A 72,089-nucleotide genomic window follows, 5' to 3' on the forward strand; every position below is an offset into this window, starting at 1 on the left:
CCCAGGTTCCTTTGGGGCAGTTTATTCAAATAAACACTTATCATTTACACAGTCTTTGGTCCTGATGTCTTCCTTGCCTCTGAAATTCCATATTTATTATTTACTCCAGAGGACATAAATGGAGATCCTAAGACTAATTTAATTTTAGAAGGTGAAGAAAATAAATGAAATTGGCCTTGCTTTTTTACATGACCTTTAGAATGAAGAACTTGAATGTGTGCTTCTATAACCAATTATTGTTTAAAAAGTATGAACCTAGTCTTCCCCTCCCCACTTTATAATCCATTTAATCCTAAAAAATAAATCAGGATGAGCTGAGACAGCTGTGATTTGACTCCTTGTTTTATCAGCCAAGAGAATTATTGAGTTTATCAAGGTAGATTAATCTATGGGCAGAGAAATACTTCACATACTAACTAAGGAGAGCATTTTTTTTCTGAACTCTAACAGGAAACAGTTAATGGTCTGCAGCTGAACCTTATCACTTGTTAGACAAACAGCAGGGTGCCAACAGCAAGGGACAACACACCATGAAAGAAAACAGAGAGAATGAGGGTGCCCTATTTTGTTCAAGCACTAAAAAGATATAACTGCCACCCTTTCTGCAGAAATCTAGAGGATGACACATGGGACAGTTCACCTAGAAGAAGAGCTCAGAAGAACAAGCACTACCAACCCTTCATAGGCCTTGCAGAAAGAAAGCAGCAGAAGAAAAGGGACTTGGGGGTGGGGGGAAAGAGCTGGGCTGTCATTTTGCAGCTCTTCAATAGTATCTTTGCTTCACTGCTTGGGAAAATGGTCCAGCAGATCGGCAGGTAGGGAAAAGATGAAATGGCTAATCCTTGGGGCACTATGTGCCTAGGTAAAAGGGAGCTAGAGAGGGAAAACGGGAGTATAGCAGTCAGGAGGGTAGAAAGCAGGACCTTATATGTATTTGTACATATGTGAGACAGCTGGTGGCTATTCCTTGCTTGGTCCCACCTTGCTTGGTCCTATTCCTTGCTTGGTCCCCCCTTTCACCAGCAAGTCTGGTATCCATGCTGAGTTTTTTCTTCTTCTTATCTGACAGTGCTCTTCAGTACTAGACTGGAATAAGATTATGTAATTGTTATGTACTGGGCTTGTGGTGATACACCATGTGTGTTGCTGGAGCAGCCAACAGCTCTCCAGCAACCCAGACTGGCTGTCTCCGGTCCTGCAATTGGCTAGCCCCAGGTGGCAAGAGTGGGTTCAAACCCATTGGCTGCCACCTAGGGGCTAGACTATATATTGTGGCTGGTTGCAGCCCAAGTTTCAGTACAGTTCCAGCAAGAATAAAGTATGAGTTATCCTGTACTCAGCCTCGTGTCGTCATTCCTGCACCCAAGAGCCCACGACTTAACAGTGCTGACGAAGGTGGGATCCTGCTTCGCCGATTAAGAGCTGAAGTCAATGAAGGGTCGGCAGCACACGCCGGAGGGAAGAGGCATTCCCCCCCTCTCTAGGCTGGCTAGCAAGCCACACTAGCGGCCTCACGCTCAGCGGATGCATTCCCTGAGCCTAGAAGCAGGATCTGAAGATCGCAGGAATCTGAAGGAAGAATGCCAAAGGTCGGCAAAGTAAGAGAATTTGACGTGAAGCATCCAGAAGAATAGCCATCTTACCTTTCGCAAGTAGAGAACTATCTGAGAGCAAATCAGATTGTGGAGGAAGATCTGAAGGCCGCAACACTGCTTTGCGTGTGCAGCCCAGCAACCTTCGATTTGGCAGAGAATCTTTTCGCGCCGACACCCATCGAAGTAGTCTCATACGCAGACCTTAAGAAGAAGCTAACCGGGCACTTCCAGCCCAAGATGTTGGAGATGGCGTGGAGATTCAAATTTAACCAAAGAGTGTAGCTACCCGGGGAGAAAGCATCATAAGTCCCTCCCAAGGTCCTCAAACGTGCGGCCAAGCCAGCCCTCACTTGGACCACCAGGGTTTTTCCTTCTCAGAGGAGATGGATTCTGAGGAAGAACTGGGTAGCACGGGAGTGCAACATGGACCCCCTGGCGAGGTGAGCCAACTGAATTTCAGCAACCGCTGTGCCTACTCTGCTGAACAGACTGACTCTGGGGTGGGTCAACCTGGTGAGGCCAGCCAAAGCGTTTCGAATCCCCTTGACACTGGAGCACAAAGGGACATGGGTCTACCCAGCCCACTGGGTAAGCTGGTAGACCACAAAGTGATGGGAACTCCAAGATGTTCCTCTAGGCCAAACAAGCCTCCTACGTACCTCACAGATTACATTGTAAAATAAAGTGATGCATATTGTTGTAAAAACTGTTACCACTAACTACAGAAATTAATGCATTGTGAAACTGCTCTTTTCTGCAATGGGAACCTGTTGATTAGACGTTGTTTAATCTCATTGTAGCCACAGTGATTTTATTATTTTTATTATTTTTATTATTATCACTACAGTTGTATGTGAGTTGATTAATAAGTCTTGACAACTGTATGTGTACTAATCGTGGTTGTCATAGTTCAATCTAAGAGGGGAGGGGTGTTATGTACTGGGCTTGTGGTGATACACCATGTGCATTGCTGGAGAAGCCAACGGCTCTCCAGCAACCCAGACTGGCTGTCTCTGGTCCTGAAATTGGCTTGCCCCAGGCGGCAAGAGTGGGTTCAAACCCATTGGCTGCCACCTAGGGGCTAGACCACAGGTCTGCAACCCGCAGGTCCAGAGCCGCATGCGGCTCTTTCAGCCGTCTCCTGCGGCTTCCAGTCCTCTGCCATGTGCAGTACAAAAAAAAAGTGGGACTAAAAAAGTTCAACCAATCAATTCAAATATGCAGCGTAGGTGCATATCTCGCCTTGGCTCCACTCTTCAGTCATACCCTGTTCTGCGCATGCGCGCATGTATGTGCATGTGCACACATTTTTTTGCGGCTCCCAGTTTTTCCTTTTGTGAGGGAACCGGTTCCGAGTGGCTCTTTCACTGTTTCAGGTTGCTGACCCCTGGGCTAGACTATATATTGTGGCTGGTTGCAGCCCAAGTTTCAGTACAGTTCCAGCAAGAATAAAGTATGGTTATCCTGTACTCAGCCTTGTGTCGTCATTCCTGCACCCAAGAGCCCACGACTTAACAGTAATTGTGGATGAAAGGTCTGATCTAGTATGCATTGCAAGTAGTCCTCAAGTTACAGCCATTCATTTAGTGACCCTTCAAAGTTGCAACAGCACTGAAAAAAAGAGACTTATGACCTTTTTCAATTTACAACAGGTGCAGCATCTCCATGGTCATGTGACCAAAATTTGAACATTTGGCAACCGGCATGTATTTATCAAAGTTGCACTGTCCTGGAGTCACATGTACACCACTTGCAACCATCCCAGCAATGGGGGAAACCAGATTCACTTCATGACTGAATGACAGCTGCAGTGATTCATTTAACAATTGTGAAAATAAAAGTTGTAATAAGGGGCAAAACTCACTTAACAGCTGTCTTGCTTAGGAATGGAGATTTTGGGCTCATTTGTGGACTTAAATTGAGAACTACATGTACTGGGAACTAATTTACTGAATAGGATGGGAGAAGCAGAGAAGAGACCCAACTCATTTCTGCCCAGTCAGATTCTTAGCACATCACCATATTAGAAAAAGTCAAGAAGTTTGGGGAAAATCCAGTGATAACTGTCTCACTGTCACGATACACAGCATAGATTTGTAAATACCAGCAGATCAGAACATGGAGGACCTTAGCGAGCCTATCATTTCCTCAGATGTAGTAGCACTTCTCTGCCAGCAGGAGTGCTCTGTCCTATGTGGCAGATGATCCTGACTACCTCATGAGGCCTCTACAGGGCTTTTCAACTGGTGGTACGCATACCACCTGTGGTACTTTGCCACATGGCAGGTGATATGTGATTGCTAGCCAAGTGTAGCAGGGGAGGGGAATGAGCTGAAGCGAGCCAAGCCTGAGGGAGAGGGAGAGAGAGAGGGAGAGGCAGCTGCAGCTGCAGGACTGTCTAGGCTCAGCAGAAGCCCCAGGAGCCAGCAGGGCTCCAGCTGATTGGCTCCAGCTGATTGGCGCTTCCAGAAGCAGCTCGGAGCTGGAGATGAACTGAAGAAAACGGGAAGGGGAAGAGAGGAGAGGCTATAAAAGAAAGTGGTTTGGGTGGGGGAAGGGGAAAAAAGACAATAAACCAGACATGTCAAACTCATGATGTCACGTGACGTTGCGCAACGTATCGGAGCCTTTTTGCCATTGCCGGCAATGGGGTGGGTGTGGCTTCTGGATGACATGTCCAGCTCATGGGCCGGCAGTTTGACACCCATGCTTTAAACAAATGTAATTAGTTTTACCCCCTTTAATTGAGTTTATCTGTGGCTTTTAGAAAGTTTTCTTTGAAGGTAAACTGGCTTAGTTTAAAGCTAAAGCTTTTTGCAATTGCCAGAGCCTTTCAGTCTGGAATTGCAACATTGTGACAGGTGACACGCCTGAGGCAACTTAAAGAGAAAAAAGTGAAAAAAATGGTGTTTGTGTTTCTTTATTTTCTTGCTTTGCACTTGATTACTGTGTATTTAAGGGTACAGGGAAGGGATTGGGGGGTGCATTCTTACTACACTGTGGAAGAGCTCAGAAGGGCCAACCAGCTAGCTCAGGGGTCTACAAATTTAGAAACTTTAAGACCTGTGGACTTCAACTCCCAGAATTCCTCAACCGGCGATGAGGGCTGAGGAATTCTGGGAGTTGAAGTCCACAAGTCTTAAAAGTGCCAAGTTTGAAGAGCCCTGGTAGCTGGTAGTGGTGTATATTAATCAACATGGATAGATTCATCATACATTTGTCAGTACAAAGGGAAAGTGATTCAGCAAAGCAACAGCCACCAAATAAATTAAAACTGGTACTTTTTTACTTTTTTCCTACAGTATGTAATAGTTTATTAGATTATAGAATAAAATACAAAAATACAAAAGCAAATAGTAGGACACAGTGGGGAGGAAAAAGGGGGGAAAAGTGAGGGAGAGAAGGGAAAAAGAACAGACTTCCTCTGTTGCAGTAGAAGGAAGCATTAACATTGAACCTCAACTTTTTACTTTTCCATAATATTATAAACTTTATAATTATAAAATTATAAAAAGGGCGGTATAGAAATTTAATTAATTAAATAAATAAATAAATAAACTAGCCATTTCTATAACATATGAATCTAATCAATAAAACCCCAAATCCCCCCCCCTTTTTAGTCATCAAGTTTTTGACACCTTGCTAAGCACTGGTGCAACTCAAATATTGTCATGTCCTAAAAGTGGTACAATCTGTGAAAAGGTTGAAAAGCCCTGCTCTACAGCCTGCAAATGTAGGTAACTCACAAACAAGTTACTCATTACCTGGAAATGGCAGGCTGACTACCTCATCATTGGCGCTGCAGGAGCAAATGGAACTGCAAACTGTGCGTACACAGCTGGAGGGGATTTCAACCAGGCCACTGCCACATCTCACTTGCTGAAGCAGCTTCAGTATATAGGTCTATGCTTCTTGCTCTAATTCCTGTTATACTCTCCAAACAACTCCTTGCTCTTCTTCAGTTCACACATGATACTGTTCCTTCCCAATCACTCCATGTGAAAAGTTGCATTCCTGTTTCCTTGCCAAATACTCCCTGCCCTGGCTGCCTACGCATCCTCCTGATGGCCCTCTGCTCTCCCTGATGCCCAACTCCAACCCAAGGACAGTCTCAGTGTGTGCTTGACTCCATCTCCATCAGACACATGAATTGTACCTGCCTACCAAGCCCTCTGGAATTTTGTCCAGGTTTGCCCAGTAGTAAGACTACGAAACTCACCAGAAAGTCAATTCATTTGGAAGTTGACTGCAGAGTTTTTAAGTCAATGCTGGTTGCAGAAAGGAATAAGGATTTTCTTGCTGTTGTATTATTAATCAGAGCTAGCAATACACCAAGGAGGCAATCTTTGGACTAAAACATGTATACACCCTGTCTCCCACTCCCCCTCTGGATTTTTGTAATAGAATACTTTAAAATTCATGGTACGATTGCTTATTCAACTTCAGCTCAGAACTTAACAATCACTATAACCATAGGGCTGTATCAGAACATCTGAAGCCCAATTTCTATTGCAGGCATGTCAAACCTGAGATGTCATGTGACATCACGTGATGTATCATGACTTTTTCCCCATTGCTGGCAATGGGGTGGGCACAGTTTTGGCATGACACATGTCTGATCTATTGCAGTGGATATTCTCAAAATAGTTTGGGGGAGAAGAAGTAAACAGAAGTTAGTCGGGTAAGGTTTTCCCATGGACAAACCTTGTAGAGAGTTGAGCTGGCTAGGTATTATGGGATGGATTGATAAGTCAGACTTTAAATGAAAGAATCAGCATGCAACAGGTTCTGACCATGCAGCTTGGGAATCAGCAGGCACTCAGCTAGGTGTAGATAAGAGTCAGAAGGAACAGGATCTATTGGGAGGATGAGCTTGCAATTCTGGAGCAGTCAGGTGATCAGTCACCTGTTGCAGAAGCTGATTCAGAGCCTAAGCTGGAAAGATTCTTGGTCCTTGCATGTGTATAAAGATTAAATGAGTAGAACAATGTGTTCAATGAGGTCCCTCAGAAGAGGCATGACTTTGGGAAATAGGCATGCCTGAACCAGTGCTCTAAAAGGTCTTGCGTGTCAGATTTCTGTTGGCAAACAACTTTTCAACCTTGCATCTACCTGAATGCATGGGGAAAAATTTTCATACCTGGATGACCCTCGAATTGACTCTGAACCACAATTCTTGGCTTTGTCTACAAAGAACTTTACCTTTTTAAATAAGCTCATTTGTTTTCTCCGAACACTCACACACTTGCCTTGTTGTAAGGACCAAGATATTTTATCTAAGTCTAACCTTAACTGTTGGCATCAGACCAAATTGTCTGCCAACCACCATGAAAGAAGTCCCACCTTACATCAGTAGGGAGTAGTTGCTAGCTGAAATTGAACAACAGAAAGATCAGCTAGCTCAACTGGCAATATAGGCTATGATACCATGTCTTAAATGTCCTGCCTCAATAGTGTACTTGAGAAATTTGATGGTACTTTTGGCCAGAGTCCTGCCTTTTTTTGTTTTAATTTAGTCCAATCTATGAGTCATAACCCTGCAGTCTTTATAGCATCTTACTGGTTTTTGGCTCAAAAAATGGAACTAGCACAGATTGGCTAGTTTCAGGGGGCATGCAGATGGGATTTTTCACATTTTTAAACTGCCCATCTCCCTCAAAGAGGGACTCTTAGTGGTTGTACTATAAAACATTAAACTATAAAAGAGTATATAAAAGTTAATATTTTAAAACTAAAAATTTACAAGGAGGCAAGGATAATTTAATGCTGTTAGAATAAGTTAAAAGTTGAAGGAAGGCCTCTCAGGGTTCAGTCAGCCCCAAGGTTGTGTGTTCCTCTGCGTTCACCAAGCAAGGTCTCAGAGCCGTGTTTTAATTCCTTTTCAGAAGGCCAGGAGAAGGGGGGGCTCACCTCTGAGGCGCAGAATGTACCACAGGGTAGGGGCAATGGCAGAAATGGCTCTTTTCCTAGTCCCTGCCATGGCTAAGTAAGATGGTTCTTAAATGAGTTGTGCCAGATTTTATGCCCTTTTCCACCACAGTTGTTAAGCAAATTACTGCAGTTATTAAGTGAATCATGCAGTCTTTCAGTGAGTCCAGCTTTCCTCATTGACTTTGCTTGTCGGAAGCTGGCTGGGAAAGTCATATAGGGCAATGACATGACCTTGGGATGCTGCAACCATCATTAATATATCATAAATACATGTAATACACGTATCCAACGTTTGATCGCATGATTGCGGGGATGCTGCAACAATTATAAGTGTGAGGATCGGTTGTAACTTAAAAATTTTTTAGGGCCATTATAATTTTGAATATTTGCTAAATGAATGGATGTAAATTGAGAACTGCTTCTATTTGGCAATGGTGGTATGGAAGAGACTTTACTTCTCCATCATCATTCCTTATGTCACAATGTATTCACTAGGGTTTCTTTTGCATTGTTTTTATTTTTAGAGGTCCTTGACAAAATAACGTATTTTTCTGTGTATAAGATGCTATTTTTTCCTGCAAACACCTTGTTCAAAAATCAGGTGCGTCATATACAAGTGCAGCATCTTATATGCAGAAAAATAATGGTAACCTCCGCAGCCCATGACATGCCTGTGTGGGTTGCCGTGCCACCTGGTGCAGGTGTCAAGCCCCTGTAGGCTTCCCACTAACGGGAGGGGGGAAGGGGCAAGATCGTCAGCTGGCCGAACTTCCGGATTTGCCGGCTTAGCTGTTCGGCACTCCGCCAAACAGCTGATCGGTGCAGAGAAACTCGCATGCCAGACCGTCTTATACAAGGGTGTATCTTATAGACAGAAAAACACGGTAATTTTCTAAAATTGAACTAGCTTAAATAAAAACATTTTACTGATTTTTTTCTCATTATAAGGATGCATCCAAATCATTAGCTGCCAAAATCTATCCTATTATTCCTACTACTGCAATCTAATCTTCTAATCTTGAGGAGCGGGTTTGCTTATGTAACTACCATCACCCTAGAGCAAGACGGATCACAGAGAACAGTTTGGAATTCTGGCTGCAAGGTGGCAGATTCTTTGGCAGCCCATGGAGTTTCACCCAGTCACTGAGGGGTCAAGGTATGTGTTCCTCTTCACAATTACCTCATTAGTACTGATACCATCAACCACACCAACAGCAAGATATGTGCTACCAAACTTTGTAGATACTGTTTCCATATCAGGTAGGATATAGGAGGGAGAACGGAGAAAGCAGGTAGCAAATGACAACTGGCTTGTAACTTCTGGACATCGTCAAACACCGAACCATCATGTGCTGTTGCAGGAGTCTGCAGGAACCTGATGGAGTTTTTCCAGATTCCAGCAGAAAAGATGCCCTGGCTAGGATGCATCTTGGGGCCTACTATAAAAGTGTAAATGTAGCAAAGAACTGACACTGCTTAAACTACACACCCAGACAACTTGTCATCAATAGGTTCTGTACAGAAGAAACTTGGTCAGTTGTGTTATCTGGAATATCAACCAAGCTTTGATGTACACGTATTAGCCTGACTTGTGGTTTTGTTAAAAAAACCTATCAAGTAATTTAAGCAACAGTTGTAACATCAAGTAATAATAAATAAAACACAATTCTAATTATCTACATTCCTTTTATAGCAAAGAACTTCACAAATACCCTATCATAGGCACGCAAAAGTAATTTATTTTGGCCTTCATTTGGTTCTATTATAATATACAGTATATGTGAAGAGCCTTGGTGGAGCAGTGGGCTAATGCCTCCTTAAGTAACACCAGCTGCCTGCAATTAGTGCAGGTTCGCATCCCACCAGGCTCAAGGTTGACTCAGCCTTCCATCCTTCCGAGGTAGGTAAAATGAGGACCCAGATTGTTGGGGGCAATTAAGCTGACTTTGTAATAATGCCGCTTGGGGGTGTGTGAAAGTCCTAATAAGCAGGCATATACATAGAATGAAGGCTACTGCTAAGCTTGTAAGCCGCCCTGAGTCTTCGGAGAAGGGCGGGATATAAATGGAATTAAAATTAAAAAAATAAATAAATAAAAATAAAGCATAATAATTTTAAATTGTCAGAAAAACTGAGTGAAAATTGAATTCAAAAACATTTATACAAAATAGATTTCTCAACAGTAAATGTGAAAGTTTTGAATTGTCGATGCAACACTTTTGAATTGTCAAAACTATTGGTACTGTGCATCTGTAAGTGTAGTGAAGATCCTGGATTTTGTGGCTTCCATACATTCTGGCAGAAATTTCCGCAAAGAGCCTGCAACATCCAGTGCAAAAGTTGTACATTCGTCAATATACGTCCTGCTATTGATGACGCTCAACTTGGACATCACTGTAGTAGATTTGAAGCTGCTCCCAGCATAGGGTGGCAAGGCTGTCTAGTATCTCATTCCCTCCCATCTTCTTCCTCCTCTTTCTTGATTGAGGGACTAGTCTAGTGCCTTTATTGATGACACTGTGGATGCACTGGTTGATGCTTCATCATCACAATCACTGCTATGCAGTGAGAAGACACTTGAGTCCCTGGACAGGAGGTGTGATGTGGATGAGATGACCTTTGTATTCAAGGTTTGCTCTACAGGATCTGGAATGACATCCTCAGGCTGCAGTGATATAATTTGTGAAAATGATTGTCTGAACAGATACATGATTACATGCATAGCCTTTAAACGCACCAATGAAACTAGCACGAAGTTCACACTAGATTAAGAAAAATTCAATAATATGGTGTTGTTTGCCTATGCATATCTGGGTCATAACAAGAGGTGATTATTGTTGATCCCAAAGCTCCACGTGTGAAGGAGTGTGTTGTGGGTCAAAAGAAACTATGTGGCCAGTTTTTTACATATACAGTATAACAATGGTCTGGGATATAGTTTTCCTATCTCAGGTGCAGCGTAGGTTGAAATTGGTCTGGGTTCCCCGATGTTTTATAAATCCTTCCAACCAGGACAGCATTACATACATATTGGGCAGAAATTCTCTGTCCTCTGGGCCCAGGGTCCCTGCTCTTTGATTTCATTTATTTTTAAGCTTGACAAACTTGTCTCCCAGTTGCTTCCACTTTTCTTTGCAGCTGTCTTGAGTCTTCCTCCGAAGCTCTTCTAATTTCTCTCCCTGAAACTGCATTTAACGTTCGAGTTTTTAATCCCTTGCTTACATCGTGCAAATTTTTATACCTCCTAACTTCGTTGGCAAGTCTCTCCCTTAGGGAGTAGAAGTATCTGAACCCGAGAAATATCCTGAGCCGCTAAGCTGCAATGAAATCACTTAGGACAGGGGTAGGCAACCTCGGCTCTTTTATGACTCATGGACTTCAACTCCCAGAATTCCTGAGCCAGCTATGCTGGCTCAGGAATTCTGGGATTTGAAGTCCATGAGTCATAAAAGAGCCGAGGTTGCCTACCCCTGACTTAGGAGGATGCCGGGTAGCCGCTTAGCCAGGCCAAAGGCTAGGAACAAAACGCAAGTTACGCAGCGAACGCAAGACGCGGCGTAAGAGCGACCAATAGAACAGGCCTGCACTCCTCCGCTCCCCCTCCCATTCCCCCAGAGCCCGAGCGTACGCTCCCTCCCACTTTCCTTCCTTCCGCAAATCACAGGCTTCTGGCGCTTGAATGACGCCCAAGCTCAACCAGCCGCGTTTCGCCTTTGGGCCTGTCACGTGAGCCCTGGCTTCGACTGACATGCCCGACTCCGCCCCTTTCTCCCTCCTCGGAGGCTCTGTCGGTTCCCCTGCCCGGGGTTGCCGCTTCCCTCTTCGGCCGCCGGCCGCGCGTCAGGCGGTAGGTTAACCCGTTGGAAAAGCCGGGGGGAGGGAGGGAGGGGGGGGCGAAGGAGGGCGCCCTTCGCGTCTTTACTGGGTGAGGAAGTGGCGGCGGGAATCGTTCTCCGCCCGGCCCGCCTTTTGCAAGCCAGCGCCGCTGGGGGTAGAGCGAGCGTCCGCATCGCGCGAGGCGCTTCCTCGCTTTGGAAGCCAGGGTGGGGGGGGGCTCTTCGTAGCAAAACTTCTCCTGCCCCCCCTCCCCTCCCCTCCCCTCCACGAAACTCTGCGGCGGGCCAGAGCGGCCGCCAGGACTGGAGCCCGAGGTGTCCCGGTTTGGGCCTGGCCCAGGCTTGCGGGCATTCTGACACGGATCGATGTTTGCAGAAGGTGCTTTTAAAGCAGGGGTCTTCAAACTTGGCCCTTTTATGACTTGTGGACTTCAACTCCCAGAATTCCTCAGCCAGCGTATGCTGGCTGAGGAATTCTGGGAGTTGAAGTCCACAAGTCATAAAAGGGCCAAGTTTGAAGACCCCTGTTTTAAAGCACTAGCCTTGCAAGGCCGCGCAACCTGCCTTTTTTTTGGCCGTCCTCGATCAGCAGCTGATGGGGGGTAATATCTTTTGGCGGCCCAGTGGGGTTCTTATCCCAAAAATGCAAGCGAGCTCAGTCTCCCCTTCTCGCTGGTTGGCCGTTAAGCGGGAAACTTTTAATTCGTTGTTTGCAGGTCTCTTCAGGCATGTAAGTATTTGTACTCTTGTAGGTTTGGGACCCGGATTAAGCAGCCTTTTGGAGGAGAACGGCCCTTTGTTGCCTCTTGGGCAGCAGCACATACAGATCTAAACTTCTGAGTGAGGAAATGCGCTTTGTCAGCTTAACCCTATTATGATAATGTAGAGTGTACCCAGTCAGCACCTGTGGCATCCTGATAGTTTCCTAGCAAAAGGAGTGAAGAAACGCCTCTGATGGCTGCTGTTGGATTGTTCTCTATGTGCTTTTTCTTGTTTTTGTCGTCCAGCCTTTCCTCACCCCATCCAGAGAGATGCCGAATGCAGATGGTAAAAAACTGTTGCCTGTCTTTGCTCCTGCGGCCTGCCGCTGTCTTCTCACAACTGAAAAAACAGGTAGCTGTGATTGCCAGGCACGTTTTCCTACAACCTTATTAAGAAGCACCATCTTTTGAGAACTAGCAAGGCGAGGAAGGAGCTTTCCTTCCCTTTTAATACCTCATGTTTCATGGACTGAAAATGCAGTGGGGTGGGCTAGCTGTTTTGACTTGCTGTAGTTTATCAGAAACCCCATAGACAATATTTGGCAGTTTCTTTGGCAGAAACGGAACTGACTTGTTATTGACATCCTTTCTCTTTGTTTAGTGCTACTTTTTGCCAGCTGCCTATTGTCTATGTCTGTACTTGTTGAGTATTCTTCAGGGATTTTATGAGGTCTTATCAACATGTTGCCACAGCACATTAGTTCCGTTTGTCATCCTTACGCCTTTTTATTTTTTTAAAGAGAGTTGCAGATGGACCTTGTTAGTAACAAAAAATGGGCTGTTTGTAACTCATTCCTGTCCTGAAGCAATCTGGCTTGACACTCTTGGGGTCTTGAGCCATGTTCCCTAACAAGGGGCTTCACTGGTTCCTTTGCCAGAGAATGCTCACTTTTCTACTGCTGCTTGCACCATTGATCATTCACTGCTCTATTCCTTTAAATGAAATCCACACAGTTGTTGTCTCTTCAAAAGACATAGATTCTCTTTTTATGACAACACCAATTTCAGGATGAGTTAACAGAAAGGAGTAGTAGGAGTAAAACCTCAGAAACCTGTAGTGGTTTCTCAAAACTGGAACTGTATTACAGAATCTCTTGTGTACAGAGTGCCTAATTGCTATCAATTTTTAATCACCAGAGTGTTTCCAGCACCTAATTGCTATTGTTTAGACAGCTCAGAAATCACCAGAGTATTTCCACTGATGTCTTAATAGATGCACATCTTCTCTTAAGATATACCATGCATTTCAGTAACAGTTCATGTTAAAATAAATGTCATCTTTTCATGTATCTTTACAAAAAAATCCAAGCTTTTCCCCCTGTTTAACCAAATGATTAGGCTTTGTGAATGATAGAAGGAGTTTGGCTCAAGGGACTTCCTTTGTTAATGCCACCAACTGTTTTCTCTTTTAAGTGTTATCCCCATGGCATGAAAATTGGTTCAGATTAAAAGGCTGTTAATAATATGCATCATGTTTGATTTCAATTTAATGAGGTTTAAAATTACCCAATTATTATCTGTGTTTGCTTTTATTTCTCTGGTAAACTGGCATTAACTGATGTTCTGTAATTTTTCTTATAGGTCTAAGAAAAATCACTTTTTTGGATTAAAAATAATTTAGCCACTGCTGCAGTTGCAGAGATATTTTTGTGTTTGAGAATCAGCAGTTTTGTTCTAAAAATTGCTTTAAAACGTGTCAAATGACCTCAATGGCCAGTCTGTTCTCGTTTACTAGCCCAGCTGTAAAACGCTTGTTGGGCTGGAAACAAGGTGATGAAGAAGAAAAATGGGCAGAAAAAGCAGTCGATGCTTTAGTAAAAAAACTAAAGAAGAAAAAAGGAGCCATGGAGGAACTGGAAAAGGCACTAAGTAGTCCTGGACAACCCAGCAAATGTGTTACAATTCCTCGTTCATTAGATGGGCGACTTCAAGTATCACACCGCAAAGGCCTTCCCCACGTGATTTACTGCCGTGTGTGGCGTTGGCCTGATTTGCAGAGTCATCATGAGCTGAAGCCATTGGACATTTGTGAATTTCCTTTTGGATCTAAACAGAAAGAAGTTTGTATCAATCCATATCATTACAAAAGGGTGGAGAGCCCAGGTGTGTCTCAATGCCTTTACCCATGAAAAAATAGTTGACTTGTTGAGGAGCAGCATATTGAAAATGAGAGGGCCAAATTGGTACATGGGAATTGCATCTGAGAACATTGATACTTTGTAGACCAGAATCACACATTACATCAACCCTTGGTTTGCTTTTACCATAATTTGTTGAGCATCCCTTAGTGGCCAGGTTCATAGATGATAGAGCTATCCTATAAACCATAGTCTACAAACCATGCTAATACAGTCATTGCTTTAAACCAAAACATAACCCCATAATGGCATAATGAGATATATGAATCCTGCTTTTGATTGTTTTCTCCCTGAACTTTATGTATTTGAAACTACTATTTCCCTGAAAATAAGCCCAAACTGGAAAATAAGCCCTAGCATGATTTTTCAGGATGCTCTTAATGTAAGCCCTCCCCTCAAAATAAGCCCCAGATAAGATCATCAGCCAGACTGACGCATTTAGTACTGTATTTCCCTGAAAATAAGACCTAATTGGAAAATAAGCCCTAATGTGTCTTGGAGCAATAATTAATATAAGACCCGGTCTTATTTTCGGGGAAACACGGTATTGGTGATAAGCAATATCAATTGATTTGATTATTGTTAAATAAGAATTTTTCATGATAATACTTTAGTTTTTCTCAGTAATCAACACATAAAGTAATTTATGTATTGATTATTGAAAAAAAGAAAATCTTTTACATGTTCTGTTATTTAACATCACAGTTGTTCAGTCATCTTGTGCAATTGTCTTAGTTAATGCAGAAAAGCTTTATGTTGCATTAGAGTTCTGTACAAAGTTAGTTCAATTGCAAATAGATTGGTCACTGATAATGTTCATGGGTTTGCAAGTTTTCAAATCCAAGAATGTCAGTGGGGAACTTGGATAGATTTTTTTTTAAAAAAAGGGGAATGTCCAGGGCAAAACCTTGTGATTCAGTTTAAATATTAGTAGACATAATTCTCATGCAGTGAGAATGATTTTCACTTTTGTTAAATTAAAAGTTATAATTGAGCCACAAGTTCAAGAGGAAATTTGGGGGCTCAAGACTATGGAGCAACATATGGCCTTGGCCATCAAGTTGTACATTCCAGTAGTAACTTTTCCAAGTGGGGAAACAATACGTTTCTGCCATATGTTTCTGTCTTTGCATTTTTACTCCTCAAGAGCTAATTATGATATGTCTAAATCTTCCAACACTATTTTAATATGTTCTCTTTTTCTTTTCTTTTTCAGTTTTACCTCCTGTCTTGGTGCCAAGGCACAGTGAATTTAACCCACAGCATAGCCTTTTGGTTCAGTTTAGAAACTTAACTCACAACGAACCACATATGCCACACAATGCTACCTTTCCAGATTCATTCCAGCAGCCCAACAGCACTCCATTTCCCATGTCTCCCAATAGTCCATACCCACCATCTCCAGGCAGCAGTACCTATCCAAATTCTCCAGCTAGTTCTGGACCATCTAGCCCATTTCAGCTACCAGGTAAGAACTATTTCTATGGCAAACATTGAAAAGTAGAACTTGTATTATAAAACCAGAGGGAATTAGAATTACATATAGGTTATGCTATATTTGTACTCATGTTGATTAAATAGACATTGATTGGGAGATAGAAACAAAAAGATATAAAGGAGAGGGAGAAAAGGTAGAGGTTCCGAGAATAAATCGAAAGCAGAAAATAATAGCAATAACAATAACTGTGTAGTAAAATAAGTTCAAAATTAGAACATCTTATAGCTAATCCTAAAATGACTTTTGAGTTGGAGCTCAGTATCAAGGAAACAGCTTCCAGGTTAATATATCAGTCAGAGAAGATGGTAGCGCTTCTTTCTAATTCCAAGAAAATGAAATGGAGCTTCAACTAGATGAAGCAAGATAGATTGTGACATAAACGACTTGCAGAGGAAGAGAATAAAAAAAAACCAATCGAGAATGAAGAGAACATTTTCTATCTTGTTAGATTCCGAAAATGGAAGAGGCAGAAGATGACAGAAAAGACAAGTAGTGATTATAGTTGAAAAAACCCTCATAGTTCAAGGTAAATGTACTAGTACTGCTCAAATATTCATTTTTTTTTCATTTGTAGCTGATACACCACCACCTGCATATATGCCTCCTGAAGACCAAATGGGTCAAGATACTTCACAGTCTATGGATACAAGCAATAGTATAATTCCTCAGATAATGCCCAATATTTCAAGCAGAGGTGAGATAAACATGTTAATATTTTGAAACTTTTTGATAATTTTCCAATTACAATCTGAAGGAAGAAGATAAATTATTGCCATACCTTTTATTTTAATTTTGAAGTGCAGAACCTCACACTGTCTTCTGTACATGGGATGAGATTGTTAACATTTAAGAATTTGGTCATTAGAGATACGGAGAGTTTGTTAACTAGAAAGAGGAACATAATGTCATCTGATCAGCATTTTACCTTTTCATCTGAATCATGGGTTCAAAAGGGGTGAGGAAAATACAGACTTGAGGGTATTTTGTTTTAAAATGCAAGTTGCAGTTAAATTTGTATTTACATGGAAGTTAAGGGGTAATTTTGAGGGTTATACACTATTAATTCTCACATATAAGAAGTTGAAACTGCATTCCAGGGCATATATTTCTGTGTTGCAAACTGTTGATAAGAGAAGGTTCAAGGTTATGCCAAGGAGAATAACTAGTTGGAATTTGGAAAATGATAAGATAAAGTGTCTTTCATTTGCTGTAATAGTAGTAGCATAAAATTATTTTTTGATAGAGATGGAACTTTTTTATAGGCCTGTTCTTCAAAAGAGTAGCTAACTTCTGTTGAATGATTCAGCATATATTAAACATGCCAGCTGTGCAAAGTAACATTAATTCTGTATTTATTATTTTTATTTGTAAGTGAAAATCTTTAGAAAAAAAATTCTTACACAATTTGTTATCTAAAAGTATAAGTTCTCTTAAAATGCTTTAAGAAGATTTGCTGTTATTCTTTCAATTATTGCATTTATAGCTCACTAATGAATTCAGGATCTTGGAGTAACATGAGGTTTTTTACAGTCTATAGTCTGCCGTTGATGGTACTATCTGCTGGGAAGATTTTTGCAGGAATATAACAAGTTCTTCAGCAATAAGAAAAATGCATAAATGCTAAATACTGTAGTTAAGCTGTAGATGCTGGAATTATTACAGGTTTTTCATGTTTGTTTGTAGATGTTCATCCTGTGGCCTATGAAGAACCTAAACACTGGTGTTCAATAGTGTATTATGAATTAAACAATCGTGTTGGGGAGGCTTTTCATGCGTCTTCTACCAGTATCTTAGTAGATGGATTTACAGATCCTTCTAACAACAAAAACAGATTCTGCTTAGGCTTGCTGTCCAATGTTAATCGTAACTCAACAATTGAGAACACTCGGAGACACATTGGAAAAGGTAATCCTGAAGTATGCTTATATGATTGTAAATAGGCTGGGCTTGCAGTATGGATAAATTAAATGTGCTTATACAGTTTTGAGTAATATTATGCCACATGGAAAAATGTTTTAAATCTGAACATTTCAGTTTGAAAACAAATGCCAGCTTGATATTTTAGCAACTTTTTAAATGAAACCTTGTATCAAAAATATTGTATTAAAGAGTTTTGTCACTGAAGATTTAGTGGTAAACAAATAGTTAATTATTTTCTAATCTCCTGTACGTGGTGTACATGTTTGGACTATTTGTAGAGATATCATGATTCTGTCATCACAAGTTGTACTGAAAATAAAACAAGAGGTGAAGGAGAGAGTGATAGCTAAACATGACAGGTTTTCTTTCTGGTTTGAATTTGGAAAAGACAAATCAAGGAAAAAGCGGGTGATAGAATTACACAGTCCCTAAAATATCCTTGAATAGTATTGTGGTACAAAGAGTGATTTGGCAGAATATAGCCCAATTCAAGGTATTTTCCAATTCTTGAAAAATCGGTTTGTAGTCTTTAGGTGCTTCTGTATTTAGCTTTGCATGTAGAATTTTAGGAAGCAGCTTTGTTAATGTCAGCTGGTTTGTTACCTGCAACTGTTCCCGATGAGAGCAGACTTGCCATAGTGAGATACCCCTTGATTTTATATTGGATTTTATTGCAATGCACTTTCCTTGGGAATATCTGTAAAAAGCTTTTCAAAAGAACGTTGGATAGCAGTGAGCAATAACGGATGCTAACTGGCAGTACTCTATAAATACTTGTTCTACAAGGCATGCAAGTTCTTTCCAGATACAATTCAGTGTTGGTGATGACTTAAAATCCTAAAGCCCATCTCCATACCAGCTTGCCTGCACATTAAGCCCAATTGATGAGGCAAGAAAAAAGGAGTATATCATTTATTTATTGAATAATTCTATCATGTATTGAGTGAAGGAAGATGAGGACATCTAGTGGTTAAGATATTTGGTGTTTGAAATGATACTCTTGACATATTTAAACAACTGGAAACAGTTGGAATCCTTTCAAATAGAAATTTGGCTGGAGTTCCTAACAGCTGAAAGGAAGAGGCTATAATCATTTTTGCAAGTTAACTGTGTTAAATATTTGGGATTTTTCTCCTCTCCCTAGGCGTTCATCTGTACTATGTTGGTGGGGAAGTCTATGCGGAATGCCTGAGCGACAGCAGCATATTTGTACAAAGTAGGAATTGTAATTATCATCACGGATTTCACCCTACAACTGTATGCAAGATTCCCAGTGGCTGTAGTCTTAAAATTTTTAACAATCAGGAATTTGCTCAGCTTCTAGCTCAATCAGTCAATCATGGATTTGAGGCAGTATATGAGCTCACCAAAATGTGCACAATTCGAATGAGTTTTGTAAAGGTAAGTTGTGGCATATTTGTTATTTACTGTATTGTGTGTGTTTGGAATATATCTGGAATGTATTAAGTATGACTGCAATTTTAACATAACAGATTTTACTTTACTGTATTTAATTAGCAAATCTTCAGAATTAATTCAGCATTTCAGATTTATTATTCTTTGTTTTTGTGAATAGCTTATAAGGGTGTATAGATAGTTGGATATATGCCATTCCACTTTATTCATTTCCAGGATGAAATAAGGATGAAGATTACCTTCTTCTTTCTATTGACCTAATAAATAGTAGTATTTCCTCTCCCACACAAGAAAAGTGGGGTCATAATCAATACCTATTTAGGAGATGATTAATCACAATTCCAGTACTATTTGAGTGATCAGTGTTGACTGGGCTTTCTGCCAAGTTATAGTTTTGCAACTCTTATCATGTGTCTATCATTGGTAAAAAGTTTATAAATTGTAGTCCAACAAAACTAGAAGACATTAGATTAGGGATTGATGGTTTAAATGACATGTTTTTGAGTGGAATGAAATAAGCAGAGGCTGACATTCTTCAAGCCAAATCCTTTTTTAAAATAGTTAGTGTTGTATTAATTGTTTGCTTTAGTGTCTAATTCTAATCTAGTTAAATATGTATCATTCTTTATAGGGATGGGGAGCAGAATACCACCGACAAGATGTTACAAGCACCCCATGTTGGATAGAAATCCATCTTCATGGGCCTCTTCAGTGGCTGGATAAAGTACTTACCCAAATGGGCTCCCCACTTAATCCTATTTCTTCTGTTTCATAGTGCCAAAGTATTTCTTCAGCAACCATAATTTTAGTGACCATTTTCTAATTTTCCAGAAGCTTCCAGTGTGGATTCATCATAAGTTAGCTTTCCTTTTCTACAAATGACCAATTCCATTGCTTTTATCATCATTTTCCCTTTCATTTCATATTAAGACTCTTCAATTTGGCGGAAAACTGAAAATACAGAAATTGTTTAATCTGAACTATCCATATTCAAATAACTTTTGATTCCACTGGAAGTATTTTAACGTGTTTTCTGAGGACACATTCTTGAGTGATTTTACAAAATGAATAACACGATCTCATTTGCTAAATATATATAGCTACAATTTACCACCAGTTTTTAATATTACTATATGGTTTTGTGGATGATAAAAATCCACAAAGAGTTAGCTTTATTATACCTAAGATTGCCTTTAGCTTAAATAATAGGACCTCAGTATGTACATGTTGATAAGCACCTGTTACAGATAGTGATAACAAAATGCATTAGAGCAGGTTCTCCTTTAATCAGTAGCAAAGTTGCTTTCATCACAGTTCAATGTTGCCTTCATAATATAGTCCTATACGCAGATCAAAATCCAGGAAGATTCAGATGAATGTGTGTAGGATTGGTGCTTAACAAGATATTTTATCCAGGGTATGCACTTTTTGAGGCAGTCAACATTTATTTGAATACAAAACACTAAAAGTTGTGTATATTACATTGCAAGAATGTGCATTGTGTTTTATATTTTATTTTGCGTTTTGTAGAAAATAGTCTGGAGGCTTCCTAAAAATCTACATTTGTTAATTTTCAATATTTTTTTCCCTTTAAATACTCTGTTTTGGGTAGATTTGAATTTTACCTAATAAGTGTTGTAAAACACTTGTTTTTTATTGCTGGGGAAGCTCATTCTCATGATAATGATTTATGAGAATATTGTCATGTGGGTGACAAAGTTGTATGATGTAAAATAAAGGTTTTTTTTATTGGCAAGGGCTACATTCTTTCAAGAGTAATCTCATGGAAGCTATGCATTAATTTGTGGGTGACATAGCAAATTGTCTCTTTTGCTATCACTCCCCCCCTTTAACATCTTTATCTTTCCTGTCTTCCCTACAATCCCTGTGCAAATGGACTAATTCCTGCTAAAGGTATATATTGAATACATGAAGCACATTTTTAAAATTAAGATGTATACCTCTAGTATACTGTTCATGAACTTTATTCATGCACACAGAATCTCTTGTATAATTTAACAGAAGAGCTGGCAATCTAACATCTGGATCATAAGAGGGCAGTTCGGAAATATACCTCCGTTTGGTTATCAATGAAAGACACTCGCAGATACTGAACTTTTATTACACACATTAGAAAACTACAACGTTGCATTACTTTTTGACATAATTGCCATTCCTTCATAGTAGTTGCTTGGCGCCAACTTGGGCAATGGGGCGTGATCGAAAACATCCCAGTGGAACTGCTTCAAAAGTTCTTGGGTGTGTCTAGCGGTGTGCGGGCAAACATTATTGTAAGCCAACACCATACCGGAAGTGGGGCCATAGAAAATCCCACCAAATGTGAAGATGTCAGAGGAGTACTGCTAGCATGGTTCGACCAATTCAGAAGTCTACTGTGAAATGTTACAAAAACTCAGACGAACCATCCGGTGTGTTAGCTTAAGATAATGCTCACCTGCACACTGCTAGACGCACCCAAGAACTTTTGAAGCAGTTCCTTTGGGATGTTTTTGATCACCCCCCCTCCCCATAGCCCAGATTTGGTGCTGAGTGACTACTACTAAGCAATTTCGAACCTTATAAGACGTTACAAGTGCCTCAATTTGAATGGCGATTATGTCGAAAAGTAATGTAGTTTCTAATGCGTATAATAAAAGTTCTATAACTGCGAGTGTCTGTCATTGATAACCAAACGCAGGTTTATTTCCGAATTGCCCTCGTATTTAGAATTGTTCTGACTAAACCAATGGAAAGGCTTAACAAGTACTGATGAATGGTTTGTCATGGGGATACAGGTGTTTTACCCATTAAGCATTATTTGTCTCCATTCAGGAATACTTTGATTCTTTGGACTAAAGAAACAATATATTAAGAGTCAACAGCTATTACAAGTTAAAGTTTAATTTAATTTTAATTTAATTTAATTTTAATTCCATTTATAGCCCGCCCTTCTTCGAAGACTCAGGGCGGCTTACAAGCTTAGCAGTAGCCTTCATTCTATGTATATGCCTGCTTATTAGGGCTTTCACACACACCCCAAGCGGCATTATTACAAAGTCAGCTTAATTTAAACTGAAATGGAGATGAAATTTCCCTAAATCTGTTTGTCTGATGCTCATCTATGCAACCAGTAATTAATTGAAACTTTGGTTTTAAATATATAATCTTTCCTTGAAATTTCAGTTTTCAATGGTAAATTATTGAAGGCTTTCACTCCTCGAAAAATACTTACACTAATTTCCTTCCTAGGAAATGGAAGGCAGTCTGTCAAGTTGGTAAATTTTTTTAAGTTATAATATTTATTTTGCCCCTTCACTGCTAGCAATTAAAAGGGATCTTCTTACACCAAATTGTGAAGTTTGTTATGGATTCTATCCAAACTATCTGAGCTCAAAAAAGAATCTTAGCCAGTGTGACTAAGCCAGTGACTGCTTTACACTCTATAGGTGGTTGTATCCTTCAATCTCGATACTTCAGCACCTCGTGTATTAAAATAATCAAGAACATATGCAGATCCATAGTATATGTTGATACAATGCAGATATCTTTTACCCAGTTTTGACTGAAAGTTTTACATGCTTATTTTAATATGATATTTGGTTAAGTTTGGTAATTTTAGAATTTTGTATGGAGAAAATGTCTTACAGAAGTAACTTATGATAGATTTAAAATGTATAAAATGAGGGAGAATAAAGTAGATAGGGAGGACCCATCCTGAGTCAAATCAAAGGTCTCTCCTGCTTGTATTCTTAAAACAACCTAACATTAAAAGGCAGGTTGTTCTTTTGTTTTGTTTTTACTTAAGGTATGTAGTCACTACAATTAGTGCCATTGGTGACCTTTTAGAATTTTTCTAAATTCCAGCCAAATTACCAACTATTTCTAATTGTGAATTTCATACTTTTATCTTCCTTTTATGTTGATCTTTTCTGATTCAACTTCAGTTCATGACCTCATATTCTATTAAGAAAAGGTTTGGTACAGTGATCAGAAGTGCTAGACAAAGTGGCAATATTAGCATATTGACAGTTTAATTTTCTGTTCACTTTGTAATATGTCCAGGATGGAAATTTATTTTTCAAAGTAGTGCATATTGAGTTGTCATTTTTTTATTTGGGATAGCCATTGCAATTCCAAGAGCCTTTTCCAGACTTAATTATTCCCAACTCACAAGATGTGATAATTATATCAAGGCACTTCTTAAGTTAAATGAGTGTGTATTTGGAGTCCCTGAATTGAATACAAGTTCCTCAGTTTTTGAGAAATTTGTAGTTAATATGGGAAAATATAAAATATGAGACTAAAATTTAGGCTTGTTTGCAATGTAAAAGAAAATTAAGTGGCCATGTGGCAAGCAGATTAGCACTGTTTCCATTTAAATATTTGTAATCTTGTTTGATAATTGTTGCATTTCAATAATCCTGCTATACACTGGTATTTGAAATACCACTTGTGTATTCTATGATAATGTCTTCAAAGACTAGTTCTAAATTCTAGAAAAATGTTTTAATAATTTTAGTTATTTAAAACAGTTAACAGTTTTAAACTTATGATTCCTGACCAGAGAAGGTACAATTTGTAATGCATGGTGGTTTTATCTTAAGAATGTAAGAATAGAGCACTGTAAAATTAAGGCCTTTTTTGCCCATCTATAGGAATCAATTAGATGATTGTATTAGTCTATAAGCAGGATAGATCAATTTCCCTTTGCTATAATTCTCTATTGTCTTATCATTTAGAGCTATGCTATATAAGTAACATGGTTAGCAACTGTTAATCTTGTATGTAATCATTTTGTCTGATCTTTTTTAAAGCCATCTAAATTGCTGTATAAAAGAATATCATTAGATCATGATAGTGTGTTCCATGGAAACCGGGTGGAAAAAAATGTACCCTTCATATTTGGCCTTTGACTCATGTTGAGAGAGAAATAGAATGACAAAGGTTCTTCAAGGATAAAGAATAAACTTGTGTACGTGTTGTGAGAAAAGATGTTTTTGAAAACAGGTTAAAATTTGAAAATTCATCTTATAAAGCTCCATTATATGTATTACTAGTTTCTGCTGAAGTTTTTTTTAAAAAAACAGCTTACTCCAGAGTTACTTGCTTTGAACAGGAAAAGTAGAGACACTGTTTTACTTATTTTAAGCAGCTGCTTTTATTGAATACTCTTGTTAGTTAAGGTTGGAATTCCCTGGGAGTTTTGGGCAGTTTTTTTCTAGTTAAATGAATGGGAACTATAAAGAGTGGTATATGAGTGAGAGACAACAACAGAGAATCGTAAATGTTTTTGGATTGCAGTTGATTTTGCTATAAATCAGTAATCCAGGTACTAACATCTAATAATACCTTCTAGTAAAGAGATAAAAACTCATTTGTTTAGAATCTGGATAAAAGGCCCTTTTTATTGCTGAAGCCATTTATATATCATAAGTTCCAGAAAAAAATGGACTTTTTGATGTATTTTGAGTTGTGGGCATGCCATTTCAACCAATTATTGCCATCAGAATATATATGGTATTCTTGTAGCAAATGTATATTTTTGGAGTGTATTACAGCAATAAGTTAATATTTGATTTTCCCTTATTTCTCTGCTGGGACAAATGTATTAAACACTATTGCAACACTCTTGTCTTTTCTGGTATATCTTACATTTCCCTTCCAGTGATTTGGAGTTTTATATACACAATTTGGGTTTTTCATTTTTTGTTGGTAGCTTTTGTTTAAACGATAGCTATAGTCAGAAGGCAATCAGTGTTAAATTTAGGTCTATAACCAGTGAAGGTAACTTGGCTTTACAATAAACCAGTAATTATTGTCTTTCCATGATAATACAGAATAGAACACTTTATTTGGCCAAGTGTGATTAGATACACAAGACATTTGTCTCTGGTGCACAGCTCTCAGTAGACATGCAAAGCAGCAGAGTAATAATAATACCAATAAGAGGTTTTAGTGAAGATAAGGATAATAGTAATACTAAGCTATAGAACATGGGTTCTATAAATAGATTAGACATATATAAGAATAAAACTAAATGTATGTTCAGATTTAATCCAAATGACAATCTAATTGTTTAAGTTACTATTTGAGTAAAACTGGATATTTTCATTTCTTTTTGTACTATGTAATTAATATAGGAATCTCTCAGCCATTTTTACTGTATAAGAGATGAGGCAATTCTCCATGAGCAGTTATCTGAGATGCATCTATGCTAAAGAGTTTTTATTTCATTTATTTCATGGTTATCAAAAGTGTACTAGGTACTTCCTCTGTAGATTCCATATTAGTTTAGTTTGCTGCAAAATTGAATTAACTAAATTGTAGATCAAGATCAATTGATATTGCTGCATCTGACTGAATTACAGACCTGCTTAAAACACCAAAGTGTGCCATGAAAATTAGAACATATCTTAAATACTTTTATTTCATTTTCCTAACACATTGTAAGTTCTACAATAAGCATGAATGAATTAGGAATTTTAATTTATTTACTTTTGTCAATTACTTTTTTTTAAAGCTCAGCCTAACAATCTGTGTAGAATAATGGCTGGCAAAACTATGTAACGAGTTGTTGCTTGATTTATTTTATTTTTTTATTTTTTTTATTTTAATTCCATTTATATCCCGCCCTTCTCCGAAGACTCAGGGCGGCTTACAAGCTTAGCAGTAGCCTTCATTCTATGTATATGCCTGCTTATTAGGGCTTTCACACACACCCCCAAGCGGCATTATTACAAAGTCAGCTTAATTGCCCCCAACAATCTGGGTCCTCATTTTACCTACCTTGGAAGGATGGAAGGCTGAGTCAACCTTGAGCCTGGTGGGATGCGAACCTGCACTAATTGCAGGCAGCTGGTGTTACTTAAGGAGGCATTAGCCCACTGCTCCACCAAGGCTTTAACCATTTAACTATGGATATGTTCCATATGTTACTGATGATTACTTCTTCCCTCTTGTAGGCTCTATAATGGTGTCAAACTTGCAAGGTCATGTGACGTGTCGCGACTTTTTTTCCATTGCCGACAGGGTGGGCGGGGTTTTGCCAAGACGCCTCTGGCCTATGGACTGGCAGTTTGACACCCCTGCTCTATAACTAAGCTGTAACTATAGCTTAAGCTAGGTTATGGAATAAGAAAAAGTGTTTGTTGCCTGAATTATTGCCTGGTAACAGCATATGTAAAATAATATTGCAAACTATTGCATTAATAATTAATATGACTATTTGCGTTTTTTAAAATACTTTTTGAGAAAGTGTAGTCTGGATTCATAGGGTGGTTTAATAAATTTCCCTTCCTCGTCTATATTTAATTCATACTATTCTAATATATATTGGTGTATATTATGGATGCAACTTCTGTTTACTTTGTAAGATACATTATTCCAACAATACATTTTACCTTCATTCTTTGAGCATTTCTGCATTTGATCTTGACTCTGTTAATATGGTTATTATAAATGAAGCAATGTCCTTTTGAAAGGAATTTCCAGTTTTGTGTAAGCAGAATTTCAGAGCTGTCTGGGATGTAGGCTCAAGAAGTATCTTTTTGAAAGTTGCTTTTCATCTTAATGTATTTTTATCGCTGTTTCTTCTCAGCTAGAAAGAATTTAACTCTTTATTAATCAATATTTGGTTATATTTGCAAGCATACATATATTCAAGTGCTTCTTCTGAGACCATGAGATAGATAGTGGAAAATGGGCAAAGGTAGGAATTTAGTCGTGAGCCTAAATGGACTCCAGAAGATGGTAGAGGACAGGAAGGCCTGGAGGAACATTGTCCATGGGGTCGCGATGGGTCGCACACGACTTCACAACTAACAACAACAGGAATTTATTTCCTGAGGTAGCCACTATTTCCTGAGCTAAGCTTTTTGAATTGGCCTGGGAAGAGTGTGGGGGAAGAAAAATAAATAAATGTTTGAGAGAAGTCTAAACAATAAATCATAGATTTCTTGCTTTATTCCCAGAAATCCTTTTAGCTTGAGCCTGGGATAAATACTTTACTGGGCTAGTTTCTGGCATATAGTACTGGGAGATCCCATTTTGTTGTTCTTCCCGTCTTCTGGGATGTTGCAGCTGGCCTATTTGCCTCTGCACACCTGTGGGAACCTTAGTTTACTGTGGAGGTAGTTATGATAATGTTTTGCTCTACTATCTAAATTGTTCTAGAAAGAAACTGATAATTTCCTGTCAGTGTGTATCATCAAGGGCACCTAAAGTGAAAAAGCTTGTTATCACTTAATCCTTTTGAGTTCATTTAAAAAAAAAAGAATTCTCAATTATTTCAACCAAGAATGATAAAATACTAGATCACTTCCACTCAACAGACCTATACTTTCTGTTTTTTTAAGCAAAAATAATACAATTGGATACAAAATTGAGGTTATATTGTGTAAGTATTATGAGTGTGCTTCATGTTGGACCTTTGGTTATCCCGAATTCAGGTGAAACTGATTTTTATACTTTACCTAAATCCTGTTTATTTCTTCCATCTAACCACCACCTCAGCCATTACATTATACAGTTTAATGCTTATTTAGGACTTCAGTTTCTACTTCTAAAAAAACAGTAACATATAGTTGATAAGTTTAAAAACAGCTCTCTTCAATTTCATAAATAATCCCCCTTAAAAACAATATGTGACAGAAATTGCCTTTGTAACTATAACTTTTTAATGTCTTAATTGCTATTGTTTACATTTAATAAAAAAAAAAATTTCAAGTAGAGTTTGATTCCTAAGGACTGCATGAACACACCTACATAGCTTCTGGCAAGAATGTGGAAGTGGTGTGGCAGTGCTGCCTTCTGGATTGGGCCTCTTGGTGGTCTCTCATCCACATAACTAGTTTGACTAGGGTGCTGCCAACCAGCTGTGTCTTTTAACACAAAGTTGTCCAGAGTAATCTTCCCATGTTGGCATTCCTAATATGTGAAAGGCAAACAGCCACAATTGCTCCCAAACAGTAAAACACTATAATTCTTGAAACACATTATCTTAGGGAAAAAATTCAAATAAATGTAACTGCTCAGAGTTTTTCCACTTTGGTACAAGAACGACTTGTTTTGAGAAGTGATTAAGTAGAATTGTAACCATTCTCATTCCCCAAACACTACAGAACTGTTTCAGGAGGGCCAGTACTCAAGGGGTTAATCTAACTGTAATCCAGAGGCTATGTTGACTTCAATGGAGAAATAATGGTTACAGCTTTTACCCCTTCCTTTAAAATTTGAAGAATCGTCAGGAGTTTCTTATTGTGTGTGTGATAGGATGGATTGGTTGCTTCCATGTTGATGGTACATTTGTGTACCATAAATACCTCAATGCCAAGTTTTATATGGATATGTAGTTTAAAGTCAACTCTGACTTTACACCCAGAATTATACCAAATGCATGATATAACACATGTTATAGGAATATGATAATATATGGCCTACTGCATTTTGGACCCCATGCAATCTTGTGAGTTATTTGGCTCCAAAAAGATCTCTAGTCTTGAAAGAGCAATATATACCAGAAAGGGAAATTTAAACTTCTGTTTTGTAAAGCTTTTTTTTTGGGGGGGGGGGGCTAGGGATGCAAAGTGCTCTATGCAACTGTAGATTTCAGTCTCAAAGAGAGATAGAAATTATTTAAGATTTTATAGAGATAAAGTACAGAGCTAGTGATTTGGCCTGAACATCAATCAGCATTGTACCCCTTCAGCATACAAAGGGAATGCCCCTTTCAAATTTCTCCATACTTAACTACAGTAAATGAAAAAAGGAAAAGGTTTCTTCCTGAGTATTGTCATGCTTCAGTCATTTTCAGCTTCCAGAATGTAGAATTCAATGCAATTCCTTTGTCCTGTCTTATATCTTTCAAGCAATATGGTCGATTCTTCTACCACTTCATTTCTTAATCCATTGTGCTACATATGCCCAGTGCTTTTTTTCTAAAAAAAAAAAGATGCTGGAACTCACACACACAAGCCGCCTTGCCTACCCTACAAAGTTTACCTTTGTAGTTGAAAAAAAAAAACCTTCAATTTTTAGTGTATCTAAAAGACTAGGGTTTTGTTCAAGGAAAGTTAATACTATTAATGTTACCTTGCACTGTGTGGCTTTAAATTACAGTACAACAAGGCATTTTATTAATCTTTGGGGACATTTACCACTGGCATACCCATTTAGTTTAATGAGTGGAAATGTCAGCTTTCTATGTGGAATGAAATTGGCCCAATAAAACAAAATGTGGTTGCTTGTAAAAGATTGAATTATTTTTAAGAAGTGGTCAAACAAGGTGGAAAACTTTACATTTGGAGTTTAATATGGATATTGACTTGAAACAAATTAAAGTTGAAACTTTGTCAGTGAACAGATTACTTTTAATTTACCTTTAAGTTAAACCAATTTAATAAATAGATCTGATTAAACCTTATTCTGTAGGTCTACCTTTACATCTGACCAATATATAATTAATATATATTATTAATAAAACCTCCAAATCACAAGACATTGGCTTTATTCTTATTCTTCCCTTCTGAAGTTTGAATATAAAGTAAACAAGACTAAAAAGAGATTTTCACAGACATCCCAGCCTTCGAACTACCCAAGGAATCAAAACAGCAAAGTTTCGCTGTTGGGCAAGCTTCTATGCCAGCCGCCTTTTTTTCCTCTCGCTTCACCTCTTTTTAACTTCACACCCCACCTTCTGTAAGGGAAGGCAAAAGGCTCACTTACCCTCTCGTGAAAAAAGGCCTCCATGTTTATGTGTCTCCCACTGCCACCAGCCAATCAAGCCACGCTCTGGCTGTGGTGCTCCGGTGCCTCATGGAGGCAGACAGCGCCAGAGGGGACCCTGCTCGCACTGTACCACCAGCGGGGTGTTTTCAAAAACAAACGAGGGTAGGAAGGGAAACAATAGGAAAAGAATGCAACTCTGGAAAATCCATCGAAAAAGGTGCCGGAACTCTGTTCTGGTGCGTTCTATGACAAAAAAAGCCTTGCATATGCCAACCGAAACATTTTATAAATGAAGACTGGTCTCTTGAAGGAAAGATGCGCATATGATTCTATTCTATATTAAAGCAACTAAAAATTAGTTCAAGAATTAAGAAGAGATTCCAAAAACAAGAGCTCTGTATTTTAAGAAAGAAAAAGAGAAAAAAAAATGCCATTTGAATGTGCCAGCTTTAAGTAAGATTTAACAAGGGATGGGAAAGAAAAATAAAAGGTCAGGCATTTCATACTTTTTCTTGTAAAGTGTTTCCCATTGCATTCACCAAAATTTTATTTCAAGAAAATATGCTGGTTTCATTTTAGTTCTTGGGAAGATTCTTTAGCTAATCAGCTTGCTTGAAAATCAGAATATTTTTAAGTTTTAAAAATAGCATGCTTATCTGTAGAACAAATACGTTGGCATATGCTCCTCAGAAACTGCTTGAATGAGTAATGATCAAGCAGTGCTCTACTTATAGCACCGTATTGCTTAAGGAAGAAATAAAAAAATATTTAGTCTCCTGTTTTTTCAATGCTAAATAAGGTGTTGTACATGTTCATCAGCAAAAATAGAACCTTAAAAATCTTGAAACTGTTTAAACTAGAATTCCATTGCTAATATGAGTGAATGTTATATATTATGTAAGTGCATATTTTGAGATTCACCTAGAAAATGAGTCAGATATAAAACAAAAGTGTACAATGACCATGTCATTCCCTTCAGAGTAGATTTTCTTGGGGGGTAAAAAAGTTAATAAATCATGTCCTTCCCTTCTTAAGAACTCAGGATTCATTGAGGACCAATAGTGGGAGTTCTGAAGTACACATGGTTTATGTAATCTAAAGGAGAATTGCCTTGTTTTGAGCTAGTTTGATAAACAGATGGGCCTCAACTTAGCAGCCTTTTTTAATGACAGTTCAAATGCATGCGGCATATCTTCTTGGAGGCTGAAACTCCTGCTTGGATTTTTTTTTTGGCAGGGAGGATTTTAAATTCCTTAGCAGGGAGACACTCTTATACGACCTGCGCTGGGCCTAACCCACCCTCTGAGGCACAGGTCTGCAACCCGCGGCTCCGGAGCCGCATGCGGCTCTTTCAGCCGTCTCCTGCGGCTCCCAGTCCTCTGCCATGTGCAGTCCCCCCCAAAAAAGTGGGACTAAAAAAGTTCAACCAATCAATTCAAATATGCAGGGTAAGTGCATATCTCGCCTTGGCTCCACTCTTCAGTCAAACCCTGTTCTGCACATGCACGCATGTATGCGCATGTGCACACATTTTTTGCGGCTCCCAGTTTTTCCTTTTGTGAGGGAACCGGTTCCGAGTGGCTCTTTCACTGTTTCAGGTTGCTGACCCCTGCTTCTGAGGCACCCCAATGCTCCACTTAATCTTCCTTAATGATCACAACGTAGTGCTGGGTTTGTGGTCACTGAACAAATCAGTAATCTGGGTATCTTGTTTAATGACCATTTTGCTCAGTGACTGAGATTCCAGTCCCAATTGTTATACATCGAGAACTGCCTGTACTGATTATGGTATTGTGCTAGAAACTGGAAGACCGGCCATTTTCTCTCAGCCTTAGGAAGGACTACTGTTTCTGAAAAATCTTGCAAAAAAACTGCAGAAACATTCCAGGCAGTCTCCAAGAACGGGACACAATTGATATAAAAAGCCTGATTCAGTTTTTATTCAGTAAATTCCTTCATAGATTGTGGGTATATTGAAAACATACATGGGTAGTCCTTGACTTACAACAATTCATTTAATGACCGTTCAAAGTTACAATGGCACTAAAAAAAAGTGACTTATGAACATTTTTCACACTTACGACTATTGCAACATCCCAGTGGCCATGTGATCAAAATTCATATGCTTGACAACTGACTCATATTTATGACCTTTGCAGTGCCTTGGGAGGCACGTGACCAGCTTCTGCAACTTTCTGACAAGCAAAGTCAATGAAGAAACCAGATTCACTTAACAGCTGTGTTACTAATGAGTGCAACGACTGTGGTAAGGAAGGCCATAAAATGGGGCAAAATTTGCTTAACAAACGTTTCACTTAGCAAAAGAAATTTTGGGCTCAGTTGTGGTTGTAACTCAAGGACTATCTGTAATTGATTTTGATGAAACTTCATGGTGCTCTGATAAGCAATCTGATTAGGTTTGGGTAGGATGGCATGATGTAAGTGGATACCTAGCTGAGTTGAACATCATACTCAAGGGATGTTCAACAGTGGTTCCCCATCAAACCCACGAAGTTCAATCATTTTTTTTATTAAAGAGGTGGATAAAGAGCTGGAAAGAATGATTATCACATTTGCAGATGATACAAAATTGGGATATTTTCTCACCATAAGAGCAATTTGACTCTAGAACAAATTACTTATAGAAATGGTGATGCCACAACTCCTCCCACAGATGTTTTCAGGGAGAAGCTGGATAGAATTTTTTTGTTGATTCTTTAAGCTGGATTCCTGCATGGAACAGGTAGTTAGGTTTGATGACTCCCAGGCTCTTTCCAGTCCTGATTCCATGCTGAAGAATGTAGGATTGGAATTAAACTAGGGCTACCATAACTGAACATTGTGAAAATGATGCATAAATCTTTTATCTCTTGACGTTTGAAGCCCAGATATGGCATCCTTGATTAAAAATAGCAAATATGTTTTAGTCTGAAAAATTTTAGGTTTCACATTCAAAGAAATATATTAAAGTGGTGTTGGGAACTCAATGAGATAAAGAATGAAATGATCATGCTTTATCACTAATACTTTTCCTGTGCTGTAACAAGAAAGAGACTATTTTAAGAAAGGCTTTTTTTTTAAAGGTTGCACAAAAGATGAATCGAGTGGGGGGTCTGGAGTTTTATAGCCTGTATCTCGTAGTCCTATTTAATTGAATCCAAAAGTTTAATTAAAAAGTTCTCTGATAGTGTTTTAATGATGAATAGGAATAAGATAATAAAATGAGATTATTCAAAAAAACTTTCTATGGTTCTTGGTCAGCAAATAAGTTTAATGATCGAGAAGAATTTATATATCCGCAAGTTCACCATGAGAGCCAGTTTGGTGTAGTGGTTAAAGCATCAGGCTACAGATCAGGAGTTCTAGTTCTTTCCTTAGGCACAAAGGCAGCTAGGTGACCTTGGGCCAGTCACTGTCTTTCAGTGTGGCACTAGCAGGCACTAGCAAACCACTTCTGAAATCGTGCCAAGGAAACTGAAGGGACACGTCCAGGTAGTTAACAGGATTCAACGCTGAAGGCAATAATAATAAGAATACTATGCCAATACATTATGACATTCCAGGTTCTTGGGAAGAACTGGATGCATGTGAAAACCCACACCAACTAAGGAACTGAGGTCTGTGATTTCACATTGTTGTGAACATAATAATGATAACTTCAGCATGTAACAAGCAACAGCAAATGTTACCTTTGTGTAGACCAAAGGTTGAAAAAAAAAGATCAGTGGTTACAGTAAAATTTCATAAACTGACAGCAGGAAGCCTTCAACTCATAACCTTTCAGCAATCATTCAAAATTACAAAATTGCTGAATGAATGGACTTAGGACCTAGGCCCAAAATTAGGAGTTGAACATCTTAATTTTAAAAGATGGAATTTTACAAAATCCAACTTGCTTGGAATTTATTATTTTATTTATTTTATTATTTGTTTATTTAAAGAACAGTAGTGGTGCAATGGTTAGAAGGCAGTATTGCAGGCTAATTCTGCCCACTGCCAGCAGTTCGATTCTCACTGGCTCAAGGTTGACTCAGCCTTCTATCCTTCTGAGATCAGTAAAATGAGGAGCCAGATTGCTGGGGGCAATGTGCTGTAAATGAAGCGGTATATAAGTCTAAGTGCTATTGCTAAGTGCTTTTCAATGTCTATAGCCACCCAACTCAACTGAGTGATTCTGAATTGCCAGCATCTTTTGGCACTATTTTTATAATACTTGGGTTCTTAGTTAGGACTTGAACTAAGCTTTTACCAGTCTTAGACTGTGAATCTAATTTCAAATTATTCAACATAATCAAAAATTCAAAGTTTACAGAAATAGTTGAGAATTGTAATAGAACTGTATTGAAAGTGTAATTTAGCTTATTAAGAATTATTAATTGAACACAAACTATAACTGACCATATAAATAGCTATCAATTAATATTAAATAGCAGACTCCACTGGAAAGATGGTTTTTTATATATATATTTACATAGATTATAATCGCAGTGGTCCTTAAAAGCACAAAGCCCTATGCTGCCAAAGGAAAATTACTTCTTTTTTTTCAGGCATGTGTTGTGACAAGACAGCAAAATTATGCCTGTCTGTGAGAGATAAAAATGATGAGGGTAAAGGTTCATTCTCTGAGCTTGTGGGTTGGTTTCTGAACATTTTACTACCAGGCTAGGTAACATCGTCAGTGACATTTAGGGGATGTCTGTTTTATGTTTATAAGGGCTTCAGGTGTGGGTGTGTCAAGTGAGGTTCTTGTGAAGGGTCAGGTGTGAGACATCAGAGAGAGACCATGATGGGTCTTATATGATGGGGAGATTACATCATCAGGTCAGGGTCATTGGGAGGTGAACTGCTGGGGGGATGGGGGGCTTGTGTGGCTTGGTTAGGGGCCAGGGGTGCCTCTGGTTGGCTGTGTGGTTGATTTGGATTCTGAGGGATTCGTAGGCTGGTTGTAGGTCAATGTGTCTGTTGATGGAATTGCTAGTGGAGTGCCAGGCTTCAATGAACTCAAGAGAGTGGCAGGTGGTGGCATGGCTGATGCTTTTAGTGTTGCTCCAATCAAACTGGTGCTGTTTGGTGTCAGCTTGGGTAGAGATGAAGGATTTGGGATTGTGGTGCTTGACTGCTAGCCTGTGTTCGTGGATCCTGGTTTTTTAATTGACGTGATGTTTGTCCCACATAGAAGTGGTTGCAATCATTACCGTTGATTTTGTAGATGGCATTGTTTCTTTCATTCTTCTGTGTCTTGTCTTTGGTTCTGGATAATTTCTGGCAGAGTGTGACTGTGGGTTTGTTCCTAGGGCTTGGAGAATTCTGGCTGTCATTTTTGTGTATGGTAGGGTTAGTTTTTGCATGGTGATTGTCTGTGTGGTGTGTTGTGGTTTGGGTGCTGTGTGTTGGAATACCAAGTTTGTTGGATAGCCATTACAGAGAAAGCCATTTCTCTTCTGCTTTTCTTAGTATTGTGGTGTTGCAGTGTGTCTTGGCCCTTCTGAAGAGGGTCTGGACACAGCGATTCCATCAATAGACACATTGATCTACTACCAGCCTACAAACCCCTCAGAATCCAAATCAATCACACAGCCAACAAGAGACAGCACTGAGCCCCAACCAACCCACACAAGCCCCCCCTCCCCCTCCAGAAATTCACTCCCATCACAAGATCCATCACCAGCCTCTCTCTGATGACTCACACCTGACCCTTCACAAGAACCTCAATTGACACAGCCACACCTGAAGCCCTTATAAACAGAAGAGCACTGATACAGACTTCCCCTAAACACAGCTGAAGATGTAACCTAGCCTGGTAATAAAACATTCAGAAACCAACCCACAAACTCGGAGACTGAACTCTCATCCTACACCCGAGCTAAAGATATTCACCAGTATTGCAAAGATAAAAATGATACTAAAGAACTTGGTGTAACTAATCAAAAGGATTTCATTTCTCCTAAATATATTTCCCAACCTTCTGCTCTTTAGATATGTTGGACCTTGACTCTTTCAGTTCCCAATGTAGCTAAAGTCTGACCTGCTCATTCATGGCTTAAAATACTGAGTGAACAGAAAAATAATTATCCAAAATAATAGGGAATGTAAAGACAAGGAACAGGACAGGAATGAACAATAGTTTTAAATGGAAATGGGAAGAAATTCAAGCAATATGAAAATCACATGTCCCAAAGTTCAGAGAAATAATGAAAAAAGCAAACAGGACACATTTTCAGTCCCCAAACCCTTGAAAACAGTTTGAAGGTGTTTTGTGATTGCCTCCACTAATGCCAAGAACAAGAATCAGACATAGCTACCGGTATTTCAAATTTCTGCAGATATTGCTGCAATAAAAATCCTTCACCCACATACTACTCAAAGAGTAAAGAAAGTATAGAGGATGGCACTTTGCACACTGGCCAAAGGGACAATCTATTTATCAATTTCATTCTTCCTGATGTATCTAGGCTATTGCAGGATCTAGCCTCTGAAGCTCCAGAGCTGCAAGCAAAATGAGGTAAGTTTTTTCTTCAGGTACACTGATGTCATGGAGACCAGAGAACTGAGTTGCTTTCCAGCTGCATTATCCTTGTATGGAAATGCTTCACTCAAGAACCCAGCCTAAAAACATATCCAGATCAGGGTTTAAAGGGAACAGAAAACTTGGAACTTCAGTTTCCTTATTGCTTATAAGACTTATTTCCAGTCTCGCTATGTTTATTTTAAGCATGCAGAAGCACTTCTCTTTTTAACAGTAGAGAATTCTTCCTGGCCTTGGAGAGGATAATCACATGGCCCATGAGATGCTGCTTTATAGGCAATAATTAGTTGAAGATAACCAGATAATTATTAGTTCGGTATGTAAAGGAGGTAAAGGAGAGTGTTCCTTTTCAGTGTTCAATTTCCATTGTTAGGTTTTGACAATCATGCTTCTGAATTAACAGGACACACCCTAGCATCAACTTCCCTCTGCCCAGTGCGCTCCCACAGAGAGGGCCTCCTCAGGGTGCCGCCGTTCGGAGAATGCCGTCTGGTGACCCCCAGGGGGAGGGTGTTCTCTGTGGGTGCGCCTGACCTGTGGAACCGTTTACCGGTTGAGCTCCGGATGGCTCCCAACCTTCGCTCCTTCCGACGTGACCTAAAAACCTATTTGTTTGTACAAGCCGGCCTGGTCTGATGAGTTTTGTTTTAATTATTGTTTTAATGTAAATTATTTTCTGCATTTGGGCACCGCCCTGAGTCCTTCGGGAGAAGGGTGGTATACAAATCAAATAAATAAATAAAATAAATAAATAGCAAATCGTAACTTGCATAGTCAGGACTATACTTATAAATTGTCCAATTCAGTGTTTTGGCAGTGGTGAAAATGTTACAGTTGTGAAGGATTTTCATATTGATAGAGTCATCAAACTAAATTTTCTTGTGACATTTTGTGATTTAACTTATTGGTAGCTCCTTATCTTTTCATAATGTGGCTTTTGTGTCATTTAGTTTAGAAGCCCCCATTCAAACCAGATAATAGGACTTTTCTGGGGGTTTTCTTTCATTTACAAGAATCAGTGATTCACTGCTCTATTGTTACGCTTCTTCTCATGCGTAACATGCATCAATTGGACTCTGAAGTTCTGAAACAGGTATTTGAATCAGTTTTGACTGAATTCTGAATTCAAAACTGAACAGATTTGGAAAGGTTAGAAAAAAAACCTAAATCAAAGTGGGCTCCTCTGAAGTGTATCTCAATATAACTTTCTGGGGCTTTGTTACTGATCTATTGTTTCAAAGGGGTATATGCATATCCACAGAAAAGAATGTATTTCTCCAGATGGTTGCCATGTCAGGAAAATCTCAAGGAAAGCAGAGAAAAGGCAGCTGGGGGTGTGTGCACTTTTCTTTGACTAATAACTTTATCTGTTTAAATCATTGCACTGGAGGTAGCCAGGTACAATGTTCAGTAAGAATTATGGACACTCCCAGTGGTGGGACTCAAACATGTGAACAACCATTTCTCTGTGTGGGTGCCGCTTCCAGAAGTCCATTCTGGGCCTGCACAAGGAAAAATTAGCTACCGGTTCTGCCGAAGTGGTGCGAACCGGTTGAATCCCACCACTGGACATTCCTGATACTGAAGCTCTTTAAGCAGTTCTTTCTCCAAAAAGCAAGCTTTTTAATAGAGGTTTTGAAGCTTTCAGTGTGTATGTTGTGATTCAGGGTCAGCCTGTGGGTTCGGCAGTTGGGTCGGACGATTCAGAGGAGGAGGAGGGGGGTGTTGGAGAGGTTGCTGAGGGTGTTGGAGAGCTTGCTGATGAGAGCCCTCAGCCAGGCCCCTCCCACCTGGTTACGACACAGACCCAGCTGTGTGAGCCTGATAGCGTGGATGAAGATGACCCACAGCTGGCCCTGTTCAAGGACGCCCGATGCAGGAGGCAGTCAATCAGGAGTAAACAGAGGAAGGCAATGGGGCACCTTGGAAGGAGGCAGAGAGAAGCCACGCCCTGAACTGTTTAAAAGGGGAATGCGTGGGAGGGCTGGTTTGCTGAAGGCAACTGTTTGAATAGCTCCTGTTTCATGGTTCGTGTTTCTGTTTTGCTCTGTTTGCTTTTGTGTCCATAAATTTGGCAGGCTTAGTTCCAGCCTCTTGCCTTCTTGTAAAGGGGTTGTCCCTGCCTTATCTGCAGGGCTGGTAGTAGGCTGGTACAAAACAGTGTAGCCTTGGCTCATTGTTTGTAAAATATTTGTGCAACTTCTGTCTCTGTTGCAGCACACTTCACTGTCCTTTCTTGTCCATTTCCTATTGTATTTTCTGTGACTTTGGTGTCAGTGGAGCAGAACATAAAATTATCTTTTGTTACTTTTCATTTAATTTTAACTGCCTAATTTTTGCACATAGTCTTGTGGATTTCTGAAGGTTCCTCGCCTGAGGACATCGCTATATTTAGTACAATTTCAATATAATTTGACAACAAGAAAGTATAGAATATGAGTAGCGGGATAGACCAAGCAAACCATCCCAGCTCTCAAATTTGAATCTTTTCTTCCTTCCCCCTCTTCCTCCCTCCTTCTCTTCCTTCCCTTGCATCAATCCTTCTGCAATTTTATAGCTTTCTTGCCCGGGATCACTTTTATATGTCAACTGCTCACAAAAAACAAAAGTAATTTTGATCACTGTTTCTAATTATACGTGCCTTACACAAAAACTCTGACCCTGGCCTCTCAAAGGTTTTCCTGCAGATTTCAATGAGCTATATTAAGAAATGTTAAAAGTTATCAGAAAATCCCTTTAAAAAGTCAAAATGTAATGTCTGTACCTTGACATTTGACAAGCTAGTTCTTTTCGAAGGGGATGCTAGATTTCTTTGTTTTGCCAAACAGAAGAAAAGCAGACCTTTATTGGTTTCCATGAAGACTGCTATGCCAAATCACAGCTTCTTGAAATCAGTCCCAGGCTTATCAAACTTTCTTCTGAATCCTGTGGGCAGAGCATCATACCCTTATCTGGAATCCTATTTATCTAGGTTTCAGTTATGTCTGCTGGACCTTCAGCATATTTGTGGGTGTGAGATCTGAAAATGAGCAGGAAGTTCATCTTGTCTCTAAGACTGTTCTTTAGAAATACAGTTAGAATTGCCTTTGGACATATCGTCTACTGGCTGGGTACATACATCATAATAAATACTCAAGAATGCCAAAGCAACTTATTACTTCTCATGGATTTTTTCCCCCTTGCTAAATTTAATGGCAGTTTGCTGAACGGACTGTTTAAGGCTGCATGCTGACTTTAGAACATCACTTGTGCACCTCTTCTCTAAATTATTTATTTCTTCCCCAATGGTCTTTTATGTTCATCAGTGTTTCCATCTTGTTCATTTTGTAAGCATTAACTTCTCTACTCTCCGTATTTCTTTCCATTACAACTATTAGAAATGTGATACAAGATGGGCAAACTAACCAAAATATTTTCTCTTTATAAAAATGCTTGTGTATATTAATAGTATGTAACTTTGGACTTCGTTCTGATTTTGGAAAAAGCTATTCTCTACACAATTGATGTGAAATGCTAGTATTTGAGTATGCATGCTACACTTCTGGAAAACATTGCTTTGTTTCTCTCTCGGTACATATATACCCATGCAACTTCATCTCTGTAGATGAACAGCTTGTGTTGCTGTGAATAATATATCACAAACTTCGAAGAAGCTCACAGTGGGAAGCAAATTGTACTTTAACACTTAGATCCTGACACGATACATGGAATTCATCTGAAGTGCAAGATGCAGATTTGGTAGTTTGACAAAGTCTAGTTTCAAAGAATTCAAACAAAGTTCTACCTTAGATTTCAATTTCAAAATGACAGAATTTTGTCTTAGATCTGAGAATGAACCTTGAACTTGTTACCAATGTGTTTTTTTTCTCTCATTAAAGGCTGACGTCTTTGAGGTTTCAAAGCACAAATAACTAGGTATCTAAATAGACTCACTTTTAAAAGGATAATTAAAAGGAAGTCCTTTCCTTCATCGAAAAACAGCATCCAACTGAGCAATGCTGGGTGCTGTAATGGAGAATATCTAAACTCCCCCTATGTTTCAGTGGGGCCACCCACTCCTATATAAATACCACATCCTACTGTACAATGTATCTCTGCAGGAAAGCGGAACTTTGCATCTGGTTCAGTCTCTCCAAGCTGTTAGTAACTGAAATTTCCTTCTGAAGAATTTTGAAGGCTTAGAAACATCTCCCATTTGTTTGTGGATTTTTGGTTTCTTTTTTGACAATTTGTATTTTAAACATTCATTACAATATTTACAGAATTACTTTTCTAAAACCGTTTTATCTTGAATAGGCATTAAATGAAGAGATAAATCAAAGATATCATGAAGTAGCCATGGTTTTCCTTGCATAAGATGGCATTATAGTTCCCAGCATCCAAGAATTCCTACATTAGTGACTGGATAAAATTGTTCATTGAATCTGGTGAGAACAACCTTCCCAACTTGATGGCCTCCAGATGTGTCAGTATAGCTATTTCTGGACTTCTCCAATTAGCATCACCAATGGCAGAGAACTCAATTACAATCCCAAACCAACCAGAAGGCACAGAGTTGGGACATCTAACATATCCGCTTTAACCAGTACTTCATTCAAAGGAGAGAGTCTTTTCTAGTCTTGCTAAAATAGCTGATTAACAGATAAGGCAAAGCAGCAAAGCATCTATCCTGCTACTAGTTTGGGTCCCAATAATTGCATACTGGATGACTGAGAAATGAACGCATGTGACTTACCTACAAATCTACAATTGTGTTGTAATTGTATCCCATTCTTGTGCCATTACAGCATAAAAATAAAATAAAATTATATAATTGAATCTAAAAGTAATATAACCACCTCCTGGATTTGAAAAGGTGTGAAAATCTGCAGCTCTGATGGTGTGGAAGACACATAAATTCTGCCTCTTAAATCGGGAAAATGATGTTGTAGGACAACATGCTGCATTCCTGATATTACCATCTACCTTCAAGTCCTGCCCTGCCCTGCCCTGTATGGACTGCTGGTAACTACCTGAGCAAGGCTGCAATTTTCTTGGCAAGATTTCAGAAGTGGGTTGCCATTGCCTGGCAAAATGCAGAAGACACAGGCCAGCTGTACATTTGAACTTACTCTATCTGCATTTCTACTGATTCCTTCGAAAGTTACATCCCTGCAAGCAACATGTTCTGATTTATGTTGTTAATTTCAATAATTCAGTACAGATTCCTGCAATAATTATTTCATAGCATGAGAGTTTGATGTGGTTCATCTTTAGTGAGAAAGAGGTCTTTTCCATTCTTAATTTGTTCTCCCTTTGAAGTTTTATAGAAAAAGAACTATTAAAACAAGTTTTTCACGGATAAATTGGTCATCTACTTTGGAAAACCAAGGGTTACTAGACAGAGAGAATGATTGATTTACCTCCATTTTTATCTGCACTCACTGACATTTTAAGAGTGTTCTTTTGCATAGCAGTAAACACAGTACTTACATCAGAAGCAACAGCAAAAATGGGTATGAGGCTAAGGCTATTGTATATTTAAGCAAAAGTATGTTTATAATACTGTTTTCATAAATCAAAGAATTGGAAGGAAGACAAATGAATGCTTGGATAATTTAGTCTCAGATTAGTGAATTAACAGTGAGACAATGTCACCTCCTGCAGTATGATCTATTGTGTTAGTGACATTATACCAGTCATAGCTAATGGGGAAATACCTATATATGAACATTCAATTGTTAAACAAACATTCAATTCACTTGTTAAACAATCATAATTACAGTTATTGAATTAGACCTTGTTACATTAAGTTTGCCAAAGGAATCATTCCAGCTTTAGGTGGGACTGATTGCAAACTCTGGATTTAGATGTATAACCAGATGCTGCCAATTTGAAGAAAATAGGATATATAATTCTATTGCATCTTACCTCCACAGACCAGTGAAAGGTTCATTTACCATTCATGATTCATTTCCTCAATATTCCTAAATACCTAGCTTTTGTGAGGACTGTGTGTGTTTGCATTTTCCTGCAATCCACAAACTGTCTCTATTTTTTTTTCCAGAAAAAACCTATAGCTTTCCTAGATACTACATATTATTAATGCTAAATTCTTGAATGAGCATTTCCTTTGCAAGAAATCCTTATTTCTTTTGGATTGTGGAACATTCTGCTACACTTTCAGCCTGCCTGGATTATTATCATCTTTATTTCATTCAGAGTAGCTTTGCCAGGATAGAAAATGTTCAAACACGTTTTAAAAACAATAATATTTCTTGCACACGATAAGATGAGAATGTAACCTAAAGGCAGGACAAGAAGCAATGGATGGAAACTAATTAAAAAGAGAAGCAACCTAGAACTAAGGAGAAATTTCCTGACTGTTAGAACAATTAATCAGTGGAACAACCTGCCTCCAGAATTTGTGAATGCTCCAACACTGGAGCTTTTAAGAAGAGACTGGACAGCCATTTGTCTGAAATGATATAGGGTTCCTGCCTGAGCAGGAGGTTGGACTAGAAAACCTCCAAGGTCCCTTCCAACTCTATTATTATTATTATTATTATTATTATTATTATTATTATTATTATTATTATTATTATTATTATTATTATTATTATTATTATTATTATTATTATATCATATTATTATATTTATATTATTATTATTATTATTATTATTATTATTATTATTATTATTATTATTATTATACAAAAATGTTTGGGGCAATAGCAATGTAGATTTCTACAATTGTTTTCATCAAGTGCATCACTTTTTAAATGGATTTTCATTCCAAAGAGACTCTCTTTGACAGAGATGGGCAGTTTAGAAATGCGAAAAATAAATAAATAAATAAATAAATAAATAAATAATAATAACAACAACAACAACAACAACAATAATAATAACAACAACAACAACAACAACAACAACAACAACAACAACAACAATAATAATAATAATAATAATAATAATAATAATAATAATAATAATTTGGAAGGGGTCTTGGTGGTCATCTAGTCCAACCCCCTGCTCAGGCAGGAAATGCATAAATAATAAATAAATTTCAGCATTAATGTTACAGGTTTTTTTTTAAAAAAAATTTCCACTGTTTTTCTATCTCAAGGTTGTATATATATATATACAGGGGTTTCCTTAATTTTGTCCCCACAACAACTCTGTGAGAGAAATAGGCTACTGCAAAGTCTCATCACTCAGTGAACCTGAACATTATCTTTCCTAGATCCAAGTCCAAAATTTCAATCTTTATATTCCATTGGAATGTGATAAACAATTATCAGGATAAGTTCTGGATCAGGGCCATGTGTACATTCTGTTTTGTCTGCTTATTTATCACAATACCATATCCTTCATTTTTTTCACACTATATAGTAATAACTGTGAGAGAGAACTCGGAGTCCTAGTGGACAATCACTTCAATATGAGCCAGCAGTGTGCTGCAGCTGCCAAAAAAGCCAACACAGTGCTAGGCTGCATTAACAGAGGAATAGAATCAAGATCACGTGAAGTATTAATACCACTTTACAATGCCTTGGTAAGACCGCACTTGGAATACTGCATCCAGTTTTGGTCACCACGATGTAAAAAAGATGTTGAAACTCTAGAAAGAGTACAGAGAAGAGCAACAAAGATGATTAGAGGTCTGGAGGCTAAAACATATAAGAAACGGCTGCTGGATTTGGGTATGTCTAGTTTAATGAAGAGAAGGACTAGGGGTGACATGATAGCAGTGTTCCAATATTTCAGGGGCTGCCACAAAGAAAAGGGAGGCAAGCTGTTCTCCAAAGCACCTGAAGGCAGAACAAGAAGCAATGGATGGAAACTAATCAAGGAGAGAAGCAACCTAGAACTAAGGAGAAACTTCCTGACAGTTAGAATAATTAACCAGTGGAACAACTTGCCTCCAGAAGCTGTGAATGCTCCAAAACTGGAGCATTTTTTAAGAAGAGACTGGACAGCCATTTCTCCGAAATGGTATAGGGTTTCCTGCCTGAGCAGGGGGTTGGACTAGATGACCTCCAAGGTCCTTTCCAACTTTACTATTATGATTATGATTATATACAATGCATGTATCTGAATTTGGCCATTGCAAAAATATTTTTTTTAAAATTCCATTTATATCCCGCCCTTCTCCGAAGACTCAGGGCGGCTTACAAGCTTAGCAGTATATATATATATATACAACATATAAATCTTGCCTGTTGAAAAAAAGGCCATCATTTATCTACTGAATTCCCAGGTGTGTTGGGGAGGTCTGCAGGTAAGATATGAGACTGGTAATTCTCTGCCTTTACTACTTTGGTATTTTCAAGGATGAAGGGAAACTTCAAAGATGCTGTCAAAATTCTCTGGAAAGGTTCACAACACAAAAAGAAAAGAGGGAAAGAGCACACAAGGGTAGAAAAAGCTGAACAGGTGGGCAAGGGAACTAATAAACTATGTTTTTTTTTTATAAAGGCATGGTAACAAGCTGTTCAGACCTTAAAATAAAATATTGTTAATATATTTTAACATTGTATTGTCTATAGCCATACAGATTATTAATTTGACTATAAAACACTATGGTACTAATTGAGATTCATAATGACACCAGTATAAACCAATTTAGATTAGAGGTCAGATGTTATGTTAACTGGTGTTGATAAGATTAGCTCTTCTTTCCTCTCCAATATTTGGCCATTTTTTTTGCAACCACCAGTATTTATGTGGCCCCAACAATAATGTATGGGAATAATACATATGCTTTAATTTTAATTTTTCCTGAATGGAATCTTCTCCCCACTCCACCTTTGATATAGTTGTTGTGAGCAATCATGTATTTCTATAATTCATGAATAACAGATTTTCAAGGCAGCTTTCCAGAATGTTCAAGGTATTGATATCTCCTAGGGCAATAAGAGAAAGAATCCTTTCTAGATATAAACAGCTCTACAGAATTCTGCCTTCCACCGAAACCTTCCATTTGATCAGCATCAAAGTGTGTATGGCATGTTCAATTAAGTGTTGCATAGAAACTGAAGTTAATGACCATAGGAGCATGGACTTGGCAAGAAGTTATATTTAACTGATTTCTACCTTATTGTTCTGTACCAGCCTGCTACCGGCCCTGCAGAAAAGGCAGGGACAACCCCTCTACAAACGGCAAGAGGCTGGAATTACGCCTGCCAAATTTATTCACATAAAACAGAGCAAGACAAGACACCAACCATAAAACACGAGCTAAGAAGCAGGAACAATCCAAGCGGTTGCCTTCAGCAAACCAGCCCTCCCACACATTCCCCTTAAATACAGTTCAGGGCGTGGCCTCTCTGTGCCTCCTTCCAAGGTGCCCCATTGCCTCCCTCTGTTTACTCCTGACTGACTGCCTCCTGCGTCGGGCGTCCTTGAACAGGGCCAGCTGTGGGTCATCTTCATCCACGCTGTCAGGCTCACACAGCTGGGTCTGCATCGTGACCAGATGAGAGGGGCCTTGCTGGGGGCTCTCATCAAGCTGTCCAATCCCTTCAGCAAGCTCTTCAACACCCCCCTCCTCCTCCTCTGAGTCGTCCGACCCAACTGCCGAACCCACAGGCTGACCCTGAATCACAACACTTATTTTCTAAATTAAGAAATATGGATCATTGCCTATGGGTATCTTAGTAGTATTAGTTATATGTCTGAATGTCCACCTTTGTGGCCTGTTATTTGGGTTAATCCTAGCCTTCACAGTTCTGGATGCCACAATATACTCAAAGTTATGAGTCAGCTTCCCTCTAATGAATCAACAGTGAAAAACTATTTTATGTTTGCTATTGCTCAGTGGCACACACTTCACATTAGTTTTACATACACCACAATGGCTGAATTGATACCAGTGAAAGCTGTGCTGATGTCCTGGGATAGGCCCTCCATAACTGTGACTTGCCAAAGAAAAGTGATAAGTGGACAGCAAGGCACTCAAATGCAGAAGTGCTCTTTAATTCTTGAAATTGCCATTCAAAATACTGAATATTCAAGTAACTATTTTAAAAGGAAGAATGGACCTTATTAGAGGGAAGGAATAAAAGCACATAATTGGCAAGGGCAATTAAGCAACATATCATTTCATTCTCAGTAGTTGCAGGTAAACCACAATTGATTAAAAGTAGAGAATAGGATTAATAAACTCATGTTTTAATTTTGAAAGTTTAAAATTCTGTAGCTGAATAGGACAGCAACATTTATATTTTTTTTATATATTTCTGATTTTTAGTCTTATGGCTCAACTTAAGGTACCTCTACCTCTCTCTCTGTGTGTAATGTAAGGTAGTCTTTAGCTTGTTGCAATTCCCCTCCAATTAATTCACATTTTGTATTCATTAACCTATGTCCAGTTGCTGATGTGTAGAGCCCACTGAATTCAGGTTCTGAGTAAACAGATGTGTATACAAGTGCTCAGATTGGCGAGTACTCTATTCCAGTGTAGATGGTTTAATACAATTGAGTTACGGGTCTGAGTCATTATTTATTTCATTTTATAATTAAGTTAGCCTGTTAGGCACCTACTGAAATAGACAATAACTCTGATTAATGGGATTTCTTCAAGATGTGCTTGGACAATACAGTTTCCTGCTGTATTCCATGCCTAGTACCGATAAAAGAGAATATTTGTAGCTCAGGGTTAAATTATGGGGTTCTTGGTGCTCCTCATAGACTAGTGTAAGAAACTAATGCACTGATGATGTTACTCAGTTTAGTAATGAAACATCTGCAAGAAAACCACCATGTTCAGAGAGCATCAAGGGCTCCATAGTCATGTATAGTCCCTATTTTGTTTCTATTGCTTTGAACTTGTTCCTATTCTATCTAGGTTAGCAGCCTTAAGTTATCTTTAGTTGTTCGAGTATTAAAATAGAATTATCCCACTTATTGCAACCCCAATCAAGGTAAAATCTTTCAGATTTTATCACCCAATAGATAGAGGAAAAAATAAATAAAAGGCAGGGGAAGGATCAGAATTGATAGAAACTTTGATGCCAGTTGGTTTTCTGCTGATTCAAGGAGGGCAGATAGCATTCCAGTTTAGCAGTGGGGAAAGGGATTAAGCTACAGAGTATAGTAAAATTGTGTTCAGAGAGTCTGGGGTTTATGGGATTTTGTAGTAGATTTATAACCTGTAAATGTCATTATTTCAGCAGTTCTGCTTCCTGAGTGCAAGCAATCACTTTTAATATGTTTGGGGATCATAGGCAGACAAGAGTAGCAACAATATAATTATCTCAAAAGAATCCAATTGTAAAACAAGATTTAATAGTACTTTTTAAAAAGAACGAAAGCAGACATCAAGCCAGACCTGGGATTTGAGAATTTCTCTTTCTTTTTTAGTACCTTCCATTAAGTTACAATATATATATTTTAGGATGAAAGGCAAAAAAAAATGTATATCTTAGGACAAAAGGCAAAAAAAATAAATAAAGAAGAGGGGAAGATCCCAGTTTCATTAGCACAGCTTAATGGCATTATTTAAATATGTTCACCAACTAACAAATAAATCATGCAAAGAATGGCAAGAATGCATCAGAGTTCGACTGCATATTTTTTATCAGTGCAAGCACTGCTGTATAGTGAGTTGAACTGCTGAAATGTATACCCATACATTTAATACGCAGTTTGAAATCATTGATCATACGCACCCCGATCCATACATGGATGTTGGTAATAAATGACTCGTGAAAAATCCATACACATTCTTTTTATTTACATATTTTTGTCATTATCTTGAACATGCAGAAAAGTATGCCTGTGTATGTGAAATAGGTCTCTTTCAGATCATGTTTTGTATTGAAGTTAGTTGTTGAAGAGAATATCTTCATTTCTATAGAGCTGGCTTTATTACCCCCATGGCAAATTGCATAAGAGAGTTCATGAGATGCTGGTCATAACAAAGCTTAGCTTAGACTTTCTTTCCCCACTTCCTTCTTACTCTGCTGAAGATTAGACAGCCTGCGTTTTCCATGGGCTCCTAGCTTCACGCAGGGATCTATCATAAGGAAGTGTAGCAAAAAAAGAATGTTTCAGCTGGCAGTTAATAAAAAGTACAATGATCGTGACAGCCAAGAGCAGGAAGAAGAACAGGACAAGATATGTCACCAAGTCCGGCTTATTGATTTCACCTTCTTTTAACACTCTGGCTGTGGACATGTAAAAACCTGAAGAGCTGATAGGTCTGTGGGTGCTCCCTGGATAGGGAGTGTTGGTCTGAACGATCAGGTGAGGGTCAGTTGCAGTAGTTGAATTGAGAAGTTCTCCATACATTTTCCTCCTTAAATACTTTCCTTGTGGCTTATCCAGGAACAGGGCTTCGGGTTCGTGCGTGCATGCGTGCATGCATGTATGTCTGTATATGGCAAAGAAAAGGTTCTTCTACGCAGCTGAGAGTTGCATTCAGAATTAAAAAGAAGGTCGTGCCCTTAAAAAGTGTTATTCAGAAACGGCATCGATGGCATCAGCCATCTAGGGATGTTTTTCAGCCCAGAAGAACTAAGGAGTTTCTGTCCTGGCCCTTTTTGTTTTGCTTCGATTCTCTGGCAGACCGGTTGCATGGAGAAGCAGAGGGGTCCTAAAAGTTGGGAACTTTGGCTGAGCAGTTGGGCTTGCTCTGGAAAACGAACCCCCGAACCCCTTCCTTCAGGATAAGATCCACACAAACAAGCAAAGAAAGCAAAGAGGGAAAGAGGTTGGCAGGCGGCCACTCACTTGCTTTGAAAGGAAACCACCACAGAATCCGCGAGGCTTTTTCTGAAGGAGAAGCGCCCCTGTCTCCAAGGCTGGGGAAATTCACGTCCAAATTCCTTGGCGCTTGCCTGAGTCTCCAGAGGCGAGCCCCGGTTTCCTTCTGGAATGACCGCCCCTGCGTCGCATTAGTGGACTCCTGCTTTCTGGTGCCTCTGCTCGAAGGAAGACCCGCGCTTGACCTCCGATGGCTTGGCAAGCCAGAGGGGGTCGAGAGAGGGTGGGTGGGTGGGAGGGGGCCGGTTTCTTCCCTTGGAAGGAGGGAATCGCTCTCCCCTAGATCCCAGTGTGACACCCCCTTTCTCTCTTCCCCCCCCCCAGCTGTCCTCGGCAGAAGCCGAAGCTGCAGCAGCGAGACTTCACCCTCTTGCGTTGCTCAGCGGAGAAGGTTGCAGGCGGCAGCGTCGCCTCTTTCCGTCGCTTGTGACATCTTGCAGGACGCGGCGGCGAGAGGCAGCGACGGGCGGGAGAAATCCCCGAGGGCTGGGGCTTCCGAAGTGGAGCGGGAAGAAAAAAAACAAAAACAAAAACAAAATCAGCTCCTGCGTCCCAGACACGGGCAAACTGCGGCGGAGACTTCGCCTCTCCTCTTTAGACTTGGCTTACGTCTGGGCGCGGGACCCCCCTGAGGGCGACGCCGAACCCCCTTTCTTTCCCACGGATCTCAGCCCCCTTTGCAGCCTGACCGTGAAGGAGCTAAATCTCTCTTTATCAATTTGCCTTTCTCTCTCTCCCTCTCCCTCCCTCCCTCCCTCCCTCCCATTCGCACCCTCTGAGTGTCATTAGGTTGTGTTAAAGACTGCAGCGAAAGTCCAGACAAATGAAAGCAGTCGGTTGGAGGAAGACAGAATCCCGGGAAAAGATCCCTTTTCTTGGTGGGGTGCGGGGGGTGGGGGTGGTGGAGAAGAAAGCCCTTCACCACCCTCTTCTCGTGATGGTAGCCTTCCCCAACAGTGTTTTCCGTGGATGCTGGAATGGAACCCTTCGGGGGGTGGGGGTGGAAAACAGATCGAGGAAGTTTTACAGTACGGAACCGAGCTTCAGCGCTGGGGAGCTGGCTCCACAGTTAACTGGTGGACAGTGGACACAAAGAGGGAAGCAGCTCCTTCTTAGATCACATAAGACCACCCAAGACTTGGTATTGCATCAGATTGTGTGTGCTTGGGAAGAGTTTCAAGATTTCAAAGGCAAGGAAGGAATCTAAATGGGAGAGGGTGTCTTTGGCTTCCTAAAAGTCAGCAGCTCTTGTCAAATGTAAACAAACACTCTCTCTCCCCCACCCCAATTCTTCTCCCCGCTTCCTCTGAGAGAAGCTGCTTGTTTTATACCCCTGAGCCAAATAATTTATGTCTAAGAAGAAAAGGGTAGTCAAAGAAGGGGAAGGAAGGGAGGGAGGGAGGAAGGAAGGAAGGAAGGAAGGAAGGAAGGAAGGAAGGAAGGAAGGAAGGAAGGAAGGACTTCTGCTCTGACTCACAGCCTGCTAAATCTCAAATCATAACTGATACTACCAAACATCTTGTGATTCTTTGCCCACATTAACCCAGTGATCTTAAGGCAGGAAAACATGACTGGCCCATGTGGAAGAGTGCCTTTTCTAAGGTTCTGGAAGGAGTGCAGAGCAGAGCTGAGATTTCAGCCATGGTTCCTTGGCTCATATTAGAAGAAATGTGAAGGCAGAGAGAAGAAAGGATAGATGAATGGAAAGCTGGGATAGCACAGAGAGTTTAGATCACTGGATGCAGAAATTCTTGATTTGAATCCTGACTGACTGCTGACCCTTCAGTGGTAGATGGGACAGAGGAATTAATTTGCTTTCTTATCTCCTTAGATGTAATAGATGAGGTGGTCCCTGACATCACATTACAGACCACATTGGTTTTTTCCTTCTACTCCTTTCCCCTCTTGCTTCCTTGGCGCTCTCCTCGCAGAAGTGATGAAGCATAGTTGTGTCTTTGCCAAAACTCACTACGTAGTAGCTTTAGCCCCATTACAGTCTTCAACTCCACTTCATATGATTCAACCACACAACATTACTATTACTATCAAGAATCTAACATACAAGAGACATACAGTGCTTTGAATATTTCCAAGGCTTTCTTCGTTTGACTAACGCTGGTCTTTATTTATTTCAACTTAATTTATTCTGTCTCCACCACAAGCAGTTCACGAAGCACAATTTATAAATGAAGAGGCCCTGTTGTCAGGCTTCCAAATTAAAAGACTTAGTACCAAAGGCATCAATGGTGAACAGAAGGAAGAAACAAGCAAATTCAGAGCCTTGGGAAGGGAGACGCAGGTCAATTTACAGCATATATCTATCTATCTATCTATATCTATCTATCTATCTATATCTATATAGTGACAACACTAAAGCTGGCCGCTTGTTTAAGGAAGCTTGGTTTTCAAACCACTCCTCTATCAACCTGCACATAGACCTCCCCCCTGCATACCAGGCACTAAGGAATTGGGAAGAGGAACGACATGCGTGATATGAAAACAAACAGTGCAAGCATTCACAGAGCCCCTCATTGTATCAAAATCAAGATTGCACCAACACACAACCACCCTGCAATGTAGAACACGGGGAAGAGGAGCAGCAACCATTTAGAACCTCTGGTATGAGAACACGGGCAATGAATAGAGCTATGGCTACAACACATGGAACTATCAGCAATTCACTCTTGACAACAGATACCCAGAGACAACTACATCCCCCCAAAACGGATGCGCGACAACTCAAAGAAATACGGCCAACCTCAACAAACAGACTGGTGATGCGCTCCATGAGCAGAGTGCAGACACCAACAGTATAAATGCGATCTCCCCACCCCAGCGTTTCCATCCTGACGACATTGGCAGTTAGCCAACAAAAGCTTGATCTTTTAGCAATAAAAACTGTTTTAGTTTTTCTTATTTCATCCCAGTGTTCGCTTAGTTTGTTAATATCTACATATCTATATATATCTATATCTATATCTATCTATCTGTGTATATATATATACACACACACATACCTATATATATACAAATTATTATTAAAAATTAAAATATTAACAATTAAAATATACAAACCACAAGGTACATGGAAAAAGTGAATATACCAGCTATAATAATACAATTAACTTATATAATATATTTAAGAATGTCTCTGGTTCCCTGTGACTCCAGGTGCTAGGCTTCAAAGATCAAGAAAGACACTCTTAGTTTCCTTTACTGTTCCTCGCTGATAGACAGAAATCTTGCCAAACTAAAGCATACCACTCACATCATTAAACATATATTCTGAGAACTTCTGGGAAGGAGGCATCGTAACCTTCTTCCTCCAAATCAAACTAAACTTCACAGTTTCTTGCTGCTCTGTAATACAGCCCCTCCCTCCTAGGAATCCTGACTACATTCCACCACTCCATACCTGAAGCCATAGCCAGATCTTGAGGGACTTCCAGAACATTAACAGGGAAGGAATTAATCTCACGTGTGGGTGGGAAGAATGTTCCATAAGACAGTATCATGGCAGAGAAGGCTCATCTCCTGTGAGTTCCCTCACAGACAGGACCCACAGCGTGCCTTCCCTGCCTCAATGTAATGAGGGAATCCCTCAGATAATGCCATGAGAGTCTTTAAAGCTTAAAAGCAGCACCTTGAATTGGAGCTGGAGGCAAACTGGCAGCCAATGCAGCTCGCAGAGCAGAGGTATGGCATTTGCTATTCTAGAGGCACATATGACTGCCTTCGCCACTGCATTGTGCTGAAGTGTCCTCAAGGGCAGCCCCTTGTTCAGCACATTGTGGTGGTCCAAGCTAGAGGCGACTAGGGCAAGAGTGACCGGGAACCCTCCCGATCCAGGAATGGGTGCAATTGTGCCACGCAATGATTCAAGTTACTTTATCTGTTCTCAGTAGGGCAGGTTTAGGTGATGCAGGAACATGGGAAGGTGCAAAAGAATAAGGAATCACATTGCTACGTGTGTTCTGCATGCATACAATGCCTTGATCATGGACAGACCTACTGTACATAGCTTTAAAATTCGATATATTTGAACCTCGTTGCCATGAGGGGCGGCTTTTTATTATTATTATTATTTTGCTACTACTGTGCTGACATTGTCTTCTTAAATGATCTCATAGTACACAGCCTCTTATCCCTTGCAGGGATACTGTGACCATTTATTTATTAATTTTTCTTCATTGTTAAATTTGTATCCTGCTTTTTGTAGAGGAGCTCATGGTGACATATATGGTGCTGCCTCCTCCTCCTTTTCCATGCCTCTATGACCCTGGTGGGTAGCTTGGGCTGAAAGAGGGGGATGTCCCAAAGTCACGCAGGGAACTTCTGTGGGTGAGACTGGACTAGAACGTGGAGCTCCTAACTGACCACCGAATAGTACATCACACTGCCTCCCATTTTACTGATCATTACCTGGGCGATGGGGAGGGGCAATTAATATAAGCTGCATTTCTTTAATGTCTGTGGGGGAGATTTCACAATTAAGGATTTTATTCTCAGTGTATGAAAAGCAGCCTACAGCAATTCACTCTTAGTTTCTAGGAAGCAGCTGCAGAGAAGTTATTCCGATAAAGATAGATAGATAGATAGATAGATAGATAGATAGATAGATAGATAGATAGACAGACAGACAGATAGAAGTAGATAGATAGATAGATAGATAGATAGATAGATAGATAGATAGATAGATAGATAGAAGTAGACATATAAATATAGATAGATGAACAGATAAATAAATGGATAAATGAATAAATAAATAAGGAAACAAACAAACAAACAAATAAATTGTGAATTTTTTAACACCTTCCCCTCCCCCCCCAAGATTTGCAGATCTGTCTGACTGAATTAGTACAGGAATGATTGCATCAGAATCTCCAGTCAGTCACGCTTTGAATGAGAATATCAGGGTTTCAATAGGTGATAAGGTTTTCACCTCCCAACCAGCAAAAACTGGATACAGAAGAGGACACAGGACACATTAGTCAAAATAATTTAATTATTTGAGTTTAAGTATTTTATATATCTATATTTATATTTAGATCTAGATACAGATGATCTCTCTTTCTGTCTGTCTCTGTCTGCCTGTCTGTCTCTCTCTGTATGGATAACTACTACAGATATAAACTTAAAGCAGCAGTCACAGGCAATTATGGGGGGAATGAGGAGGGCTGGTGTCAAAAAAGTCAAGACAGCAGATGTGACTATGCAATTAAAGCCTATGTGTGTTGCATATTACAAAGAGGTAAGGTTTAGTTATGTGGCCGGTATTTTCCCTTTTTTGACATCCCTCTATGGATGTCTCTGAACTGTAGTATGATGCCATGCCATGTTGTGGAACTCTACTTCTGAGTTAAAAGCTTGTGGGTTGTTTCATAAGAATAGGAAGCAAAAAACCTTGTCCACTGCAGTTCTGTAAAGAAAAAGTTGGCCAACTGCTGCCCCCTAGCTGTTGGAAGACTTGCTTCTATTGTATCTCCCTCCCCAATAAAATTGTGTAATGTTGAAATAATGGTGGGCATGCACACTTCAAGAACATTTCCTTAGTCATCATGGCAGTAAACTGAGCTGTGTGGCTAAGACATCCATAACCAGCCACTAATTCTCCCATTTGCTGGCCCAGCTTTCTGCTTTCTGTTCCCATGTGCTTCACTTGCCCTGTAGCTATAACAATTTAGACACAATCAGTTTAGAGCAGGAACTGCTAATTGTTGTGGTTTAGCCACTAAATCTTGTTTGGGGATAAAAACAACATTAAATTACAACTATCCCATCTGTATGATATGTTGTTATAGATGTATTAATCTCTTCCTGGCATGTTCTAAGCATAGAGCTATTTGTGATAATATAAGAGCTGATAAGACATGTTCATGTTTGCCAGGGATAACGTGGACCAAAACCAATAAATGTCATGTTAATTTGAGAAAGTTTACTTGATCATAAATAGTCTTAATTTTGAAAGCCCATTTTTCTTTACCTTTTTATTAATTTAGCAGAAGATTGGATCTAAGAGTTAAAATTGTGCTTAATTTTTCAGAAGATAGTAGGCCCTATTGTTTTAATGGAATTCATTTCTTAGCTAATATTGGTCCACAGTGTTGTCTCTGGCTATACACAAAAGATCCATTCTAAAACAGGCAGAATTTTTCTCCACACGATGCAGCATTTCAGGTAGCTTTAGAAGGAGATTTTAATCCTAGTGGCTATTTGTCAGTTCCAAGATCAGAGGTAGATTTTCAACTTTGATGGGACCACCAGTTTGAGCCCTCCAGTCTTTTTGCTTGAGTAATTGAAATATAACAATTACTTGCATGCACACTTTAGATGAGAAATATATTTTTGAAGTATTCTAACATCTGTTGAAAGAAAAATCTTCATCAGGGTCCAGTCCAAGCTGGGAATAAACAAAATGGAGATTGCTTTAGAAAGAAGGTTATAGAAAAAAGACATGTGGCTCTGGAGCAGCTGACTACATGTTGCTGGGAGTGGTGGGTTTTTATACCTTCTTGGGCTTTTGTGTTTGTAGATATTCCTGTGGCATGAACTTTGACCTGAGCTTTTGAGCGTGTCCTTTTTTTTATTCTAATGGTGGTGGTTTAATCCTATTATGTTCTAAAGGCCATGTCCTGCTTCCCTGGGGCTGTGGCTGATGGCTATGTCCTGCGTTGGATGGGTGAGGGGTTGCTGGTTCTAATCCTATCACTCTGCTATTGTTAGCTATCAGTTTTGCTGCAAGAGATTTCAAAATATTTTGTCTTGAATGGGCTTCTGCCTGCTAGCATTTGCTTATGAATGGGGCCTCAGTCTTTCTGAATGGGATTATCAAATCTGCATTTCTACAGGGCTGGCTTGCTGAGTTTCTGGCTGGAGGAGAGGGAGAGGTTTCTGCCTTTTAAGATTTTCTCCATTAGTCTGTTGAAAGAAAAATCTTCATCAGGGTCCAGTCTAAGCTGGGAATAAACAAAATGGAGACTGCTTTAGAAAGAAGGTTATAGTTTATTGAAGAGCAGAACCAGACAGAAATGTGGCTCTGGGAAAGCTGAACACATGTTGCTGGGAGTGGTGGGTTTTTATACCTTCTGGGGCTTTTGTGTTGTAGTTGTTTCCTGTTCCCGTATTTGGAGATATTCCTATGGTATGAACTTTGACCTGAGCTTTTGAGTGTGTCCTTTTTGGTATTCTAATGGTAGTGGGTTAATCTTATTATTTCCTAAAGGTCATGTCCTGCTTATCTGTGGCTGTGGCTGATGGCTTACTTCCTGTGTTGGATTTTTTTGAGTGGGGGGTTGCTGATTCTAATTCTATCACTCTGCTATTGTTAGCTGTCAGTTTTGCTGCAAGGGATTTCAAAAGATCCTGTTGTGAATGGGTTTCTGCAGGCAGTATTTGCTCATGAATGGGGCCTCAGACCTTCTGAATGGGATTATCAAAGCTGCATTTCTACAGGCCTGGCCTCGGCCTAGTTTATGCTTGGGACTATTAAAAAAACTGGGCCTGCTTTTCTGCCTTTAAGATCCTTTGGGGAAATATAACCTTCTGTCTTTTTTAATATTCCCCAAAATATTTCCTTCTCTGGGTGGGTGACCTCCCACAATTCCTTTGGGGAAGTATATTCTGCTTTTTTAAGAATATCCCCCAAAATATTTTTTTCTTGGGGTGGGGGTGCTGTTTTCCTACACCTCCAAGCCAGATGTAAGATTCAAAATAAAGCAAAGCAAAACTATATGATCATAATCTGCTCAGTAGGGACAACTGGGTATGTTGGCTCTATTATACTTTCCAGAAGAACAACAGGCTTCAGCTGAACCCTGGCAAGATTTAATGGCCTTGGGTTTGGGGCTCTGCTAATTCTAGGACTGTGCCATTTTTGGTGCTGGATGGGGTTGCACCGCCTTAGACAGACCCAGTATATAATCTGGAGTTTCTCCTAGACTCATAAATCTTGCTTTAAGAACAAGTGTCAGGGGGCAGGGGGCTTTGCATAGCTTTGCCTTTTATGCCAATTATGCCTATTCTGGATTAGGAGGCTCTGCTCAGAGTCACTCATGAGATTGGACTACTATAATGCATGCTACATAGGGCTGCCCTAGAAGATTCTGGAAGCTTCAAATGGTGCAGAATACAGTGACATGGACAGTTATGTGTCTTCTCAGAACAGCACATGTCAACTGTGCTCTACGAACTACATTGGCTACCAGTTTGCATCCTGGTCCAATTCATGGTGGTATTTTTTTAACTTGAACACCCTTTATAGCATGGGCCTAGGTCAGGGGTAGGCAACCTCAGCTCTTTTATGACTCATGGACTTCAACTCCCAGAATTCCTGAGTCAGCTGACTCAGGAATTCTGGGAGTTGAAGTCCATGAGTCATAAAAGAGCCGAGGTTGCTTACCCCTGGCCTAGGTTATCTGAGGGACCATCTCTCCCCAATTACTTCAGCCCTTCCCATTACATTTGGCAAAGAAAGCTTGCTGTGGGTACCATCTGCTAGGGACTTACATTTGATTAGTATCAGGAAGTGGGCCTCCTGTGCTGTGTTGTCTGCCTTATGGTAGATTCTCCTCCCATGCCTGCTAATGTTCTGAAAGTCCCTCAAGACCTGGCTAGGTCATCAGGCCTAGGAATCCCAGGCAACCAATGGCATTCTAAAATGGATCCACTATGGTGGTTAATTGATTCACTGTATCTGTCTGCTATATCATTTGTATCTTTTAATTTTTAGTAACAATTGTTTTTTTTTTTATTTTGCTAATGATTGTTTCTATAGATTTGTTGTTTTACTTTATTTTTTACGTGGCCCAGGGTCACTTCTTGTAAGACAAACAGCTGTATAAACTTGATAAATAACTAATCTTAAGAATTTGCCCCATTGAATGCAGTCTCTGGATCTAGCAGATGGAAAAGAATCATAAATTTCATAAGCACATGGGACCAGCAGAGAATACTCAATTAATCCTTTATTCATTTAGGCTACATTCCAACTCACAGCAGTGAATCCTGTTGAATGCAGTGAGGTTCATTTCTGGGCAGAAATGCATAGCCTAGTAGTTAGTTACTTAGTTAACCCTGGAAAGCTGCATGAGTAGAAAGAGAAGCTATAAATAACAGGCTCTTGTAAAACATTCATGAAATATTTTGTAGATGGTTTCTCTTTATACCTGCAGCCAAATAACCCAGCCACTCCAGATTTGGAAAGGTAGTCAGAGAACTTCCAGGTGAAGAGAGCTGTGGCAGTTGCTTACTATTGGATACAGCCTGAATACAATAACATTATAAAAGCAATTACCATTTTGCAGGAATTCTACAAAAGTCTACTGGAATCCAACAAAAAACAAAGCAAGATTGAGGCCAATGTTTAACATAACATCTGGGAACATGGAAATTCTGCTTACACTATTTTAACTCCTAACTCAGGGGTAGGCAACCTTGGCTCTTTTATGACTCGTGGACTTCAGCTCCCAGAATTCCTGAGCCAGCTGGCTCAGGAATTCTGGGAGCTGAAGTCCACGAGTCATAAAAGAGCCAAGGTTGCCTACCCCTGTCCTAACTTAAGAAGGAAGGTGCTTATGATGCAACAAAAAGCAGTACCTCTTCTCTATATAGACCCCCAGCACCTTCTCTCCTCATACACATGCAAATAATCAGCACAGCTGCTCTAGCATCCCTACTGCTCAGGAAAATAGAAAACACAACATAATATACAGCACTGGCTGAAATGTGTTTAATATTTAATTGACTCTAGTTTGCTGAACATTTCACTGTTGTTTTTACTGTCCTGGTTTTAACATGGTGCCTGCCTACCTGCCTTCTGCAATTTTAAGTTGTTTTGATGTAAGTTTTGGAGACTCTCATAGTTTTTAATTTTATTTCCTATGCCCCTTTGAGATGGTCAGGATTATAATGAATTTCAATGAAGGGTGGATGATGATAAATGACAATTAATAAAAATGCACTTATCTATTGTGGGAAGTCAGTCCCCCCCCAGAAAGAAATGTTTTGGGGAATATTAAAGGAAGAATATATATCCCCAAAGGAATAATGGAGAAGATCTTTAAAAAGGCAGAAACTTCCCCCCCACACCAGCCAGACAACTCAGCAGAAACCAGCTTTTAGAAATGCAGATGTAATAATCCATTCAGGAAGGTTGGAGCCTTCCAACTAGAAACTGAAGAGATTAGGAAAACAAACCCTTAAAATCTACGTACCCCACCCAAACTTTAAGACAGGGCATAATAGGATTAACCCACCAATACCAAAAGGGCACACTCAGACTCATGTCAAAGTACATGACATAGGAAATACAAAGCCTCAAACCTCAAGAGCCCCAGAAGGTATAAAAGCCCACTACTATGCTCCATGTGGTCAGTTGTTTTTTCCAGAGCCATCTTTCTGTCTGGCTCTCCTCTTCAATAAACTACAACCTTCTTTCTAAAGCAGTCTCCATGTTGTTTATTCCCAGCTTGGACTGGACCCTGATGAAGATTTTTCTTTCTACACTATCCTTTCCAACATATGCATTCAGTTCAACTGAGATCACTGGAAAATTGTTTTCAATTCAATGGCATGTTATGGTAAAGAGAGTTAAAAACTTTAGTGACAGAGCCTTCACCTTAAAACTGTGAGCATGGAAAATTTAAGGTACTAGTTATCACTTATAAAGTCCTTTGTGTCATCGGGCTGCTTATTGGAAGCCCTGTGCTCTGTAGTTTCTGCCCACCCTATATGAATCAACACGGTTGCCTTGTTCCAGGTCCCATCAATTAACAGCATCATCTGGCCCAGGAAATGGGCCTTCCCATTATGCCTGCCATATTGGCTTCAAAAGGTTGTTCCCACTCTGACCTTATTCAAAACTCCCTTTTTATGACCCTGTAATCCCTTAATTCAGGGTAGGGTCAGGATGACTGGGTGGAGCTGAGTGTTTACTGGTTGGGTGTCCTTCCTGATGTCACATGGAGTTCGCAGCAGATATTTTTTGTTTGCACCCCAGGAGAGAAACATCTGCTGCTACCTGAGATTGAACTCTTATGCTTCCAAGTGGGAGGTGAGTGTTGTCACCACTAGGCCACTGCTCTGCTCACAAGCTTGTTTGAATGAGCCCTTGAAACCTGGCTGTTTCTCCAGACTGGCCAGAGTGGGTGGTGAGCTCCTTGTAGTTTACTGTATTTGCTCAAGTAGATGTTACTCTTTTACTCATTTATTTTTCGTATTATATTGTTTTGTATGGTTTCGTGTTGTATGCTGCCTCTATATCAGGCAGCCTCTATATTTAACATCCAGTCAGTCAATCAAATAAATTATTGTTTTGTCCTTCACATTGTAGGGCTAATTATTATGTGTATGAATATGTGTTTGAAAGTGAGAGAGAAGGCAATGTTGTTTTAGATTATTATTTTTTGCCTTTGAGAGGAAAATGTGTTTATGCTAAGTTTGGGCAAGTTAACATTTTCCACCAGTGAAATAAGCAATGAAAAGAAGTCTTAAATGGATTGCTTCAGTGGTTTGCTATTTGAGTTAAAAAAAATTAAAAAGAAAGAAAAAAAATCCCTCTGTTCATCACAAAGAATTTGTTACGGTTGTCAATGCGAGCAACATCTTTTGGAGGGGAAAGCAGAGAAAGGAGGAAGCATGTGCAAGCTTCTTTCCATCTTCTTTCCCTTTTATGGACATATCTCCACCTTGATGATATGGCTAATAAGCTGAGTGGTGGTCTATGTTTTTCCTGCAAGCAAAAACTGGAATGTACTTTTTATTAGAAAGCCTTTGCATCTTATCGAATGTGCCTGCAAGGGGTTTATCAGAAACTGCTTTATCATAGTAAAAAAAGGTAAAGGTTCCCCCGCACATGCGTGCTAGTCGTTTCCGACTCTAGGGGCCGGTGCTCATCTCTGTTTCAAAGCCGAAGAGCCAGCGCTTGTCCGAGGACGTCTCCGTGGTCATGTGGCCGGCATGACTAGACGCCAAAGGCGCACAGAACGCTGTTACCTTCCCACCGTAGTGGTTCCTATTTTTCTACTTGCATTTTTACGTGCTTTCGAACTGCTAGGTTGGCAGAAGCTGGGACGAGTAACAGGCACTCACTCTGTTATGCGGCACTCGGGATTCAACCCGCCAAACTGCCGACCTTCAGATCGACAAGCTCAGCGTCCTAACCCACTGAGCCACCGCGTCCCTTGCTTTATCATAAACAACAGGCAAAAATGGCCATTTGTGTTGCCATTGCTTCTTAATGGATTGTTATGCCAACTCTAAAAAAAAATTAGAAAACCTATCTATTCATTTGTCCTTTGCATCCTTAGCTTAGAATACGGTCCATTTAGTGCCCTTGACATCCAATTAACATTACAAGAGGCTGCCACCTCCATTCAAACATGACCTAACCAGTGGTGGGATTCAAATATGTGAACAACCAGTTTTCTGTGTGGATGCCACTTCTGGAAGTCCGTTCTGGACCTGGGCGACAAAAAATTAACTACCAGTTTTGCCGAACTGGTGTGAACTGGCTGAATCCCACCACTGGACCTAACTCTCGAGGACTGCATTATTAGAGAATTTCTGGATGACAAGTTGAAACCAGGAAGGAAATTAAGGAAATTAAGATTAACATTGCTAATATTCTGCACTAGCAGAATAGGGCTGAAATAATCTATTCAGGAGGGAAGAAATGAGGAGAATACGGGTAGTCCTTGACTTATGAACAGTCTGGTCAGCAACTGTTTGAAGATATGACAGATAGTAGGGTATTTACAACCTGGTGTCAAAGTTTTGACAGATGCCCCCCCCCCATCACCATGTGGCCACATTTCAGGTACTCAAAGGCCAGAATTTACGGACATTTGTAGCATCCTGTGTCTCATGATTGCATTTTATGAAGTTTTTGCTGAAAACTGGTATTTAGTTCTGGGTTTTGGCAACCAGCCCGTAGTAAACGGTTAATTTAATGATGGTGGCATTTTCTTAATGGCTGCAACAGTCATTTTATGACTGTGGTGTTTGCTTAATGACTGCCACGAAAAAGATCATAAAATTGAGTTGGCCATGTGGGTGACCTGCTTTATGAACATCATGACTTACGTCTGTAATGGGCAGGCTTCATTATGGTTGTACGTGGAGGACTACTACCTTTAAACTTTTGCCACATACTTAATAATAATAATAAGTTGGAAGGGACCTTGGAGGTCATCTAGTCCAACCCCCTGCTCAGGCAGGAAACCCTATACCATTTCAGACAAGTGGCTGTCCAGTCTCTTCTTAAAAACTTCCAGTGTTGGAGCATTCACCACTTCTGGAGGCAGGTTGTTCCACTTGTCTTTTTAGTTTCAATTCCTTCTAAACTAGGCACATTAGATTCCTATCCCTATCCATTTCAAGAACAACTGAAGGTGTAGGAGTGGTGGAATTTTTTTCCTCAGCTGATAAAGCATTTTTAATTTCTGTTTCATTCCAGTCACCTCTTGAAGGAATTAGGACTCTCTCATACTGCTGATGCTACAGATGAGTTATGTTGAAATGTTATTGTTATAATAGTATGAGTACGTTGTAGGTTTAGAGCTGCTTTAGAAGAGGTAATAGGAATGAGAAAAGGCAGCAAATGATTAGATAAAAGCTTGTGTACTTTCATGGTTTTAAAGGACTGCATTTAGATTGAAGGAGATGGTTCTGATTTGGATCCATAAATTAGAAATAATGTAGTTCTCATGAAAAGCAGGATCTACTGTACAGTAACAAATAGATTATACAAATAATCCATTCTATGGTTGGAAGTAAAAAAAAGCTAAATTTTCTTGATCTGTGATTCTGCATGGAGTTGAATCACGATAAAGTCTTTAATAAGTGTGAATTCTTATGAATGATGTTTTATTCAAATATTTACTCAGAATGATATTGTATTTAGCAAGCTCTGACATGTATATACAATTTAAGAAATAACCATTTGACCTGTTATCTTCTAAACCAGGGCTTTTCAACCAGTGGTATGGGTACCACCTGTGGTACATTGGCACCTGGCACACGACCATCCTAGAAAAGTGGTAGCAGGGGAGGGGAATGAGCTGAACCAGTGGCAGCACCGTACAAGCTTGAGCAGTCACTAACCAAACAGTTGTAAGTCGAGGACTACATGTACTTCATCACTTTTCCCCCCTTTTTTTGGTCATCAAGTTTTTGACACCTTGCTAGGCGACTGGTGGTACTCGGATGTTGCCATATCCTAAAAGTGGTACAATGGGTGAAAAGGTTGAAAAGCCCTGTTCTAAACAATTTCCAGTTAATGTTACTACGGGCATTTCTGGCTAGAAATTATTTTAGAATTATCATCCAATACATCTGGATTTCAAGAGATGATTAAATGTTGATAACAAAATACAAAATATATGAGTATAATGTGCAGCATGTTACATGAAAGAAAATATTTTTCTGATTTTAGAGAAAGGCTTCACCCTTTTGTGATGAGAAAGATAAAGCCTTTTTTTCTGCTGCAAAAGGAACACCACTTTGCCACTATTAACATTTTATTGTATGTATTATTAAAGAATGAACCAACATTGCTGTGAATGGAAACCATGGAGCTTTTTAAAATGAAATTACTGACCAGTGGCTATCTCCTAAACAGCTTGTGCCAATGTTTCTGCTTTGTTTTAAATTGCTGTCCTCTGTGGCCTAAATAAAGTGGTCTACTAACTATGGGTGAACATTAATTTTGAAACATGCAAAAAGCATTTTTAATTGAATGGTCTAGTAATTATTTGTCTCTTATTTTGGGAAGGATGAGTTTAGCAAAATAGAGTAATCAGTTTTCTAAATGGCTAAGGGATTGTCTCTGAGGAAAGAATACACAAACACGCACATATACACACAGCCGTACTTAGCTTAGTTTCTTTCAATTGGCAATGTGGCAATTTCCTCCATTCAGATGTGTTAGAGATTAAACTTGATTTGGGTGACAATATTATATAATGGAGTAAAAGCACCTTTAAGGAGTTAAACGGCCTAAGGGTGTGGCTGTGATTATTCCACATAAAAGAGAGTTAGATGTTACATGTAGTTGCTCTTGTATATGTGTTTGATGTTAGTGTTTGGATACCTCTTGTTCTCTTGTTTGCTAACTTGATATTTATTCTCTCAAGAATCAACTGCTTGCTACAGTGTATATTGTTTTTGATATTGGTAAGCAGCTTTTGTATTTTGATACTATGTTTTTTATGGACTGACTTTTATGTGCATGATACTGGATTGATACTTGGACTATTTCTTACTGTGTTTCTTTTTGTTGTCTGAGTAAAAATAAGTTATAAAACTCGTGTTAGTGCATTACTGTTTGCCTAAAAGTCCCAGTACAACTTCCACTGTGTATTAATAATACTCTGTTAAACAAACCATTTTTTCAACAACATATTCTAACAATGGTTATGGGCCCAGATCCAGTGTGGTGCTGAGGACAGGCACAGTATTGTATTTATATTCCTAACTGAGTTTTCAAATTCAGACAATGGCACAAGGACTATTCAATCCATTCTGCATTACCCGGCTTAATGGGTCAAACTACGTATCCTGGTCTACACAATGTAGTTTGCTATTACAAAATCAAGGTCTTTGGAAAATAGTCCATAATCCTCCTGATGTAACTGCCTGGGATCCAACTAATGAAGAAGATAACAAGAAGATTGTAGACTTCAATAAAGACAATGATAAAGCTTTATCTATCATTGGGCTAACATTAGGAGACCAACAGCTAGTCCATGTGCGTGGAGAAGAATCTGCTGCTAAATGTTGGGCTAAGTTGAAAAAGATTTTTGTTCGGGACAGTGTTGGTGCTCATATAAATCTTACCAGAAAGCTATTTAGAGCTAGACTGGAAAAGAATGGCGATATGTTAGCTCACCTTAACTTTATAAAAGCAACTTTGTTGGAACTGCAAGAAAAAGAACTTATTTTCTCAGAGCTTCACCAGGTTTACATCATTTTATCATCATTGGATGAGAGCTACGATGCCTTTGTATCGTCCTTGGAGGTTTTGTCCAAAGAAGACCTAACTGTTTCTTCAATAACTGGAAGGTTGTTGGAAGAATCAAGATGTCGTATGGAGAGAAAACAGTTGAGAGAGCCATTGCAACAAGAAATAAAGAAGACTGAATCTGCTTATATTTTAAGGAAATGCTTTAATTGTGGGTTAAAGGGACATATTGCTAAGTTTTGTCAGAATAGTAATTGTCAGAGAAAGGAAAGCCATAGAAAGAATAAAAAGCTGATTAATGTAGCTGTAGCTAATAGAACTACTAATAACCACAATTGGTGGGTGGTAGATAGTGGAGCTACACACTGTATTTCAAAAATAAAAAGGGATTTTGAGAATATAAGGTCTAGTAAAAAATATATTTCTATGGCTAATGGCTGGAGAGTCAAGGTCTCTGGAGAGGGTAAGGTTTACTGTTCATTTTTAAAACAAAATTTGGAAATGCTATATGTTCCCAGATGTGATTATAATCTATTATCAGTTAAGGCATTATTGGAAGCAGGTTTTAAAGTTACTTTCCAAGGGGAGGAATGTCTTATTCAAAAGAATGAAGTGAACTTAATAGCTAATATGAAAGATGGTTTGTTTGTAATTAGCAATGATCCTATTATAATGGCTACTACTTGTACAAATCAAAAACCACATGATGAATGTATTCATTTATTACATAGAAGATTGGGTCATGTGAATTTTAATACACTAAAAAGAACTGTAGCTTTGTCTAATGGGTTTAAGTTAAAGGCTTGTAAGAAATATCTGCAGTGTAACGTATGTGGTAGATAAAAGAGCAGGGCAGCACCAGCTAATAGGTTAGATGGATTTAAAACCACAACTCCATTAGAACTGGTATTTATGGATTTGATAGGTCCTATGAAACCCAGTTTAGGGGGTGCTTGCTACATATTAAATATTCTAGACCATTATAGCAGATATGGGTTCTGTTATCTTCTTACGTCAAAAACTGAAACTATACAAACAATATCTAATTGGCTCAAGTTTGTACAAAGGAAAACTCAGTTAAATGTAAAAACCATAATAACAGACAATGGAACTGAGTTTGTTAATAAACAGTTCAATGAGCTGTTAGTTTCAGAGGGAATAGAGCATAGATGTACAGCTCCTTATAGACCTCAGCATAATGCATTTGTTGAACGGAGGGGCCAAACATTGCAAGCTATGATTAGATCTATGATTGAAGATTCTGGTTTACCTGATAGCTTATGGGGAGAAGCAGCAAAATGTACTAATCATATTTTAAACAATGTGGTTAGTTCAGCTACAGGTAAAATTCCTTATACCTTATGGTATAAGAGAAAACCAAATCTTAGTTATATTCACACATTTGGGACACCTGCTTGGGTACATATTCCAAGTTCAATAAGAAATAAAGGAGAACATAGAGCTAAACAATTATTTTTTGTTGGCTATGAGTTAAACCATAAGTCTTATCGGTTCTGGGAGAAAGGTACTAAAAACATTTATTGTAGTTCTAGCGCTGTTTTTCAAGAACAGTCAGGCTGGGAAAGGGTAGAAGATATTGTATATATTCCTCAACAAGATTTAACTAACTCCTCAAATGAAAGTGATAAAGAAGAGGAGGAACCTGCTAGAGAGATCAAACAAGAACCACTGATAGTGGAGACAGGAGAGGAAGAAGATAATAATGTAAATGTACCTATAAGTCCAATAATTCTCAGAAGGTCTAACAGGGAAAGACGACAGCCTGATCGTTTCGAGGCAGGTTTAATTTGTCAAATAGACATTGAACCTTCTAATGTTGAAGAAATAAAAATGTATCCTGAGAATGAAAGAAAGAATTGGAAAGTAGCTATGGATAAAGAAATAAAGTCTTTGCAAGATCTTAATGTTTATCAAGAGGTTAAAATACCTAAAACAGAAAAGTTAATTGGATGTAAATGGGTTTTTAAAATGAAAGAAAGTGTTACAGGAGAGGTAATACATAAAGCAAGATTAGTTGCTCAAGGATTTGCACAGAATAATAGTAATTATGATGAAGTATTTTCCCCAACGTTAAGAGCTTCCACTCTTAGGGCTGCTTTAGTTTGGGCAGCAAATAAGAATTATAGTATAAAACATGTAGATATTGAAACTGCTTATTTGCATGCAACATTAAACCATGATATATATATGAAAGTTCCATCAGGAATAGAAAGTAAGGTAGGGTACTGTTGGAAACTGAATAAGAGTTTGTATGGTTTAAAACAGTCAGGTTATGAGTGGAATAGATGTTTAGTAAAAGAGTTAAATAGTTTGGGATTTAAAGCTAGTATTGCAGATCCTTGTTTATTTATAAAACAGCAAAATAGTGAATTATCATTGTTATTATTATTCACTGATGATATTGCTATTATAGCAAAAGATGAAACAGAAACTGAAAGAATAATTTCAGGGTTAAAAAGAAAATTTAGAGTAAAAGATCTAGGAGCTATTAGTCATTATCTAGGGCTGGATATTGTCAGGACTAGTAAAGGATTTAAACTGTCTCAAGCTAAGAAAATTAATGGTTTGCTGAAACGTTATAATATGGAAAACTGTAAACCAGTAAAAACACCTATGGTTCAAGGTTTTGAGAGTTCAGCAGATAACAGCAATGTCTTTGATAAAAAGATATATCAATCATTAATAGGCAGCTTGATGTATTTATGTAACTGGTCAAGACCTGACATAGCATTTACAGTTAATCATTTAGCTAGATATTGTGAGAATCCTACAACCAGATGTTGGCAAGGTGCGAAAAGAGTTTTAAGATATTTGAAGCACACCATACATTATTCTCTATATCTAGAGCCAACAAAGGAATTGGAACTAAAAGCATTTGCAGATGCTAGTTTTGCATCTGATACTGTAACCAGAAAATCCACTTCAGGATTGGTTGTATTATTGGGAAACGCTTTAGTAGGATGGAGGTCTAACAGACAGAAGCATATAAGCTTATCAACAACTGAATCCGAATTTTCTTGTTTATCTTTATTATGTACTGAGCTATTGGTATGGAAACAATTATTGTTTGATATGGGTTTAAATTGTAATGAACCAATAAAAGTGTATGAAGACAATCAAGCAGCTATAAAATTAGCAACTAATGCTGCAGTGAAAACTAGATCAAAACATACGGATCTACGGTATCTAAATGTCAGACAATGTGTTAAAGATAATTTGATTAAACTGGAATATTGTGCAACTGAAGATAATATTGCTGACCAGTTTACTAAAGCTCAGGGTGCTATAAAGCATAAATCTGTTTGTGATATGTGTAATTTGAGATTGTGAAAATATATGTATAATATGCCACCCAAAAGGGGAGATTGTTAGAGATTAAACTTGATTTGGGTGACAATATTATATAATGGAGTAAAAGCACCTTTAAGGAGTTAAACGGCCTAAGGGTGTGGCTGTGATTATTCCACATAAAAGAGAGTTAGATGTTACATGTAGTTGCTCTTGTATATGTGTTTGATGTTAGTGTTTGGATACCTCTTGTTCTCTTGTTTGCTAACTTGATATTTATTCTCTCAAGAATCAACTGCTTGCTACAGTGTATATTGTTTTTGATATTGGTAAGCAGCTTTTGTATTTTGATACTATGTTTTTTATGGACTGACTTTTATGTGCATGATACTGGATTGATACTTGGACTATTTCTTACTGTGTTTCTTTTTGTTGTCTGAGTAAAAATAAGTTATAAAACTCGTGTTAGTGCATTACTGTTTGCCTAAAAGTCCCAGTACAACTTCCACTGTGTATTAATAATACTCTGTTAAACAAACCATTTTTTCAACAACATATTCTAACATGGAGATTTAGTTCTTTTGTAATAATCATCATATCCATTAATTCCTCTGAACATTCAAGCCATCCACACAGCCAGTATTAGTAGGGCAATCCAGCGTGGCACACTGTGGGCAAATGATGGCGGAGTAAAACCAAGAAACAGGAGATTGACTAATATTAGTTAATAAGTTATTTCCCAGACCTGCATTTAAGGTGCTGTAATTAAGATATGAGGTGACTACTTTAAAGCTGTGGTAGAGAACTTTCAGTTATCTAGGCATTATTAGACCTCTCCAGGGCCTTTTTTGTCATAGAATGCTCAGAACAGAGTTCCAGTACCTTTTTTGGATGGAACCTTGTAGGGTAGGCAAGGCAGGTTGTATGACATGTGTGAGTTCTCCGGCACCATTTTCTTTTACAAAAAAAGCACTGGACCTCTCCTAACCTTTGTGAACTTTCGTACTTTCAGGGCACTAGGAATTATTTTTGCCCCTTTCCCTGTTCTATCAGCAACTTGATCCAATCTTCCTGATCTTTTCTTTACAGAACATTATACTTTATACTACATTATTTATATTGGACTAATGCAGAACTACAGCTTAACTAAACAGTGTTATATGACATATTGTGAAATACCTGATTGTCTGAACCACTTAATTCTGTTTTTTTAATATAATGTTTCATTAGAATTTTACAATACAATAAAACATAAGGAATAAATAGAAAAATAAGAAAAAAAGAGAAATAAGAAAAAGAAGTTAAAAAAACATATAGTTTTGATTCCCTCCTTTCTTTTTATTGAGTAATTGCTGTCTTACTTTTTCCATTCCTCTTTATCTCTTTATAAATCCAAAATCCTTGAATCATCAGTTCAGTCTTTCTTCCTTAAGCAAAAAGTCCAAATAAGGCTTCCAGACTTTTTAAAAAATATATTTATCATTTTTCTCTTATGTTCACTCTACTTCAATCTGGATAAGTTGAAGCTTCAAGGGCAGACCCACAAAGGACACAATACAGTAATCAAATCTCAGTGGGAGTTGCCTGAAGCATGAATTGCTGTAAACAGGGGCTCCAATCAAGAAATTAGTACAATTGGGGCTTGAGATAAACTTGTGCGAAAGCCCAACTATCTTTGTTTGCTACCTGCTTTTCAAGCATGAGCTGTGAACACAAAAGGACTCCATAATTATGATCTGATTCTGTTTGGGTATGTGTGTGTACAACCTCATTTAGAGCTGAAGATGGAAAGCTTCCAGATCAAAAGAGGGGGATGTCTCAAAACCCATAGTCACTTAGTCTTGCCAGGATTGAGCTGAAACCTTACCCAGATCCTACATATGGAGAAACAACTTTGGCACCATTATTTGGCCAAATTGAGACAGAGATGTATACCTGATGCATTATATATGAGAGATGTATACTGATGATACCTAACCACATAATAATTACCAATCTCATCCAGCAGCTTCATGTAGATATTAGATAGCCAGTGAGGCAGACCTCTGAGGGTATTCTGTAGGATATGTATAGTTAGAGTTCAGTTTCAAACAAGCTGAGGGACTTTATCTGACAGATTCATAGAATAATCTTCATAGTTGCTCTGTAACTGTTTCTATAGTCTCTCCTTATTTGGAATGGAATGGGACATCTTAAATCACTGTTTGTCAACTTTGCCAGCTTGAAGATATGTGGACTTCAATTTTCAGAATTGTCTAGCTAGTAATGAATTGAAGTCCACACATTCACAAGTCACCAAAGTTGAGAAACTGCCTAGATCAGACATGTCAAACACAAGGCCCAGGGGCCGGATGTGGCCCGTGAAGTGGTTTCATGTGGCCCATGAAGCCATCCTGGAAACAGTGAGGGAACGGCACCCAATGCCTTGGCCCTGGCCCAGAGACCCTCCTTCTGCCAGAGACCCTCAGATCTGTCCCACTCCTGCCCAGGCCCCCATAGGCACCCTTGATGGGAACGATGTAGAGCTGGCCATGTCCACCCAGTAGGCCATACGCACTCTAGCCACTCCCACCCAGTAGGCCACACCCACCCTGGCCATACCCACCCGGCCCCCTGAGGGCAACCGCAATGCTGATGCGGCCCTCAGTGAAATTGAGTTTGACACCCCTGGCCTAGATAGAGCTGCCATCTGCCTCTTTGTAGATTGGAGAATGGTGGGAAAATAGTTATACTTTGCTGCTCTGATAGCCATGAAGTTATCCCTAAGAAAGGCTGTTCTGCATGCTCAGTTGGGCTCATTCTTTGTTTTCCACCTGTGGCACTCTAGAGACCACAAATTAAAGGAAGAGAGAGATCTACGTGTGTAGTGCAAACTAGAGACCAGAAGAACGAGAAAACTGATTCTGCTCTCAGTGATATTAAGATCTCGCCACATAAATTTAATGGGAACTAAAATTTAGAGGATGCTAATATTGTGCAGGATGAGAAAGCAAAGTGTTTAGACTAGTGGGCACATCTGCAATCCAGAGGGCCATCAAAATTGTGTTCTTACAAAATGGTTGCCATGGTAGGCATAATGAGTTGTAGAACATTAATTTCCTAGAAGGCAAATTAGAGAGGTTATCCTTCCAAAGGAATCCCAAGGCATTTAGATTTATTTAACCTAAGAGAATAAACAGACAAATAAATACATCAATACAGTCTGGTATGGCAAGGAATCTAGGTTTATGTTAATGGCCATCAAATGTATGGAGTTCATAAAAATATGGATGCCCACAGACACCAGGTTGATTATTGAGGTTCTTGCTTATTATTTCATGTCAAGTTTATATAGAGATGTAAATAAATAGTACATCACAGTCAAAATGTTTTGTAAAGTAGATTGTTTCTTTACTCTGCCCTTATACATGCTGAGTTTTAATCATATTGTGGCTATTCAGCTTGCATCTGAAAGTAGGATTTCATCTTACATATGCGTAGAAGCCCTTTAAATTTGCAACCCTTGTGAAGATTAAAGAATATTTTGATTAAAGTGTCCTTTTTAAAAATCAAGATATACAACTGATTGGTTATTCAAAGGTATAATATTTGAATGAAATCAGGGACTGCTCAACGTTTGCTGCAAACAAGCAATAGTTTTTACAGGCATTTTTTTTCTTCCTGGGCCATTCTATCTTCTGTTCCCATTTGCCTCTAAGCTCTGTTTGCTTTATTGTGGCAATAATT

The 72,089-nt window shown here is 39.1% G+C and overlaps 1 protein-coding gene across 3 annotated transcripts; it reads left to right on the forward strand.

The window, feature by feature from the left end:
* Positions 1-11,335: 11,335 nt before the first annotated feature.
* SMAD5 (SMAD family member 5) lies at positions 11,336-24,721 on the forward strand. Of its 3 annotated transcripts, XM_081316769.1 has the most exons (8): positions 11,336-11,373; positions 12,370-12,475; positions 13,705-14,226; positions 15,478-15,729; positions 16,334-16,453; positions 17,443-17,664; positions 18,824-19,080; positions 19,727-24,721. In XM_081316769.1, exons 3-8 carry the CDS (start codon positions 13,824-13,826, stop codon positions 19,868-19,870), a joined length of 1,398 nt encoding a protein of 465 aa, XP_081172895.1. In that variant the 5' UTR covers positions 11,336-11,373; positions 12,370-12,475; positions 13,705-13,823; the 3' UTR covers positions 19,871-24,721. The 3 variants fall into 3 exon arrangements, with proteins under 3 accessions (XP_081172895.1, XP_081172896.1, XP_081172894.1); XM_081316770.1 differs by lacking the exon at positions 11,336-11,373 and having other exon boundaries at positions 12,361-12,492; XM_081316768.1 differs by lacking the exon at positions 11,336-11,373 and having other exon boundaries at positions 12,361-12,475.
* Positions 24,722-72,089: the final 47,368 nt, after the last annotated feature.

The sequence above is a fragment of the Vipera berus genome (assembly GCF_964194415.1).
Source record: "Vipera berus genome assembly, chromosome: 2".
Lineage (NCBI taxonomy): Eukaryota > Metazoa > Chordata > Lepidosauria > Squamata > Viperidae > Vipera > Vipera berus.

Coding starts and splice junctions, on each gene's coding strand:
- SMAD5 (XM_081316769.1), top strand. CDS start 13,824: ATGACCTCAATGGCCAGTCTGTTCTCGTTTACTAGCCCAGCTGTAAAA. Junction 17,665..18,823: donor TCGGAGACACATTGGAAAAG/GTAATCCTGAAG, acceptor TCCTCTCCCTAG/GCGTTCATCTGTACTATGTT. Junction 19,081..19,726: donor TTCGAATGAGTTTTGTAAAG/GTAAGTTGTGGC, acceptor CATTCTTTATAG/GGATGGGGAGCAGAATACCA.